At 42.8% G+C, this 66,631-nt stretch overlaps 2 protein-coding genes across 2 annotated transcripts; one reads left to right on the top strand and one right to left on the bottom strand.

The window, feature by feature from the left end:
- Window positions 1–8,609: 8,609 nt before the first annotated feature.
- On the bottom strand, window positions 8,610–29,014 carry LOC123769273 (uncharacterized). Its single transcript, XM_045760359.2, is given in 9 exon segments — window positions 8,610–16,917; window positions 16,919–17,608; window positions 19,033–19,264; window positions 21,560–21,710; window positions 23,104–23,234; window positions 23,557–23,766; window positions 25,477–25,673; window positions 25,907–26,093; window positions 28,832–29,014. Coding segments are annotated over 9 exon segments (4,329 nt in total). The 5' UTR covers window positions 28,995–29,014; the 3' UTR covers window positions 8,610–14,549.
- Window positions 29,015–30,870: 1,856 nt separating this feature from the next.
- Window positions 30,871–33,509, top strand: LOC123769394 (proline-rich protein 2-like). The gene is made up of 2 exons (XM_069310146.1): window positions 30,871–30,876; window positions 32,670–33,509. The coding sequence occupies exons 1-2, from the start codon at window positions 30,871–30,873 to the stop codon at window positions 33,507–33,509; spliced, it is 846 nt and encodes a 281-aa protein (XP_069166247.1).
- The last annotated feature ends 33,122 nt before the right edge of the window (window positions 33,510–66,631 follow it).

Below are 66,631 nucleotides of genomic sequence, written 5' to 3'. Positions count from 1 at the left end.
TTGAAGGAGGGAAGGAGAATGACTTTAGGGACATACCCATGACATGCGAAATAATTAGAAAGAACATTGACAAACTAAAACACTCAAAAGCCCCAGGTGTGGATGGAATCCTGTCCAGTCTGGAACTGGCAGAAGAACTATGCCTATCTGTGAAACAACTTTTCACGAAATCTCTAGATCAATGGGTAGTATCTCTAGCTTGGAATATGCAAATGTTACCCCTATTTTCAAAAAAAGGTAGAAAGAGCTCAGCAGAAAACGGCCAATCAGCTTGACATCACACATCTGCAAGCTCAAAGAGAAAATACTCAGGGAGGTAATCATTCACCAACTTTCAATGAACAATATTGTATAATCAACAAAACATGGATGTGTTAAAAACAGATCCTGCCTTACAAATTTGCTCACATTTTTGGAAAAAGTAACGAGCTACTCAGACAAAGTCCTTCCGGTGGAGAGTGTACATGGATTTTGCCAAGGCTTTTGATAAGGTTCCACGTGAAAGACTAGCAAGGAAATTACAGGCCCATGGAATAAATGGTAAAATATTTGAATGGATAAAACAATGGTTGAAGGAAATAAAACAAAGTGCCGTGCTAAATGGAAACGAATCGGAATGGAAAAATGTGATAAGTGGGGTGCCACAAGGGTCCGTTTTGGGACCCACATTTTTTGTCATATACATCAGTCACATATAGACGAGAATGTTACAAATCACATCATCAAATTTGCAGATGACACAAAGATTTATGGTAAAGTGGGAAATGATAACGATATTGAAACCTTACAAAGAGATCTACATGAACTCCACAAATGGTCAGAAGACTGGCAAATGCTTTTTAATATCGACAAATGCAAGACCATGAATGTGGGCCATAACAACCCACGTCACGATTACCAAATTAATAGCATTTATATTACAACAGATTGATGAAGAAAGGGACCTTGGAGTCAAGACCCACCACTCATTAAAAGTTGCACAACAGGTGGGTGCAGCAGTCAGAAAAGCTAATCAAACTTTTTGGATAATCAAGTTTTCTTTTGACAATAAGGAAAAGGTTCAACTGTATAAATCTTTGGTTCGCCCCACTTAGATTACTGTATCTAAGCATGGAGACTTCTCATTTGTAGAAGGACGTAGCTGCTCTGGAGAAGGTGCAACACCGGGCAACAAAATATATTCCAGAGCTAAGTCATCTCTCGTATGAGGAACGGTTGAGGGCCACAGGGCTAACAACACTGCAAACCAGGCATGGCAGGGCGAATCTCATTGAAACTTTTAAAATATTGAATAAGTTAAAGGATGTTGATCTGGATATTTTCTTTAGAAGGTCAGATATAACACAAGCAAGAACAACGGTTTCAAGCTCAACAAGCCACAATGTTTCAAGATCAAACAAGCCAACTGAGAATAGGAGATGATTTTTCACCCACAGGGTTATTAATCCACGGAACTGCCTATCCGCCGATGCAGTAACTGCCAAAAGTGTGCTGCATTTCATAATATACCTGGAAAAGATCATAAATAAAATAAAAGATAAAATAAAATGTTTATTCAGGTAAGTATGTAAGTACATACATACAGGATGAGTTACAAACAGAATGTTGGATTTCTAGATAGAGCTAGTACATACTGTGCCTAAAGCCACTAATACGTACAGCGTTTAGGGCAATCATCAAGGCAAATGGGAGGGATCTTCGACAAGCGCTGGCTTCCTGTCCTCGTCGAGTAAGTAAGTAATTATCAAAAGAAGGCACCAAACCGGGACGGCTATGTAGCACCATCAAATGTGCGGAATAATCAGAGGGCGCTAAATATCACCAAGGATGCTAATACGAGAACAAAAACGCATAAGGCGAACGATATCAAAAGTATCCGAGTCACCAAGAATTCTATTGAGGGACAGGTGACCGCGAGGGGCGGTCGGAGTCCTCGTCGAGGCCACTAGGGTTAATGGCCCTCAGGTAAATCACGTAAATTTACGGCTTCGGAGGACAGGCAATTCCACATGTTTATTATCCAATGGGTGAAAAAAAATCTTTTTTGCCCTTTTGATTTGTTTTTGTTTAAAAAAAAATTTGTTTTTTTCATTTTGGCTTGTTGAGTGTGAAGCTGTTGCCTCTTGTGTTATATGGGACATTTGACAGAAGTAGTCTGGGTTAATACTCCGATATCTAATAGGTATTTTATAGGTTTCTATGCGATCATCCCTGTCCAACCGTAATAAGTCAATATTGACTTTACGAATTTGCGAGAACGGGTTGCCCTGTCATGCCTGGTTAGCAGTGTTGTTAGTGCTGTGGCCCTTAACCTTTCCTGGTTTAAAAGTCAACTTAGTTCTGGGATGATTTGCCACTCTACGTTGTACTTTTAGATTAAATTAGATTAGAATTTTTATTCAGGTAAAGGTACATACATTGAGTTACATACATAATGATGGATTTAAAGATAGAGATAAAGGCAACATGAAAAGCACTTGGAAAACTATCTCTAGTATCCTAGGAACTAAACAACACTCACATAACCAAATAAAACTCTACAAGGATGGGGATATACCGTCAACTGATTTAGAAATGGCAAATGAATTTAATAGTTTCTTTTCATCGGTTGGTGCTAATCTTGCCAGTAAAATCCCACAGACTCAGACACATATTAACACATATCTCTCAGGCAGCTATCCAAACTCTCTTCTCCTTTCACCAATCAGCCCGGCAGATGTTGTGTCCATCATACACTCTCTAAAAACCAAGGCAGGGAACACCAGTGAAATTCCGTCCATTGTGTACAAGAGAGCCTCCCATGCCCTTGCCCCACCCATAGCACTATTGTTCAACAAATCTATAGAGTGTCACACCTTCCCTGATATCCTCAAAAAAGCAAGAGTAACGCCAGTCCATAAAGGAGGCAATCCGGCGGACATAAACAATTATAGACCAATATAAAATCTACCCATTCTATAAAAAATATTTGAAAAAATTATTTACAAACAGCTCTATTCCTACCTCGTAAAATTCGACATACTCAGCCCCTGCCAGTTTGGCTTCCGGTCCCAAAAGAGCACCAACAATGCAATCATTAGTCTCCTTGACGTTATCTACTCAGTCCTTGACAAAAATGAGTTTCCGATTGGACTCTTCAGTGACCTAAGAAAAGCCTTTGATACTGTTAATCACAACTACCTCTTACTTAAACTCCAGCATTATGGAATCCGAGGCCTTGCCCTTGACTACATCCGATCCTATCTTAGTGACAGACACCAATATGTAACCATCAATGATACAACTTCTTCCACTCTACCAATTACCGTTGGAGTGCCACAGGGCAGCATCTTAGGACCTCTTCTATTTCTTATATATATAAACGATCTGCCTAATGTCTCTAATATTCTCAAACCTATATTGTTTGCTGACGATACTACCCTTATCTATTCAAACCTCAACCCACATACACTAAATAATGTTGTGAATAATGAATTAAAAAAAGTCCACTTATGGATGTCAACGAACAAACTAACATTAAACATCGAAAAGACTTGCTACATCTTATTTGGAAGCAAATCATCAAATGCAATTCAGCTACAGATAGACAACATTAACATCAGTAATAAAAATGATGGCAAGTTTCTTGGCCTATTCCTAGACAAGAGACTCAACTTCAGCAGCCACATTCATCACATAACTAAGAAAGTCTCTAAGACAGTTGGTATACTCTCCAAAATCAGATATTATGTTCCTAACTCTGCTCTCCTCTCACTATATTATGCACTAATCTACCCCTATCTTAATTATGGTATCTGTGCATGGGGGTCTACCACTGCAAACCACCTTAAGCCCATCATCACACAGCAAAAATCTGCTATCAGAATAATAACTAACTCTGCTTTCAGACAACACTCAGCTCCCTTGTTTAAATCCCTAAACTTGCTAAATATTAACTCCCTCCACACATTCTCTTGTGTCAACTACATTTACAAAACCCTGTTCTTAAATGCAAACCATGCTCTGAAACTCTCCCTGGACAGATGTAATAGGACCCATTATCACCACACCAGAAATAAATCTCTCTTTGATATCCCCAGGGTCAAACTTAATCTGTGTAAACACTATGCAAATTAAGGGACCTAGTCTATGGAACTCACTCCCTAGTGAATTGAAAAACTGTAAAACTTTTGCCTTATTTAAAAGCAAAACCAAAAAGTACCTAACTTCATCTTCTTAGTTTCCTACACTGAGCTTTAAATTTGCTCTGTACCTAGTGTTACCCAATCTCCTAATTTTTATGTAATATCAAACAACCTTATCATTGTGTTCATTGCTGTCTTCTTTTATGTGCTAGCCATATGCTGTATTGTGACTACCAATTTTTGTCAACTACCATTCAAGCTGTCATTGCAATCAATCTTATATTGTTTCTGCTGTATTGTGCCTACAAATTTTTGTCAACTACCATTTAAGCTGTCATTGCAATCAATCTTAGCTACCTATGTGCTTTAATATACTGTACCTACAATTTTCTCTCATCTTTTTTTTCATTTCATGTAACTGTTATCATTTTTTTGTCTATAAATTTTGCAAGTATTTACCTCCTTAAAATTTTCTTAGATTAATAAGGACCTGCCCGAAACGCTGCGCGTGCTAGTGGCTTTACAAGACTGTAATTACCATATTTGTATCCTCACATTCCTTATGTACATTCTTGTATATGCATAAATAAATAAATAAATAAATAAATAAATAAGATAGTACATACAATACCTAGTCACTATTACGCATAGCGTTTCGGGCATTACTTTCTCCTAGGGCAGGTGTGTCCTGAAGATGAGATCTCCATGTTTTAGGTACAGTAATCCAAATGTGAGAGTACCAGAGATTTGTGCAGTTGAATATCCACTTTCTTTTTCTTGAAATCAAAGGTTCGTTTGACTATTTCCAGGGTTTGGTTGACTTTTTTTTTTTTTTTAACTGCAGCTCCCACTTGTGCAACTTTCAAACATCTCACAAGCTTACTTCTCGTTTAGTGTTAACACCATTACACCAAAACACTCTACATGTATATTGTGATGGGTCAGTAGCTAGGGATGGGAAGGCAGGGTGTGGAGTCTTGATCAGGGAGTAAGCTGACAAGTGGGCCAGATTCATCAAGCAGTTACGCAACTACTTACGAACGTGTACATCTTTCCCCAATCTTTGACGGCTTTGGTTACATTTATTAAACAGTCTACAAGCATGAAAACGTCCCAATCAACTGTTGTTATTGTTATAAACAGCCTCCTGGTGCTTCGGAGCTCATTAACTGTTTAATAATTATAAACAAAGCCGCCAAAGATTGAGAAAAGATGTACAGGCTCGTAAGTGCTTGCGTAACTGCTTCGTGAATCTGGCCCAGTTGGACGCCGCTTAACTGACAATGTCTCTTCAACGCAGGCTGAACTCCAAGGTGTATTAGCAGGATTACAGGAAGTAGTCAAATGTGGTAAAAATGCCTACTTCATTATTAACAGTAGAGGAGCATTAGAGTCTTTAAAAAGCAGATGCCCAGTTTACCAGAATATTGTGATAGAGTGTAGAGAGAATGTTAAGAAATTAGAAAAAACTGGGTATAAAGTAAGATTCATGTGGATCCCTTCACATGTGGGAATACTGTTGAATGAGGTAGTCGATGAGATAGAGAAGAGAGCCACGGAAAAAACTCTTGATGATGTTGTATATCAGTTAACCTTGAAGCAAATAAAAACAAGAATGAAGATGATCCAAGAGGGTGAAGAAATGGTAAAGAGAATGGCAATGGTGGACAGTAGTAACACACTTAAGAATTATTCAATAATAAATACAAACTCGTCCTTCACTTATGGTAAAGGAAAGTCTACTTGGAAGGATTCAATTTACATGAGATTAAGATTAGGATACAAATATATCTGGCAATACGGTGTTGATGTCAGGGAAAAAGATAAGGAGTGTAAATTATGTAGTATGCCGCACGCCCACACCTTAGAACATTATGTATTAGAGTGTCAACATATTGATAACTATAGAAACAAGGAAATAAGTAGTGTACCACATCAAATTGTTTGGATGTGTGATAATGGTATGATAGACAGTATACTTAGGAGCTACAAGAATTTTGCCCCAAGAGTGTAACACTTATATGTGGTGCTTACTATATTAACCTGCAATATTTAATGGGATTCTTGTACATACTGTGATTTGTGTATTTGTACTCACTGAATTTGTGCGCCCCTTGAGGGACTGAAGTAAGAGGGGGGTTGAAATAGCCTAAGCTACTCTATCCTTTTGAGATGTATCCCTTTCTTGTCTCAATAAACATACTTGAACTTGATGATGTACTACTCTACTCTCCAGCCCATCACTCAGATTACCGCATAATCTACTTACAGATTATAGTCAGCGAGTAGTGTGACAACTTGCATGCTACGAGCTCTCAGAGGACCATTGCACCCTGATGCTGACAGCTTAATTTCTAATTAATCCTGAATTTACAAAGTTATTAAGTCTAGTACTTTTAATAACATTGTCATTTTTGAGTTCATTCAATAGTAATTTATTAAAGAGTACAGGTAGTTTATTGATTCTTTCTATTAAACTGTACTTCTGGCTCCTAGTTTTAGCCATTCATCAAAAGTTCCATTTTGGGTCAAAGACTAAACAGCGTAGTGTTATTCCAGCATCCCACAACTATGCTCTTTGATTTTAATAATTTTATTTGATCTTCATTTAAAAAAAAATATATATTCTGGAGATATTGTGAAAATAAAGAGACATGTTTAACAGTTTTAATACAAACAATGTGAGAATTTATTTTAGAGGTTTGTAACAGGTATAGCATAGAAAGTATATAGAGGTTTGTGGCAAGCTGCCCCCACCTGGATTATTGCATTCAGGCATGGAGACCTCATCGTCAGAAAGATATAGCTGCTCTGGAGGAGGTGCACCAAAATCATCCCAGAGTTTAGTCATCTCTCGTATCAAGAAAGGTTGAGAGCCACAGGGCTAACAACACCGCAGGTCAGGCATGACAGGGCAGATCTCATATAAACCTTCAAAATACTAAACAATTTTGAGGATGTCAATCCAGACAGTTTCTTTAAAAGGTCAAATGTACCATGAACGAGGAGCAACAGGTTCAAACTCAAAAAGCCACAATATAGGACAGAAAACAGGAGATACTTTTTTACCCATAGGGTTGTAAACCTGTGGAACTGCCTTCCTGCCAAAGCCATAAATGCCGAAACTGCTGGGTTTGAAAATACAGCTAGAAAAGATCATCAGGACAAATGGGGAAATCTTTGATAAGCCGCCAGCTTCCTGTCCTCGTCGAGGCTACTAGTATTAGTGGCCCTCAGGTAAATTCAGGTAAATATTATGTCGGTAATATACTTGCTCCATATTCTCATTAGCTTATGTGCAGATAATGCGATGGGTCTGTTAAATCTTAGTCCACTAATTACAATTAATATCTCTTCCCAAACCTGCTAGAGGGGTGTCAGGTGAGATGTGGACTGGTAATATAACCAGTCGATAGCAAATCATCATTAAATCGACAGCCCCGCTCCTGTGCCAGGTAAGACCACTACCGGCTCACCATAGCCCGTGCTACTTGGAGCTTTTTGTTCCGAGTAGCTGAATCTAAAAACGACAAATCATCATCAGGCTAACTCCAAGAGTGGTTCAGTACAGGCATTTGAGAGATACCACACATCTTCAATATTCACCAACAATAATGTAATACTCGGCATGTTCAGTTCCTACCCTCACAAGATCCTTCAGGCTCGACACAGACCAGGTAGGCAGACTCCAACCACCTTCAGCTTTCTTGCTACATACTATATTATTACACAACAATGGAGGTTAATTTGGGATGAAGCAGCTTTTGAAGAACTTCATCCAGTATTTTATTTTTAAGAACTGTTGAAACCTTCAGTTGTAATTTGGTGTAGGAAGATTTATCTCTGTTAACACAACAGTATTTTTAGTATCCATCTTGCAATAATCTTTAATCTGCAACCAATTCACATAGACAAAAATTTAGCCCAAGATTAAATTTACACACATTAACAATGGATACTTTTCCACAACATATATACCTGCAACCTCAGTAACAATAGGTCACAGATTCAAGGAAACAAAGGTGAAAAAAAAAAAAAAAAAACCTTCTGCAAGTAGAGTGTAGATGGATGGAACAAGTTAACCAAGGTAGTGGAGGAGGCCAAAACTGTCAGTAGTCCCAAAGCATTATATGACAGTGCTGGGAAGACAGGACAACGGAGTGTAGTTCTCATCCTGTAACTATACCCAGGTAATTATGTTTGTAACCAGTAAGCCGAATGTAAAGTGAAAATGTTTGCAATTTTTTTAAAGTTGTTGTGCAGTAATTTGAAAAATATTAACCCCCATAATACATTTAAGCCCCTACAACCCCGTCCAACTTATTTTATTTTATTACTTTCCTCTATTTCACATAGCCTTACATGGCTGCATTTATTTTATAGGGCCCAGATAGGCAAAAGTCGTAAAGAAGACTGGTTCTGTCATTTGTAATGCAATCATAATAGCAAAGTAATTTAAAAATAGAAAGTTAATAAATCACATAATATATATACAAAAGTATATTTTTTAAATATATTTCAATTTAATATCAATAAAAATCACATTCATGAATGATTATAAGGGCATAAGTAGATCGGCAATAACCACTCATTTTGTAATGTAAACATTTTCTTACAATGATCATCATAAGTACATTACCGCACAGTACACACACACACTCGTGTGAACATTACCACATGGTACACACACACGCGTGTACATTACCGTATGGTACACACGCGTGTACATTACCGTATGGTACACAAGCATGTGTACATTACCGCACAATACACACGCACATGTACATTACCGCACAGTACACACGCACGTGTACATTACCGCACAGTACACACGCACGTGTACATTACTGTACGGTACACACGCACATGTACATTACCGCACAATACACATGCACGTGTACATTACCGTACAGTACACACTATAATACTATGTACATGGTTTACTTTCTTCCGTTGAGAGAAGTTAGTAAGCTTTGGATGTTTGTAACTTTCAAAATCCCTGCAACATAGGTAGGTAGCCTTTTGTATCATCTTATAACTTTACCTTTGGTTTCATGTCAAGACATTCAGATAAGTACGAGAGAAACACTTCTTAAGTTTAATGTAGCACATCTACACGTTACAAGAGGAAGAAACTTGTATTTAAATAGATATAATTTGATTTGATAACCACTTTTAACATATTATAGTAGTTCATATATATAATTTAGACATTCAGATTCAAGTTATATACAAAGTACCTAGTCTCAGTATGTATAATTATAGATATGAACATGAATCATTTGCACTTTCATACAGAATATTCCTGACGTAAAGTATTTGGAATGCTTGAAATGGGATTTGTGTGTATTGTATCACAAACATTTAATGTTAGTAAATATGAATTATTATTTCTCAATAAAATAATTAACAGGGCATTAAACAAAACTCACAGGTATAAAAGACAACACACACGATCAATACACGTACCCTCGTCACTGTGGAACGCAATAAATGAAAAATCTCCGTTAACCTTCAACTGTGTGAACACGAAACTTTAATATTGAGGAAGATGTATAAGCTTGAGAAAACACCGAGGCTAAGTGACGAGATAAAACTTGCATCCAAACACAAGAGTTCAATCCCATTGCGTGGCCTCAATATTTTAGCATAGGTACATTACATTCTAATTATTTTGTTGGACTGTATGAGCTTGTGATAGAAAGCATAGTGTCTAAAAGGTTGACAATGGGCGATATAATAATTATAAAAGTACAGTACTATGCACATATATATAAACTGATGGCCCTATTCAAGTTAGGGGGGAGGGGGCAGGGGGAAAGGGTTCAAATTAAAGGCTGGTAAAAATAAGGTAGTCAGTATTTAATACTGTTATTACCTTTAGTAATGAAACCATAAAGAAGTCTGTTCAAATATTTTTTGTTTCAAGATTCTGTATTATTCTCGCAATAAAATTACATAATACTAACTTTTTCATAGGATAAATAATTTAGAATCTATATGCAAGCATATGGACAAGTACACACAAAAAAACTTGTTTTGCCTGCACTTGGATTAAAAGAAAGGTACTGTACAAGAAATCTAGTCGGCAAGGCAACATAAGAATGTCAAAAGTAAAAAAAAAAATTATTTCAGGTTGTCTGAAATTCAAAGTCAAACTTAAGTTCTCATATTTGAAGTGACAGATTGGAGAAGATACAATAAACATCAACCAGAGTAACTAATCACATATTATAGAAATACTGTACTGTAAAGAGGAATTTATGAGAAAACAAAAGCAAGTCTATTTTGACAGATAGGTCTATGGGCTATACTAATATAAGCAAATACACTACAATATGAGGATTTGAAGAGCAGAATAGTAAGGAGTTAATATATATGGATTCTGCAGGATGAATATGAGATGTATACAATAATGAAACGAGTGCTAAGATGACCAGTGTGTGTAATTACCAAAATTTAGTAACAGGATGTGTATGTAAGAGAACTAATCATAACAGTTGACACTTATGTCTCCTTTATCATTACAGTGTTTACATGTAATTATAGAATTAAATTACATGTTATAAATATGAGGTACAGAAAATTAAATATAAAGAGTAAACAGATTTTTCAAGAATATATGTTTAAGTATATATATATATATATATACAGTATACAGTGGATATATACATGTTTTGTACATAATATTATACTACCTAAAATGTTTATACAGAAATTGAGTATGTCTTAAGCAGTGAAATCAGAGCTTAATTTACGGGCTATTCATGCCCGTGCCACCTCTTGGGTGGCTTAATCTTTAAAAAGAGCCAAGATGTGTGGTACAAGGTCAAGCCACAGGATCTTCAACAGGAAACAAGGCAAGAAGCAAGAGAGAGACCACAGAAGACGGGACTACAGGAGGGTTAAGGATTATCTGTAGGAAGTTCAGTAGGAAAGTGAAATGGAAGGAAAGTCAGCAAATAAGATGATGAAATTCGTAACACAAAGAAGCAATGAACAGTTCTTACCTCTAAGAAAGGAAGTGGACGAAAGGAACACAATAAACCCATGGTTCAGCAGACAATTCAAAGAGGAAAACAAAAAAAAAAAAGGCATGGAAAAAAGTACAAGGATACGGTGGCAAATAGAGACACTAAAGAAGGCAAGGAATGAGTATACAAGAATAAGGAGGGCAGCAGAGTAGCAGCAGTTTGAGGAAGACATTTGTGGCAAAAGTATATAGGAAAACGATACGAGACTACATGATTAGACTGCAGGGACAGGAACACATGAACAAAATCAACACTAGACAGAATTGAAGTTAATGTAGAAGAGATTAAGAGCAATACCTGGAGGAACTGGATGTAACAAAAGCAATAGGACCAGACCAGATATCATCACAGTTCCTGAAGGAAACTTCAGGTATCTTGCATTACCCATTAACTATAGTGTTCAACATCACACTTGAGATGGGAGAGCTCTGGAAAAAGGGAAATGTTCCAATATTCAAGAAGGGAGACAGTCACACAGCACTAAACCATAGACCGGTGTCATTAACATGCATTCTATGTAAAGATTCTAGTAGCCATCAGAAAAAACAACATGGGTACAAAATGGCTTTAGAGGGAAACCATACTTAACAAATGATTGAATTCTATGACAGGGTCACCAAAATAAAACAAGAGAAGGAAGGATGGGATAGACTACATCTTCATAGACTGCCAAAATAACTTTTGATATAGTTTCTTGCCAGAAACTAATACACAAGATGGAGAGACAACCAGGAATAATAGGAAAGGCACTGGACTGGGTACTCAACAGATAAAAAACAATTGGTCAGAGAGGATATATCAGGCTGAAGAGGAGTGGAATGTGGTGTTCCTCAGGACTCTGTTCTAGGACCATTCCTCTTTTTATTTTATGTAAATGGCCTAGCAGATGGACTGAGCTCATATATTAATGTTCACAGGTGATGCAAAATTAATGAAGAGAGTAAGGACTGAAGAGTAATAACCGAGAGTAAGAAGTCCATACCGTGCAAAACCATTACTCGAGTATGCAGCACCAGCATCGAACCCACACCTTGTGAAGCATAAACAGAATCCTGAGAAAGTTTAGAAGTTTGCAACTAGATTAGTATCAGAATTGTGAGGCCTCTGCTATGAGGACAGGATGAGAACTTACCCCTCACAACCTTAAAGGAGAAAAGAAAGAGGTGATATGTTAACTACATATATCAAACTTTTGAGGGGAATAGACAAAGTGGACAAAAGAAGCCTGTATAAATTAAAGAAGTAGAATAAGGGACATCAGTGAAAGATGAACATGCAGTCGAGTCAGAGAGATTCAAGGAAGTCCTTGTTCCCAGTATGAGTAAGTGAGCAAGTAGAATCGACTGAAGGAAGATATTGTTGAAGCTAATTCCCTTCACAACTTCAAGAAAATAGATGATCAATATGTTAATGTTGAGAGTTGATTAGTGTGTCAAGTATAAACGGCACAGAGGTAAGGCTCCTCTGTAGTCACTGGTAGGTTAACCAAGCACTACACTGTAGTTCTCTGGGGAAACTATTAGACCACTTATTATACCCTGTTGTGCACATATACAAGGTACTCTACAGCTAAAGCAAGCACCAATTATTTACCACTTTTTATCCAAAGATATCTGCTTGCTGCACAAATGTGATCATTGTGCCCTTGAATTTAATATGGCTCTTAGGGCAATATTTTCTGGTTTTAATATCAGAGAAGAGTAGTTAGAGTACATATGTTAGTAAATAAATTTTCACATCATATAAGAAGTTTGGAGCAAGTATAAAACATTTATATGAATTACTACTACTATCACCTCACACACATTATTTAACACGGGTGGTGCTTGCTCAAGGGGGCACATGTAGCTACTGAGTACTCAAATGAGCTACAGACAAATTATTTCCTAATAATTTCAGAAAATTATTAGAAAATTTTATAGTAGTTAAATGGAATGCATTAGGAAGTGATGTGTTGGAGGCTGACTCCATACACAGTTTCAAATGTAGATATGATAGTGCCCAATAGGCTCAGGACCCTGTACACCAGTTTTGTGACAGTCGAGAGACAAGACCAAAGAGCCGAAGCGTGACCCCCACAAGTACAATTACACGCACACATTTGTGCTTGTGTGTAATCATCCTGAAACTTCACTTCACTCACTCTTGCTGAAAGCTGATTAAAGAACAGGTACAGCCACTAGTGTGCTGCCAACTGGATGTGCTACATTGACTGCATAATGTAAATACATCATTTTGCTGAAAATTCAACAGATGGTTAGGAATGAAGACATAAAATACATTTTATCTTTGGTTGTTTGAAATTTAGAGATAAAAAGAAGCTATATTTGACTTCTTCTCATCTAAGGACAACTTTGACATGAACACCACAATTTAGCAACAAAATTGAGCAAGTTTCACCGGATATCTTATTTTTCTTAATTAAGTATTAGTAGTAAAACAAATAAGAAAAATTACATCCAACTCTTTGTCAGGACTTGTGACCTTGAACACTTTCAGTAGTGTTTTCAAACTGGAAAAACATTGCAAAAAAATGTTTTAATATATAACACTTAGCAGAAATGTCTCTGTTGGCCAAGTTGTAGTTCTTGGATAAGACCTTAAGCAGCAAAACCCAACAGCTTCACTGACTGACTAATTGGCATGTCGTTGATCTCCTTTTATTTTACTGTACAGTACGTTATTAGAATTAAGCTTTAGAATAAATATAATCAATTTATCTCTTGTGATGATCCAGTATACACAGCTCCACTGTTGTATAAATGTAAATGTTGCAGACTGAACATTAGTGTTAGAACTCTAACTTTTTAGCGTGCAGCCTGACACACTTGTTGATGTAACCTGTACACCTGTTGATTGATGGTCGAGAGGCGGGACCAAAGAGCCAGAGCTCAACCCCCCACAAGCACAATTAGGTGAGTACTTGTCAATACTGGTGGTTGCAGCCATCAGCCACAGCTCCTCACTCTTTTCATGGGTCGAGTTGCGAGCAACTAGAGCCAAAGTGATTGCTTTAGGGCATTTTTAGATTGCAATAGTGCTTCAATAAGCTGAGCACCCTGAATATGCCTATATGTTGAGATTGCTGAAATTGTGTTTTACGTGTATATTAGCTGATGCATACCTGGAGTGGATTCAGCGAGTTCTTCTATTCCCAAAGTGCGGCCTGGAACCAGGCTTGACTTGTGATAACTTGGTTCAACAGGCTGTTACTTGTAATAGACCGAAGACCCACGTATCCACTATAACCCGGTTGGTCCGATACTTCTGGTAGGAACGTGTCTAATGTTCTCTAACATTTTCACTTTTGTACCTGTAATATTTCTTATGTTGGCTGAGAGGATACTGAACGATGTTAATTAAAGAAAATGAAATAACTTTTGTGCTAGTATTATATCCTCCTTGAAAATATTTTTGAATTTGGAGACAAAGTAGACTTTTGCATATTGAACTTGGGCGACTGCGGAGATGTCAGAATAATACGGCTAATGGAAATATTTTGCTGATTCTGAGGACTTTCTGTGGCTTCAGAAATGCTAATTATTGTTGGTCTGATATCAGGATGATACTGAGGAAGCCCAAGAGCACCAGAAAACATCACTTGTCCCATTGATAATCTATGGTCATCCATTGGAGATGTCCTGACAGTTTTCAAATTTAGAAGACTTTGTGAATTCTGAAGACCTGATGCAGATGGAAGCATATGACGAATTTCCATGCTATTTTCATCACATACAGGTATTCTAGAACTTTTTAAATTATGAGCACTCTTTCCTGGTAGAACCGAGCTATACGAAGATGCTTGATGCACAACATTTTGTGCGTATTCCATTTCTTGGATAACTTGCATTGCCAAAGAGTTAGAGCTTATCCTATTTTGATGCAGATTTTCTGATAATGGAATCCTTGGATGAAGGTTTTCTGGTGAACAAACAACACTTGACACAGCACTAAGAATACTTATCTGTGGCAACTGCTTATTGCCCTCTGGAGTGCTAGTTTTTGGTCCTCCAGTTAATGCTGTCACCTTGCTTGGGTTCACAGCCACAGGTGCTTTTCTTACAATAGCTGTCTTAGTGTTATCAGGCGTGCTTGTCTTTGGTGTTCCCTTTGTTAGTTTGTGATCAGCTGGCGTTGTAATACATGGTGTTCTTTGAACTGTTGATTTTGTTGCATCACACTCTACTTTAGAATTTGGTTTAAATTCTGTAGGAGTTTCGGTGTTAATTTTAATTGCTGGAGTTGTTGGGGTGACATTCTTTGATTTAAAAGGACTTTTGAGACGGGGAGTATCTTTGTTTTCATCTTTCTTTGGTGTAATTACATGAACTCGAGGTCTTCTAAATACTTTCATGCCTGCTTGCAAGGCCTTTGCAGTACGATCTTGCAGAGAATTTCTTCTCTGAGCCGACTGTCTTTGTTTTAGTGGAGATTTTAATGGTGTCCAGTTAGGATGTTCAAATCTCTCACGTAGCATAGAAAATTTGCGTCGAGGATGGAAACATGCTCCAGAGGTCACGGGAGTCATTCCTGGATCTCTCCGATTTACAGAGACTGCACCAGGTTTTATTGTGTTACTTGATTGTTTCTCTTCTTCCATTTTTCTTTCTTCTTCTATTAATTCACTTACTTCCAATAATGTTTTACTATCTGGAACAGAAACTGTGCGAATCATTTCTCGAGAGGTATCTCGTGTGCTTCGTCTAGAAGCAAGAGAACCTACAGAGTTATTCCTTCTCATTCTCTCACTATAATATCGGAAAGAAAGATCAGACATAGTAGAGTAGTAAAGATTGCATAGACTCTCCTGTGCACGAACATCTCCAATAGTAACAACAAGAGACGACTTGCTATTCGTAGAAGTCATAACAGAGGAAACGTTGTCATTCTCAGGTTTTTCTACATCTCCTACCCATATTGTTTCATAGTTTGGGATATTATCAACAGAATTTGATTTGTTTATAGGTCTGTTGGCTCTTAGTTGATTAAGGGCATCCATAAGCCTCTGATCATCTTTAACTTCAGGTGGAATATTTTCATCTTCCATCTCCTCTTCTGGTTCTTCAAGACAAGTTTCTAATCTGAGTGCACTAAGATCAGGCAATGATCTGGATAACATTGACTCGCAATCATCAGTAATACTAATTGATCTACGATTTTGAATGCCCTTCTGCATGCTGTATTCTGAAAGAAAACTTGACGTCAAAGTACTGTCTAGTATTTTCAGTCTATCTTTGTATGTACTGCCATCATGAATTCTATCTTTATCTTCAATGTCTGAATAGGTTTTCCAATGTCTAACTCCCCACATTTCCCTATTAATATTAATAGCACATATGTTTTCATAATCATGTGGCACAGATGACTGGGTTGTGCGAGTTTCATTCAAGTTCTCCATGACCAAATTTAAAGGTTTTGGAGGAAGATTTTGCCTGTGACCATTTTTTCTTTCATAAATATTTTCATAATCAGATTGATCTTCTGAACTCATCCCAGATGATTCTACCTCTATGATGTGCATCCGATCAATGACAGCTAATTCTACATTTGGTATGTGGGGTTTTGCGATTGAGGGATCTCGAGAACATTCATGATCAATGTTCTGAGACTTGGAGGTAACATTTATGGTACTTGTAGTGAAGTGAGGTAACGAGGTTAGTCTTAGATCTGTTTCCGAGACTGTGTAGCCTTTCTTTCTCACACTCGTTCGTAAAATACTTGTACTGTCGAGATGACTGCTGCTTCTTTGCAAGCTGCTCAAACCTGGTTTGACTTGAACTTTTTAATTTATGGGGAAGACCAATACAATTAGGACTAGAAAGTCTAATTAAACTATGATATATTGAACCACAAGCTTTTTTTTGACTATCAACAGAAAGTGGAGCATCGTCTGACTTACTGACCACTTCTTGTTGGTTGAGGACATCCATTCTTGCCGTGTGATATTGACATTCGTCGGGTATTCCTACCTGACAATAATACTTCTGACTACTTTCTGTTTGAAATGGGTAAGTTTCACTTTGTCTGATCTGATTGCAGCACTGTTCAGTTGCTTTCATGTTAGTTATATTTTCATTTGTCCTTACCTCTAACGGGATCTCTTGAGTATTATCTACATCTTTAAATTCTGACGAGGAAAATCTGACGTTTAATTCTCTATTAACGGTTCTTTCAAGAGAACTGGGACTCGACTCTTGCTTTTCCTCTGTTGCCTCATCTTCACCATACCTGTTCACATTGTCACTCAGAACCTTATCTTCACTATCTTTACCATTTAGTGGTGCAACTATCTGGATATCACTACTGCACGACACATTAGCCAGAAGATCTTGCACCGAGCACATAACTCCTGATGGCCTCTGATGTTCTTGAAGATGTGAGCTGGAAACTGGAGTTGTCCCATTTGAAGCAGGTGAACTTTCCAAGCTGACTCCGGGTGCAGACAAAACACTGAAAGAAATGGGGAATATCAGAGCAATATTGGAGAATATCAAGTGCAGCCAAGAGACTGGTGGAAGGGTAAGCATGGAAGAATGTTATATGGTATATTAAAAATACTGTAGGTGGAGAGAAAATTTGAAAGTCTAATGGGTGGAAATGATGAGAGGGTGTTAATGTGAACACTTTAGGTATAACAATTTGAGAAAAGTGCAAAATATTATGCCTGGTGATATATTTATAGAAGAAGTGAATACATCAGAGGGGAAGCTGAAAGGTGATCTAATTGGAAGTATTGAAGAATATGAAAAAATATTATATTGTAGAGAAGGGACACTGGGGGAACCAACACCACAAGCCCAACAAGATCTTACAGTACTGGGTGAATCCTGCTTCCTTTGAACAGAAGCCACCAACAAAAGACAAGCTGCACCTTCAAGTTAAACCAGCCACATTATCTTTTGTGAACATGATGAACTTTAAAAATACAATCCATATGGACTTTATGTCTGTTTTCCACCGAGATCCAGACATGCAGTTTCTGGTACTCGAATCTGACCTTTGTCTCCTATCATTTCTTGAACCACCTTCATCTAATCACAAGAATGATGCACCAAGTCAGCAATTGTCTGCCAAATGTTTTCAATTCACTTTGTTTTACCCTGGGTCCTCTACATATTGCAGCTTTATCGGGTAAATCCACGTTGGTTTTGTTTTCACACAACTGTAAGTTTGCACTGTGGGAATATGGCTCAGGGAAGCAACTCAGGGGTCTAGCTCAGAAACGGAACATAGTCCAATGAAACCATTTTTTTAAGAGGCAACTTGACCGCTTCCATTCCTGCCCTTAATTTCTTGCCTTAATTAAATTTACTTACATAGACTACCTTCTACTGTCATATGGTGGTGGATTGTGTAAGGGATAGTTGCTAGTGATGTAGTTTCATAATGTTTCATAATATAATGTTTCATTTCATTTAGATAGGTAGTTTCTACCTATCTAAAAGGTTTCAATAATTGTTCAGAAGGGATGAAGAGTAAATTGATATGTTCTCTGGGGTCACATTCTTCCTGTGAAGGATTGAGTTATGCTCTTCACTATGGGCCTTGCCCCTGAACTATGACAAGACCATTCTAAAAAGTTACTTTTCTTGGAGGGGCTAAGTCACTTGGGCTTGATGTACTAGCAATGACTAAGAAGTGACCAAGGAGGGTGCTTTGCTCATAAAAATAAACATGCCAAAACCATAAGAAATCCCTATTTGACACTATTAAAATATACAAATAAAGCCTGAATATTATCAAAATGAAGAAGTTAAGAAACAACATGAATATGTTTAATATGTATTATACAGAAACCCATTAGTAAACATCCCCTTGCAAACATGGACCTAAGTCATGTATATATGCACAAGGTTCATATGCAACTGTCATACCTGTTCGAAGATTTTGACACAACTGGATACATGTATTTAAATTCTCTTCGCACTGATACTCTGCATGCTTCATGTCTAGTGTTGGCATTACAGTCTGGGGAGGGGCTCAACCGTTTTCCAGAAGAAAGTGTTCCCTTTTCAGCATCAATGGCTTCTTTAGATTCATTTTTAAATGGATTTAATGGGCCCATTGGATGGAAAAATCGATAGTACAGAACCATGCATGATAGACCTGAAAAAACAAAAGGGGGCAGGTGCATTACATGCATTGGCAACTGTATTTTGCTTTATAATAGCAAGAAAGTAACGGTATTTCAAAATTTATCAAGAATTAAAAATGATACTTAATAAAATTATAGTGTTGACCAACATCAGTGATAAACACTTATTTTCATGCTATTCAAAATTTGAATAGCATGAAAATAAATGATAATGTTAAGAATTAAAGAAACAAAAATTCCAGACATTTAAGATTAGATAACCAAGTATTATTTTGTGATGTGTAGAGAATGGACAGTCATAATCCACTTCCAAGAAAATATCATGCTTCAAGCAAATGTTTAAAGCTACCTAATAAGCATGACACTAAAATGCTACCCAAAACTTAGCTATCTCAATGTCCCATTGGCCAGGCTCATGATACAGTAGTCAGGGCAGGGAAGATCACCAGAGGGTCATATAAAGAACTCTGTGCGAGGATACGTTACACTTTCTAACTTCAAAATCGCATTTTAATACAGGAATGGTGAAATATTAATGAAATTGATCATGACTTTTGTGAGACCTGTGTAAACTGATGAAAACTAACCCAACTATAAATGTACTAAACATTTATGAATTACATTACTGAACTGAATTGAATAGAGCTTGTTGCTACAGACCTGGTGCTGGCTTGGGCTCTGGCCCAAGAATGTAATGTACAAGAATGTAAGAACTCTTGTATATACAGTGACACCTCGGCTTACGAATGCCCCTCTTTATGAACTTCTGGTTACGAGCCCAATTTCTTCAGAAAATTCAAATTGGGTTACGAACTTTGCCTCGGGAAACCAATTTGTCGATACGCGTATGGGCTGGCCTAGCAGTGTGGTGGAACGGTGATCCTGCCTCAGTTTACCAGTGCCTCCCGCCAAGTGACAATTGCGCCTGAATTCTTTGTAAAGAATTTCAGTGTTTTTCGGATTTTTAGGTATTTGAACATAAAAGTAATTATTATATATCTTGCCATGGGTCCCAAGAAAGTCAGTGGTAAGGTTCAACCTAAGAAAATAGTTGTGAGTAGAGGCAGTAGACGATGTCCCTTCCTCATTAAGAAAATGTGTGAAGTATGGGAAGAACTGCAAAGTTTTGTTGAAAAAACTCTCCCAGATAAAGCTGTAGCAGGCTGTCTGTCGCATTGACCTTTTAAATGACAATGTGATGTCTTACTGCAGCCAAGTGTTAAAATGTAGGAAAAAACAAGTGTCTTTAGAGAGATTCTTAGTAAGACAAGCAAGCAAGCAATGAGCCACAAGCAGGTTCTAGTGGTATGCAGGCAAAATGTGCCAGAGGGTGTACCCCGGAGAAGTCATCACTGCCTGATGTTATAATGGAAGGGAACTCTCCTTCCAAACAGTAACACCTCTCCTCCCCCCTCCTCACCATCTTCCATATGCCAACAAATCATCAGTAAAGGACAAGTAATAACTTGTACATACTTTTGTACTGAAGATTTGGGTGAATTAGGTATAAAATTTACTTTGAAGTTAATTTTTTGGGGAGTCTGGAACAGATTAATTAATTTTCCATTATTTCTTATGGGGAAATTCACTTCAGTTTACGAATTTTCGAGTTACGAGTCATCTCTGGGAACGGATTAAATTCAGTAAGCTGAGGTACTCCTGTATAAATAAATATAATAATAAATAAATAAATAAATGGCTTGGCTGCTGCCATATGTAGAGTAGTCAAAGGTAGTTGCTAATTGGGAAACTAGAAGTTGGGTCAGAGTGGTGCTCATATTCCTTGTCATGTTAAGTAGGGACTGGAAAGGCAAGTTAATTACGAGCAGAAAGCATCAAGTCCATATGACTATACAGTACAAAGAAGGGTTAGAAAGACAAATTGCTGGGATATGACAGAGTGAAGGACAGGACTTTTGAAAATCTTTGAATGTATGAGGGTGCCTTTATTGTTATCATTGGGCTGGATTGTCCTTTTTTTTTTTATTCCCCCTCCCCCCCCATCACTTCCCTAACACTTGCGTGACCCAGATAAGATTCCTGCTATGGCCCCATTGGCTAGTGTAGAACGTCACCCTGGCCTTTCATCAACTTGTCAATGAGACATTCGGTGAGCTTGCTTTAGAAACTATTTGAGTAACAAGTTAGAAACATTAATACTGATGCCTTACTTTCTCCTGGGAGCTCTCCATTAGGTGACCAAACATTCATGTTACACTATGCACCTTTTAATTAATAGCCAATAATCTTTAGTCAATACATTTTGTTCATTAGAACAAAATCAACATAAAGGCTTTGCAACTCACCCACTGTCATACCACCGACGACTACAGCTAATGCTGTATACTTCAGCCACAGCTTGTGGGGAGCCATTAAGAAGTAGGTCAAGACAAAGGCAAGATTCTCAGCTGCAGTGATCGTGTAAAATGTCACCATCCTCCATCGTGAAGGGCCCTCCTGTGTGGTATTAAAATTGGTATAATAAAAACAAATGCTACTTATAATTTGAGTTGTGGCTTGATCAGTGGTCACTGAGGAATGAATCCAGAAACCTTAAGCCTGCTAAGCTAGATCTAACAATTCAAGCTGCAAAAAACTCTTAATACTAAATCTCTCTCTTTCTGTACACATTTTGAATAGTATGTACAATAAAACAAGCTTTTGAGATCAGATGAAATACTTCTTTCTCAGTAAGTCACCAGCTTGCTCCCCTTAACCTCCAACTGCTAACTGATTTCCTCCTGTGCTTAAAGTGCAATATGAGTGATCTTTATGGATTTTCAATATATTTTTTCCATGCACACCATGTATGTAGGACTTTTAAAAAGCATAGCAGTTTAAGGGTTATATAACACTGTATTCCATAATGGAGGTCTTTTCAGTAAGGAAAACAATAGAAAAGCTAACACAATCTAGCCTGAAATGGCCTCCAAGAAAGTTCATGTACTCTGAACTGAACCAGGCAATACTTAGCATTAAAGAGACTGCAAAGTGTTGTATCACTTTGGTAATTAGCAAGTTCTCTCTCTGTCCACTACCTCAATTTACCACTAGGCATCAGCCCCAGTTCTATCAACAGACCCTACTTTCATCCTAGGCCCAGTCCTCGACCAGGCCTCCACCCCCAGGCAAGCAGCCCGTGACAGCTGACTAACTCCCAGGTACCTATTTTACTGCTAGGTAACAGGGGCATAGGGTGAAAGAAACTCTGCTCATTGTTTCTCGCCGGCGCCTGGGATCGAACCCAGGACCACAAGATCACAAGTCCAGCGTGCTGTCCGCTCGGCCGACCGGCTCCCTTGGGGGCAGATTTTGGAAAATGTAGGCTGAAACCTAACACAGGAAGCACCCACCAATATATTATAACCAGCATATGGGAAACTTGAAACATGAAGAGCGTCTAAAATATTTAGACGCAAGGATTTATTAAAAACCATATACTGTACACAGCCTGTGTCAAATCGGGTATACCCACCATACAGGCATGGGAGCCTCATCTTGCAAAGTACAAAAAAGAAAACTATAAAGGTTCAGAAAATTGCTATAAAGCTAGTGCCTGAAAAAAAAAAAAAGAGAACCAAGCTATGAAGGCAGGCTAAGGAAGTTCAACTATCAACTCTACTCGAGAAAGGAACCAGACGAGACACGAGACATGATCACTATTTACAAAATAATGAGGGGAACAGATAAGGTAGAAAGGGATAGACTTTTCTAAATAAGAGGTAACAGCACAAGAACACATGGATGGTAGTTAGTTACAAAGATAAGCATAAGCACACAAAACTGCTGTACTAAAACATTGAGAAATGATTCCCACATGCACACGTGCGCTTATTTTTTAACTGCTTACCCTGAGATTAAAGAAGCAAAAGCAATAAGTAACTGCCATGATAAAGTTAAATATACTCTCTTCCCATTTCGTAGAGCTGAAGCCCGTCTTCTGGTTCACCACCCACACAAACATCGCTATGAGGTGCAAACCTGTACAAAACCAATGAAAATTTTAGTTATTTTCAGAGATGCATTACAGTATGAAACAAAACAAAATGAGTAAATTACTTTTAAGCCATGTACTGCACAAAAGATAATTAAAACCTAATTAACATTTAACTTTCAACAGTTTCTGAAGAAAATGATACAGTACTTCATAATTGTTTTCTTTTGGTAGGATCAATGGCTTTGGTGAGGAGGCAAACACATTGAAATAGTTTAAAAGAATCTGGTTCTACATGACAAACATCACGTGTAATACACATTCTGTAGTTTTGACCTAATAAAGTGTAATAATTTTATAGTCACTTACCCATGATTAATAGAATCCAAGCTTCCAGTATGGTTGCTACCAAGGCCAGAGCGCTCACACGTGCAGAAAGCATCCCAACACGCCATAGTGTCTGTAGTACTAGTCCAGATAATGTCATCTTATGTTTGTCTAAACGGGTATTACGCATGGCTTTAGTATATGCCGCAATACCCCAGCCAACGGACAGCATGGATGTAAAGGCTGTGATACCTGAAGGATTGATGTATGGAAAAAATTATTTCTCTAAAATTAAATCTATTGTATATGTAAATTTTAAAGGCCAACTCCTTCAATCGAACCAGTTTTTTTATTTATTAGTTAATCGATGATATGCTGTAATTAATGTTGAAAATCCATTATAGGGTAGAGAGAATTTATAGTTTCATCATTTCCCATTTTAATTTATTTCCAAAAGAAAGTAAGTTTATATTTTTTATTGTGCTTGATGGAGTCAAGTGGCACTAAATTAAAATTATGATGGTTGCTACATCAAACTATGACCTTGAGGTTACCTTGAGGTTACCTTAAGGTTACCTTGAGGTGCTTCCGGGGCTTAGCGCCCCCACGGCCCGGTCGTCGACCAGGCCTCCTGGTTGCTGGACTGATCAACCAGGCTGTTGGACGCGGCTGCTCGCAGCCTGACGTATGAGTCACAGCCTGGTTGATCAGGTATCCTTTGGAGGTGCTTATCCGGTTCTCTCTTGAACACTGTGAAGGGTCGGCCAGTTATGCCCCTTATGTGTAGCGGAAGCGTGTTGAACAGTCTCGGGCCTCTGATGTTGATAGAGTTCTCTCTCAGAGTACCTGTTGCACCTCCGCTTTTCAACGGGGGTATTCTGCACATCCTGCCATGTCTTCTGGTCTCATGTGATGTTATTTCTGTGTGCAGGTTCTGACGCTTCGATACTTGGAAATTCATCACCACCTTCCAGCACAGTTGTTAAGATTTTATCTTTCTTGTGATCCTGGCACTTTAAGTCTACATTACATTACACTACATTACGTCAGGAGGCCTGGTTGACGACCGGGCCGCGGGGACGTTAAGTCCCGGAAGCGCCTCAAGGTAACCAAGGTACAAGGACAATGAATTATTATTATTATTCAAGTGGCATTTTTAGGTTAAGGGGGAGGGGGGGGGGGGGGTTACCATGTCAAGGGATTGGTCAGCCCCAATACTTATCACAGTTTAATGCAAGCTTCAGTAGTATCTAAACTCTGCTGCCAAACGGCCTGAAAAGCTGACAGATTCCAGAGTCGCAATCTTCAAAAGGCAAAATATATACTGTAGATGGATTCTTCTAGGAACAGTAGTGGGTATCATGTTTAAGATTTAGCTTTTTCATCAGACAATTTTCTATTTTCAGACACATTAGCATGTTATATGATCTAAGAAAAGCAAATTTGTCATCCTTTGGTTACACAATTCCAGAACAGAAACATTTATTAATTTATATTTCTTTATACAGTATATATATATACAGTATGTACTGTACAAAGTTCTTTCATTCTTGTAAAGTCACCAGTACGCATAGCATTTTGGGCAGGACCTTAATCCTAATTTTCCCCCAGAATACAACCCACCAAATCGTCTAACAACCAGGTACCCAATCACTGCTGGGTGAACAGAGGCTACAGATAAGGATTGGCACCCGTCAATCCTCCCCGGCCATGAGATGAATCCAGGCCAAAGCGCTTGCGAAGCGCCATACAAATGTTTTACCACTGAGATATGGGGACTGCATTGTGAAATCAGAAGCTGCTGCAAGTCAAATACAGCATCAATAGAGAGAAGGATGATATAAAAAGAAATGAATATATCTCCCATTCAAAAATGCACATATGTATAATACCAGTACAAAAATATAAACAACCTCTAATAGCAATACATTTAGAGAATAATTTTACAATGTAATACCTCACCTGTCCATATACTGTAATCGTTGTAAGACATCATAATATAGAGCTGCAAGATTAACTGAGGGGCGGACTCCATGAATGATTCAAACATGCGCAACATACACACATCACTTTGCTGGCGGTAGAGTTCATCAAAGTCGGTTCTAGCTAGAGTCTTGCGTGCCTTTAATCTTAATCCAGTCTTAAACATTATAATGTACCTATAAAAAAAGGACTCAATTATGATAAGAGTAAAGCTTAATAAAACATTCTTGACTTAAAGATATAGGCCTATACAATGTGCTTAACAAGTTTTCAGATACTGAACTGTACATATGTTGCTAAAGTTTCATGCTGATGGGTCTATTTAATTTACAGCCTATGTAATATAGTAAAACAAAGATGGTAAATTATAATAATATGAATGATATCAAGATACTCGTGAGAAACTTACCGATGCATTATGCCCCAGAGGCAGATGTGTGTCGCCCAATAACATTTGGTAACAGGATGCTCATCAACAATGTGCCACCGCATGGACAACACCATGACAATAATTGCTGGCACTAAAACTAAAGCCAGTGTCAGACTTGCCCATATTAATGACCCAGACAAGTAGTATCGTATAACCAAGTTCAGATCTGAAATCACAGAATTTAGTTTAGTCAAGAATGTATAAAATAAATTTGTAATGAAGTTTGAAATTATAAAAACCACATACCTGCATTAAAATACAATACTGCATTATTTATAATTTTATTTTGAAATTTTAAAATTTATAATTTAATGCATAATTTATGCATTACTTGTTGACCAAACCACACACTAGAAAGTGAAGGGACGACGACGTTTCGACTTGAGAATGGTCCAGGATAGACCGAAACGTCGTTGTCTCTCTCACTTTCTAGTGTGTGGTTTGGTCAACATATTTCAGCCACGTTATTGTGACTCCTCGTCTGTATATGCATCATTTTTATTGCATACAAATAATGCATGATCTGGAGTAAGTGTTTGAGTAAATCTATGCATACAGAGAAGAGGAAGCAGTGAAGTTAATGTGTGGCAGCACGGGGTAATCCTCTGATAGATAAGAACAGGGAAGTGTGCAAATAAAAGGCTTTTGTGCATACATGTGAGGAGCAATAAATGATGGCACAGTGCCTTAACACTAGATACTTGCAAGTAGAACACCTCCATATATTAATGGGATGTTAAAAAGGAATGAAAGCAAGTTTATTAGACACAAATATAGATTCATCAATAGCCAAAACAAATAAAATAAAAAATGAGAAATGGTCAAGAATGAAAGGTCAACGGGTGCTCTTGCAGAGAAGACATGGGCGGGGGATGTAACACCCGTTTAATACATAAATTTAGAAAACCTATGAAAAACTGAGAACCGATGGCAAAAAAATGGATAGATTATCTTTAAAGAAATTACAATAACAGACAGGTAGTATATATGCTTTTCAAACTAGAAAGTCTTGTGTAATATTATTTTACTCAGTTTATTCATGCTAGTTATTCAAATTAATACAAATTATAAAAGTACTGTAATCATAGTTTGTGCCTAAAAAACACCATTTCCTTTGACACCAAGTGCTACATCTCAACTGTCTAGGCCTATGATCAAAATATTGTTTATTTTACCTCCTACCTAGGTCTTAGAATGTATTTATACAGTACAGTACTGTACAGTATACTGTAGTACTGCACAGTGTTCTTAACTACCCAGTGGTACATGTTGATACCAATAAACTTGGCAATTGAAAACTGGGAATGTTTGTCAGCTTATCTCACTCACTCGCCTCCACAAAGCTCTATTTTTCTTTCTTTTTACACTTGCAAAATTTAGTGTTTCTGATCGTTAGAATAATACAAAAAAAAAATCCATTCACAAACACCACACAAGCTTCAAATACAGTATAGCACATTAAGTTTTAGATTATAAGTTACTGTGTACAGTATTAGAGCATATACATCAAATGGTTTCCCATAGACCACACACTGAACAATAATATTTCTGGTAAAACTAACACTTTGTGGTTATTTCTTGAAACACTCTGGCTCTACAGGTCATCTGGTGGTTAGGAAGACCCAAGTTGTCCCGTTACTGGAGTGTCACCAGTGTCACAGATGTTACTGGGGGAGTGTCACAACAAGTGTTACTGGGGGGGGTATCACAAGTGTTAGTGGGGGGGGGGGTTATCACAAGTGTTACTGGGGGGGGGGTTATCACAAGTGTTACTGGGGGGGGGTTATCACAAGTGTTACTGGGGGGGGTTATCACAAGTGTTACTGGGGGGGGTTATCACAAGTGTTACGGGGGGGGGGTTATCACAAGTGTTACTGGGGGGGGGGGTTATCACAAGTGTTACTGGGGGGGGGGTTATCACAAGTGTTACTGGGGGGGGGGTTATCACAAGTGTTACTGGGGGGGGTTATCACAAGTGTTACTGGGGGGGGTTATCACAAGTGTTACTGGGGGGGGGGGGGTTATCACAAGTGTTACTGGGGGGGGTTATCACAAGTGTTACTGGGGGGGTTATCACAAGTGTTACTGGGGGGTTATCACAAGTGTTACTGGAGGGGTTATCACAAGTGTTACTGGGGGGGTTATCACAAGTGTTACTGGGGGGGGGGGTTATCACAAGTGTTACTGGGGGGGGGGGTTATCACAAGTGTTACTGGGGGGGGGTTATCACAAGTGTTACTGGGGGGGGGTTATCACAAGTGTTACTGGGGGGGTTATCACAAGTGTTACTGGGGGGGGTTATCACAAGTGTTACTGGGGGGGGGTTATTACAAGTGTTACTGGGGGAGGGGGGTTATCACAAGTGTTACTGGGGGGGGGTTATCACAAGTGTTACAGGGGGGGGGTTATCACAAGTGTTACTGGGGGGGGGGTTATCACAAGTGTTACTGGGGGGGGGGGGTTATCACAAGTGTTACTGGGGGGGGGGGGGGTTATCACAAGTGTTACTGGGGGGGGGGGTTATCACAAGTGTTACTGGGGGGGGTTATCACAAGTGTTACTGGGGGGAGGGTATCAAGTGTTACTGGAGGGTTATCACAAGTGTTACTGGAGGGGGTTATCACAAGTGTTACTGGGGGGTTATCACAAGTGTTACTGGGGTGTATTATCCTATATATATATATAATTATGTCGTCCAGCCCCTTCCTTCCACACACCACTAGTGTGGTGTCACTCAAGTGTTGCTGTCACAGTCTCTGGCACTTAGTGTCACCTAAGTAACACTAGCAAGTGGTGTTACTGTAGTCACTGGAGTATCACAAGTGTTACTGGAGTGTCACAGGAGCCCACGAGTGCTGGCATAGCTGGAGGAACCAGTGGTGCGGGTGGCCCACACACACTCACCTGTACACACATCCACCGCGAAGGTTCCCATTGATATCACCATGAAGGTGGCGTCGAAGTCGGTAAATGAGGGCATCCTATCAGCTATTACTCTGCCATCAGTGCGAGGAGGAGGCTGTGTGGGCCTGTGGGGGCTGCGGTCCCCATCTAAACTGGGCGCCATAGCGACCGTTGCCGACCCATTCACACATGGATGGTAGGGGGGGGGGAGCAAGGTAAACAACGACTTCCCACGGCTGCCAACCCTAGGCTCCTTTTCATTTTCCTTGTATTTCGTATGCTCCCTCCTTTTGGCATTTTTTCATGAGTTATTTTATAGTTAGAATTTTAGTAATTAATTAGGGGGTTGCTATTTTTGCAGGGGATATTGAGTTATCGCATGTTTCTTGGTGTTTCCATGGCAAACATGTAGTTGGTACGCTTTGCTCCAGGTGTTCTCCTGGAGATCCTTTAAGAGGGAAAAAAATGCCTTCTTACGACACTTATTTCTTTTGTGCAATTATGTATGTAAAAAGTGACACCCACTTTTAACCCTGCTTCTCTGTACACTCTAAAGTGATGAAATATATATCATTCAGAAGAGTGTAGCCAAGACTATGGGTATCCCGCGAATTATACCAAGAAATTGTGTCAGTTGGTACCCACATGAAGTGCCCCGTTAAAGGGACCAGGGAGCTGGAGGACACTCCAGGGGGCCTCTACGGCAAGGAAACACCCGCCACTCACACACACATTAAACACGCTCCCTCGAACCTATTGTGGGTGTAACGCCCAAGGGAAATACTTAATATCTAGGAAACTGGTATGGCTTTTATCGCGTTTAAATGCCCCCGCGTTGCTTCCCAACGGAAGAGCAAGACGTTTTCCCGTGACAAATAATTACTAGTGAGAGCACGTGCCGCAGCTGCCCTCAGTGTCCTCGGGCAGGAGAAACATCTGCTGGAGGCGACACAAGAACTTCCAGCCCCCGGTTGCCACCCATAGCTCACATTTTCCTCATTACAGTACGGATAACGGTTTAAATGATTATAGCCTCCATTCATTAATATTACTGAAACGGCGTAATTTTCCTCTATGATCAGTATATAGTGATCATATGGTCATGATCTAGGGATAAAATGTTTTTGTAGATGATTGCAGAGGTGTGTAGAAGGAGGGGTTGGGGGGGCTGGACGACGTAATTATATATATAGGGTAATACGCAGCTTGCGTTACGATGGGTTTGGGATCCGGTTTGTACCTCAATACCCACGCCTCGGCGCCCCGCCTTCCCTACCCAACCTCCATTATCAACATACCCGCGTTGAAACACTCCGCTCTCCCATGAGTGGAGTGTTTCAACGCCATGACCATGCACTACGCTAGTTATATGGTGGCTTGCCTTCCTGACTCCACCACATTTACCTATTACACAGGCAACCTTAATACGGATAAAGGGGCTAAATTAACTATAAATCAAATGCCCCGTTAGATAAACTAACGGGGCATTAGATAAACTAACGGGGCATCCTACCTTAAACTATACTGTACTTGGGTTTAGGTTAGTTCATTTATTATGCACCCTATATTATACCCATCCTGTGGGTGGTAGTGGACCCCATATCATACATCCTGTGGGTGGTAGTGGACCCCATATCATACATCCTGTGAGTGGTAGTGGACCCCATATCATACATCCTGTGAGTGGTAGTGGACCCCATATTATACATCCTGTGAGTGGTAGTGGACCCCATACCTATGACTAAATTATAATAAGAAAATGGGAAATATGTAGCAGCCTTAAGGGGGGACAAGAGAGAACATGTGATCCCTTTTAAGCGTTCAAGTGTTGTGATGTTGAGAGGGCGACGACCTGTAGGCCTCCGTGGCCTCAACATTCCCCCTCACCCTCCTCACAAGGCACCGCCTCACCCCCCCCCCTTGCCCTCACAAGGCACCGCCCCCCCCCCCCCGCCCACCTCACAAGTCATAACGCCCCCAACCCCCCACTGTGAGGCGTTAAACGTGAGCGAACCTGAGGAATGTGAAGAGTGAGGAAGATGAAGGTGAGTGATCCTGAGGAATGTGAGGACTGAGGAGGTAAAAGTGAGGGAACCTGAGGAATGTGAGGAGTGAGGGAGTAGATAATAGAGCTATACAAATCAAGAGCTTTCCTTTAACGACGTGGTTACCAGCCAGGGTAAACAAAGTCACGTGGAGCCACACAGGGTCTCTGTACACGGAAGATGGGACCAGCCAGGGTAAACAAAGCCACGTGGAGCCACACGGGGTCTCTGTACACGGGAGACGGGACCAGCCAGGGTAAACAAAGTCACGTGGAGCCACACGGGGTCTCTGTACACGGGAGACGGGACCAGTCAGGGTAAACAAAGCCACGTGGAGCCACACGGGGTCTCTGTACACGGGAGACGGGACCAGCCAGGGTAAACAAAGCCACGTGGAGCCACACGGGGTCTCTGTACACGGAAGATGAGACCAGCAAGACTGAGGCATCAGTCAACCTATGAGTTAACACAGTTTGAAACATCAGTAGAGCAGAAATCACCCCGCGGACCAATTAATGAGGACACGGAGGTTACAAGTATGCCTAGGAATGAGGGGTATGCGAGCTTGAGGAATGTGAAGAGCGAGGGAGCAGTGAAGAACGGGTTAAGAAATGTATATCGTAGCGAAGGGGGCTACATGTAGCGAAGGGGGCTACATGTAGCGAGGGGGTCTACGTAGCGAGGGGGGCTACGTAGCGAGGGGCTAAACGGCCGTCTTTGTGATGGTTGCGGCCGTTGACTGGGCAGCTGGAGCTGGTCAGGGGGTCGAGGGACTGACATAAGGGATAAGGGGGGAAGGGAGGAAGGAGAACAAGAGAGGGGGGGATAAGAAGGTAGAGACAGAGCAGAGTGGAGAATACGGGGACCAGGAGAGGGATAATGGTGGCATGGGATAGGAAGAATGATAAGGGAGGGGGAGGGAGAAGAGAGAAGACTGGAAATGGGAATTTTATAACAGGTAGAGAAGACTATGGGAAGAGGTAGGGAAGAGAGCAGAAGGAAAAGAGGGCATTTAGGGAAGAGAGGGGCGGGGGACAAGAAGAGAAAGAGAGGGAAAAGGCAAGAAAGGAAATGAGCGATACGAAGGAGGAAGGGAGCCAGGAAGGGAAAGTAAATATCAAGAGAAAGAGAGAGAGAGAGAGAGAGAGAGAGAGAGAGAGAGAGAGAGAGAGAGAGAGAGAGAGAGAGAGAGAGAGAGAGAGAGAGAGAGAGAGAGAGAGAACGAGAGAGAGAGAGAGAGAGAGAGAGAGAGAGAGAGAGAGAGAGAGAGAGAGAGAGAGAGAGAGAGAGAGAGAGAGAGAGAGAGAGAACGAAAGAGAGAGAGAGAGAGAGAGAGAGAGAGAGAGAGAGAGAGAGAGAGAGAGAGAGAGAGAGAGATGAAGAATGAGAGTGAGAACAGATGATTACAAGTAATTACTGCGCCCCACAGGAGCGGTCGTTCAGGCAGAGCTCTACAAACATGAGAGATGACGGTTGGGCCCCACAGATAGGAGAGGGGGGGGGTATTGTGGTGTGGGAAAGGAGGGGGGAATATATAAAATGAAGAGGAAGAGAATGGATTAGAGAGAGCCCGCGAGGAGAGAGGAATCAACCTAAAACTAGTGAGTTGATGTGAGTCATAAGGGAAGGAGGAAGTATAAGGAGGAAGTATAAGGAGAAAGTATAAGGAGGATTGAAGATGGTGTTATATAAGGTAGGCGGGTGGGAAGAGGAGATAAAGAAGGTTCCCATCTTTACACAGCTAAGATGTGACCCCTCTCCACACAGCTAAGATGTGACCCCTCTCCACACAGCCACTCAACGACCCCCAGAGTCCGGCCACTCACCAACGACCCCCAGAGTCCGACCACTCACCAACGACCCCCAGAGTCCGGCCACTCACCAACGACCCCCAGAGTCCGGCCACTCACCAACGACCCCCAGAGTCCGGCCACTCACCAACGACCCCCAGAGTCCGGCCACTCACCAACGACCCCCAGAGTCCGGCCACTCACCAACGACCCCCAGAGTCCGGCCACTCACCAACGACCCCCAGAGTCCGGCCACTCACCAACGACCCCCAGAGTCCGGCCACTCACCAACGACCCCCAGAGTCCGGCCACTCACCAACGACCCCCAGAGTCCGGCCACTCACCAACGACCCCCAGAGTCCGGCCACTCACCAACGACCCCCAGAGTCCGGCCACTCACCAACGACCCCCAGAGTCCGGCCACTCACCAACGACCCCCAGAGTCCGGCCACTCACCAACGACCCCCAGAGTCCGGCCACTCACCAACGACCCCCAGAGTCCGGCCACTCACCAACGACCCCCAGAGTCCGGCCACTCTCACCAACGACCCCCAGAGTCCGCCCACTCTCACCAACGACCCTCCAGAGTCCGGCCACTCTCACCAACGACCCCCAGAGTCCGGCCACTCACCAACGACCCCCCAGAGTCCGGCCACTCTCACCAACGACCCCCAGAGTCCGGCCACTCACCAACGACCCCCAGAGTCCGGCCACTCTCACCAACGACCCCCAGAGTCCGGCCACTCTCACCAACGACCCCCAGAGTCCGCCCACTCTCACCAACGACCCCCAGAGTCCGGCCACTCTCACCAACGACCCCCAGTCACCAACCACTCCCCATAATTACTGCCCGAAACAATTTAACAAATTAAAAAAGGGAGCGCCTAGAAGGCCGAGTTACGCCGCCCCACGAGGGCCTCAGAACAATGTAAGTGGGAATAGGTGAGCAATAATAACGAATTTGTTAATTAGGAAGAAGCCAAATTAACGATAAAGTGTAAAGAAAATACAAAGAATGGGGAAGATGCAGAGTTTAAACTACAGTTAACAGCAAACCACAACAAGAACACTGGAACAGTGAGTGAAGGGTAGATCTAGAGAGGTATAGAATTCGTGACCAAATATCACATTCACTCCAAAAATATTTACCACTTACGGGGCTATTCATGCCCGTGCCACCTCTTGGGTGGCACGGGCATGAATAGCACGGATATCTTCATCAATCAACAATCGAGGGTGGAAGGAGACGGAGAATGACGAGGAGAAGGAAGCATGGAGGTAAAGGGGTGAGGTATATAAAGGAGACGTCTATGACTGCTAATTCTTACGGGCTATTCATGCCCGTGCCACCTTTTGGGTGGCTTAATCTTCATCAATCAATCAACGTCTATGACTGCTAATTCACTTCACGCAGCCGTAATAATGATAATATATTAAAATAACATACCCAGAAATATTTATTTACGTTTGTAGTGAGCTACTAACATAGATTTTGATTTGACCAGCCTACCGCCCGCCAGTGGGCGGCGGGGGAGGCCACTCCCGCCCGCACCCAGCCAGTGGGCGGTGGCCAGCATCCCATATGCTGCTGATGTGGCCCAGTGCATTTGTGCCTCTGGAGATTGTGTTAACCACTTGGACGGTAGAGCGATGGTCTTGTTGCTTGCAGGTCGGCGTTCAATCCTCGACCGTCCAAGTGGTTGGGCACCATTCCTCCCCCACCCACCCGTCCCGTCCCAAATCCTTACCCTTCCAAGTGTTATATAGTCGTAATGGCTTGGCGGTTTGTCCTGACAGTTTCCTTCCCTTGTGAAGCTTGTGTTGGTATTATAGTTACTCCCAGAACAATACATTAGCCGTCTCTGGCGGCAACCTTCAAAATAAGTTACATTAACATTTTAAAACAACTACAATCACCTCCTGTGGTTGATTTCTCAATAAATCACTGAACTATATGTCTAACAGATCTCTCACCCCATCAATGGAGGACAGAAGAAAATGTATATATATATATATATATATATATATATATATATATATATATATATATATATATATATATATATATATATATATATATATATATATATATATATATATATATATGCGGAAAATCCACAGAGAAATATGAAATGAGGTGAACGTTTCGGCTTTGTTAAAGCCTTTGTCAACACCAGACTGACACCAGGGGAGGGAGGCGTATGGGGAAAAGATATATAGAGGGGGAGAGACGAGAGACCTTAACTACACCTTCACAAGAACAAAACAATACCCCTGACCACAAGCACTCAATGGTCCTGGGTCAACCAGAGGTCACCACAGGTCACCACAGGTCTGCCCACAGTCAACGAGGCGTGACACCTCCCCCTGCCCCAGTAACATGACCCCACCGGCGCCTTGTGAAAGACTCAGGACTTGAAATTGAAATTGAAATTGAAATTGAAATAAGTTTATTGAGGTAAAATACACACAAAGGGATGAGGTTGGGGTCGTGAAGTCATCTTCAAACCACAACAAATCGAAGCAGATACCGTTCTTGCCGCAAGGAATAAATAGCTAACATATATATACCTATATACACCCATGACGAGTGAAGGGATTGTGTTGTTTATCTGTGATAACCTATAGGCGCTTAGGGATTAAGATGGACAATAATGATTTCATCTTCAAACACAGAAGGGAAAAACTGGATTAGAATTAATCCATCAATTATCTGGTAATCCGCACCAGCCGCCTGTTTGAAGACTTCAAGTGAGCTGACATTTACTATTTTGGGGGATTTTCGTCTATATGGTGTGGTTAGGGGGGGGAGGGTATAGTGCTGGGGATAGAGTATAGTTTAGGGGAGTGTTTGGTTGACAGGGGAGGGTGTGGTCAGCAGGGGAAGGGTATGGTCAGCAGGGGAGGGGTATAGTTTTTGTGGAGGAGAATTAGAGCTACAGAACAGTGCATTGTAAGGCTCGGGGTCGGGGGGGAGGGGTTATGACCAATTTAGTGGGCCGGTAGTTATGAAGTGTAAGTTGTAGTGATACTGTTGTGTTTGTTGATGGGGGAATGGGGTCCAAGAGTTGTGGGGGTGAGCAGTGCCCCCTAAACAACCCATTTTCTTTCCTCTGGTTTACACTTGAAAACTGGACCAGTTTGGAAGACAATAACAATAAATACCTTCCCTTACCTTGCGGTTACCTTTGGGGTTACCTTGCGGTGATTCCGGGGCTCAAGGTCCCGCGGCCCATTCTCTGACCAGGCCTCCTGGTTGATGAACTGGTGAACCAGCCAGCAGAAGCCTGACATATGAATCACAGCCTGGTTGACCAGGTATCCTTAGATTTTGCCCCGAGGGGTGAGTTTATTGGGCAGCGGCACTTATCCTGTGAGTGGACATACCGCCATAGTGACATGTACAACACTCCCCAATAGGAAGAAAACCCGCTGGGTTGAGATTAATGGTATTGACAATAACGTTGTTATTAGTGATAATGATAATAACAGCAGGAGTGGTTGTTAGTGAACGTAACAACGGAACTGGGGGGGGGGGGGTTAGGGGCAGCAATGGTAACGTAGCTAATGTTAATAATACCAATATTGTAGGTAACGGTTTTCACGTGATAAAGTTGCAACGATTGCAAACTATCGAATGTTGCAGAGACTGGTCGTGCTTGTTGAGAAGAGTTGATGAACACACACAAAAACAGCAACAAAATTTGATAGGAATGATGCCATGGCAAACCACTGTTGGGATTTCGATCCTATGATGAATTTTAGAAGGATTATACAATCCTAGGAATTAGACACTAGGATTGTAGAATGGTGTATAACAGCTCCAATACAAAAGGGAGACGCCTACCAGAAGCTGTAATTATAGAATCTATCGTGAATCCTGAACCGAGAAGTGTGTGAGTTATAAAAGATCTTTTGGAACTAAACCTCCTATTACAATAGACACCACAACATCTGACCATAACCAAACCCTACATCCAGGCCACCACAACCACCATTACACCCCCACCCATGCACCCCCACAACCAACCCCCCCCCCCCCCACCCACCACCACCACCACCATCCCCCCCCTCTCCCATCCTTCACTACACAGAAACTCACTCAGGAGAGAGGCAACAAATCCTGACTGCTCGGCTGACCAGCTCAAATTGGCTCTACTATCAGGAGTCTGCAGTCACGGATTATGTGTTTTGAGGCATAAGGTCGGTGGGAGGGGGTGTAATAGGTTGGAAGACAGGGGGAGGAGGGGGATACGGGTGTAGAATGGGGGGTTTGTGGTGAAGGAGAGAGAGAGAGAGAGAGAGAGAGAGAGAGAGAGAGAGACACACACACACACACACACACCGAGACAGACAGACAGACAGACAGACAGACAGACAGACAGACAGACAGACAGACAGACAGACAGACAGACAGACAGAAAAGAACAAACAGACACTCGTCCGCTACACCACAGCAAAATCATATAGTCCTCCCACAAAACCTTCCCTTAAACATTTCGTTTTCTGTAACACCAAAGTCTTCCCAACCCAAAGGAGTAGGGGGTAACTCCACAAATCCCCCGAGTGCATGGAAGCTCCGGACCAATAAGGCGCAGAGGACGCCAAGCACGACAAGAAAATGCACGCACCAACCCTGCACGAAAAAGATATATTAGTGCCTCATAAAAAGTGAGTGGAAAGGCGCTAATCTGGAGAGTTCAGCTGGTCACAAAGGTTCCATTTTCCTCGGCTCAATTCTCCCGCCACTTGATGGCTGCCGCCATCAAGCTGCTCTGCTGGGAGATTTAAACCAAATTTAATAACAATAATAATAATAATAATAATAATAGGAATAATAATAATAATAATAATAATAATAATAATAATAATAATAATAATAATAATAATAATAATAATAATCCACAGGAGCCGTGATGAGGGTGAGGATATGACATTAGGAAGTTTGAAGACTTTCACAACCTAAATGGATTAAGAGATCACGTTCAGACACGCTAAGAAATGGCGGAGGCAGTACTCCATTCTCAGCTTTATATGAAGACATGGCAGAGCTTAATAGCCTCTTGAACCCCCCATACCCCGTGGTTGATTAAGGATTGGGAGGCGGGACCCAAGAGCCGTAGATCATTCAACGGAATCACAGCCAGGTGAGTGCAACTAAGTTAGCAGATACACATCATCTAGGAGGCCTCGCGGGTGAGTGGACAGCTCTCCGGGGTCGTAGTCTAAGGGCCCTGGGTTCGAGCCCCAGCAGAGGCACAAACAAATGTTCAGAGTTTCTTTCACCCTGGTGCCCATGTTCACCTAGCAGTAAACAGGTACCTGGGAATTACGGGCTGCTTCCTGGGGATGTGTGTGTGTGTGTGCGCGTGTGTGTATTCACCTAGTTGTATTCATCTAGTTGTACTTGCGGGGGTTGAGCTCTGCTCTTTCGGCCCGCCTCTCAACTGTCAATCAACTGTTTCTAACTACTACTATTTTTTTTCACATCACACACACACACACACCCCAGGAAGCAGCCCGTGACAGCTGACTAACTCCCAGGTACCTATTTGTTGCTACGTAACAGGGGCATAGGGTGAAAGAAACTCTGCCCAATGTTTCTCGCTGGCGCCCGGGATCAAACCCAGGACCAAAGGATCACAAGTCCAGCGTGCTGTCCGCTCGGCCGGCCCCCACATGTATCCGTGTGTGTGTGTGTGCGTGTGTGTGTGTGCTAGAGAAAAAAATATGTGTAGTAGATATAATAGATGAAAAATAAATTGGTTAGAAAGGCGGAGTCCAAGAGCTAATAGCTCGATTTTGCAGATACAAACAAATAATAAATACACATGCAGATACAAATACATACACACATATACATTTCCCATACACATACACATACACAAGTGCACACACACTGAAGAGTTCAATGGACAAAGAACAAAATAAAATCCCCACATGCGTATTAGAACAAAAACAAATACATTCGAATGAAGAAAACGACACAGAATCAGTACACGAATGACATAGCAACCAAAGCCAAGGATCAACCTAAACTCCATAGCTACACCAGAAGAAAGATATCTGTGACTAACTAGATCACGCTAAATTCAACACACGGACAAGTGGAGAGTGACAATCGTAAAGTGAGCTTTCAGTAAGCTTTCAAACAAAAACTTACAGTAAGTTAGAGACTAAAATTCGTAAGAAATTGTGCTAAATTTGTGTCTTCAAAGCGTTGGATTGTGTTGTTGTGTTACACTCAGATCCTTCGAGAAACCCCACATGAACTACAAGGATAAGAACATTATAACTATGTCAACAAGAGCATTAGCAGACAATGCTGCTCCTGCCGCTGCTGCTGCCGCTGCCGCCGCTGCTGCTATCGCCGCTGCTGCTATCGCCGCTGCTGCTAACGCCGCTACTGCTATCGCCGCTGCTGCTATCGCTGCTGCTGCTATCGCCGCTGCTGCTGCTGCTGCCGCCGCTGCTGCTGCCGTATTTGCAGTTCCAACTGCTGCTGCTGCTTTTACTGAAGAGAGCGAGAGGGAGGGTGCCAGTGCCGCCTCTGTGGTGGCACTCAGGGACCCGTGACCCTCAATGAGGCCCGGGGATGAAGGGCCATTGGAACCCATCAAGAGCCTTCCTGTCAGCCCAGGTAATCACCAGGCCAGGCAATGCGCTTGACCTGGCAGGGGGGGGGGGAGTATGGTGACCTGGCAGGGGGGGGGGGAGTATGGTGACCTGGCAGGGGGGGGGAGCATGGTGACCTGGCAGGGGGGGGGGGAGTATGGTGACCTGGCAGGGGGGGGGTGGTAGCGACATTATGGGAGGGGGTGGGGGGAATATTAAGGGATGGGGGGAGGGGGGTGGTGCGGGGCATATACATATTCAGAAAGGTTTTGCGGAAACGTTTTGGCAACGGTGTAGTAGACAAGTGGTGAGGTTTGCTAGCAGACATATTTACTCGCAGGTAAACAGAGGCATCAGGTGTAGACACAGAGGTGTGTAGACGTAAACACACCCTGCCCTGGCACCCAATCTGGGGTGTAATCACTTGTGAGCCGCCGGCGCTAACTACTGGCTCACGTAATACACTAAAGTGGCAATTACAGACCTGGGCCAGAATTCATCAAGAACTTACGCACCCGCTTACGAAGCCTGTACATCATTTTGTAATCATCGCGGCTTGAGTTTATTTATTAAACAGTTCTGTATATGATCTCCGAAGCGCCACGAGGCTATTTATAACAATAACAACCTGTGTTGTGAAGCTTCGGAGGTCATAAGCTCTCTAATAAATGTAAACAAAGCCGCCATGGTCGAAGAAAGATGCACAGGCTTCGTCAGTGGTTGTATTAAAGCCTGGTGAAGCCTGGCGCAAGAGGACGCACCAAAACAACTGTAGAACTTGTTCTACTTCCCCACACTAACCAACCTAACTACCGAAATTGATTTCATTTGCCTCCAGCGTCGCGGAGAACATGCACCCGCCTAGCCAGAGGAGAAGGCTAGCGGTCAGGTCACCTATCCAGCCACTAGCCTCACTCAACACTGCTTAACATGACTTAACATAAAACAAAGTAACACGACCAATACCCAGGAGCCAACAAAAAAAGCGAAATAAAACACCAACTCACCATTAAAACACACACAAGCGCCGTTATTTAACACGAAAACACCATTATGAAACAGTGACAACAATAGTCCCGTTGCTCAAGCCTGCCTGGAAGGTTGTTATTGTAGCGGTTCCCTTCACAGAGAACGTTACTGAAGGAGTTTACGAAGCCAGAACGAGTCTAGCAGAAGTGAGAATAACGTTCTGACGTCACCTGTAGGCTCGCAATACGCTCGTCTACTGCCACTGACGTCACCTCCAGGCTCGCAATACGCCCGTCTACCTACTGACGTCACCTCCAGGCTCGCAATACGCCCGTCTACCTACTGACGTCACCTCCAGGCTCGCAATACGCCCGTCTACCTACTGACGTCACCTCCAGGTTCGCAATACGCCCGTCAACTATCACTGACGTCACCTCCAGGCTCGCAATACGCCCGTCAACTATCACTGACGTCACCTCCAGGCTCGCAATACGCCCGTCAACTACCACTGACGTCACCTCCAGGCTCGCAATACGCCCGTCTACCTACTGACGTCACCTCCAGGCTCGCAATACGCCCGTCTACTGCCACTGACCTCACCTCCAGGCTCGCAATACGCCCGTCAACTACCACTGACGTCACCTCCAGGCTCGCAATACGCCCGTCTACCTACTGACGTCACCTCCAGGCTCGCAATACGCCCGTCAACTATCACTGACGTCACCTCCAGGCTCGCAATACGCCCGTCAACTATCACTGACGTCACCTCCAGGCTCGCAATACGCCCGTCAACTACCACTGACGTCACCTCCAGGCTCGCAATACGCCCGTCAACTACCACTGACGTCACCTCCAGGCTCGCAATACGCCCGTCTACCTACTGACGTCACCTCCAGGCTCGCAATACGCCCGTCAACTATCACTGACGTCACCTCCAGGCTCGCAATACGCCCGTCAACTATCACTGACGTCACCTCCAGGCTCGCAATACGCCCGTCAACTACCACTGACGTCACCTCCAGGCTCGCAATACGCCCGTCTACCTACTGACGTCACCTCCAGGCTCGCAATACGCCCGTCTTTAATCTGCTCGACGAGCATTCATAACAGATGACCGTTGCTATGGCAACACCTGACGCCACCACCCGTTTTTGCAACATTTTTGACTATTGATTTTAATATTATAAAGCCTCATTGTGCGGTGACGACGATGAAACCATTGGGCAGCGCAGGGGCCAGATTCACGAAGCAGTTACGCAAGTACTTACAGAGGTGTACACCTTTCCTCAATCTTTGACGGATTTGGTTACATTTTTTTAAACAGTTTACAAGCATGAAAACTTCCCAATCAACTGTTGTTATTGTTGTAAACAGCCTCCTGGTGCTTCGGTGCTCATTAACTGTTTAATAATTGTAAACAAAGCCGCCAGAGATTGAGATGAACAGGATTGTAAGTGCTTGCGTAACTGCTTCGTGAATCTGGCCACTTCGTAGCCTGAGGTTGATTGGCTTTTAGTTCAAATCACCGAATCCCAAAACAAAAGCAAAAAACTGTGTCCACGTGATGGGCAAACAACGTTTGATTCAACGTTGAATCAAACGTCGATAAAGTTGATTCAACGTTGAATCAAACGTCGATAAAGTTGATTCAACGTTGAATCAAACGTCGATAAAGTTGATTCAACGTTGAATCAAACGTCGATAAAGTTGATTCAACGTTGAATCAAACGTCGATAAAGTTGATTCAACGTTGAATCAAACGTCGATAAAGTTGATTCAACGTTGAATCAAACGTCGATAAAGTTGATTCAACGTTGAATCAAACGTCGATAAAGTTGATTCAACGTTGAATCAAACGTCGATAAAGTTGATTCAACGTTGAATCAAACGTCGATAAAGTTGATTCAACGTTGAATCAAACGTCGATAAAGTTGATTCAACGTTGAATCAAACGTCGATAAAGTTGATTCAACGTTGAATCAAACGTCGATAAAGTTGATTCAACGTTGAATCAAACGTCGATAAAGTTGATTCAACGTTGAATCAAACGTCGATAAAGTTGATTCAACGTTAAATCAAACGTCGATAAAGTTGATTCAACGTTGAATCAAACGTCGATAAAGTTGATTCAACGTCACTGATGCATGTGATACCTTTCTTAAGAGACCCGAGGCGTCGAGTCCTGCCGGGCAGCGAGAAGAAATTCATTCCATATAATTATCAATCTATCTATCTATCCATATAACTCTATCCATCTATCAGTCTATTTATACCTCTACTATCCATGCATCCATCTATTTATACCTCTACTATCCATGCATCCATCTATCTAACCACCTACTCATCTTTCTATCCATCTGTTTATCCATCTATCCATGCACCTAGTCATCTGTCTATCCACATAATTATCTATCTACCCATCAATCTAACTATCCATCCAGTCCCAACCGCGTGGCATCCAAATTCGAACAGGTAAACAAACAGAAAACAGAGAGACATTCCCTCATATACGATAGATATATTATAAATATATTCATATTTATAAATTTATATATATTGTGTGTGTATGTTAGAATTAAGTCCATTTATAAGAGGCCCAGCATCGTAATAGCGTTGTGGTTCGAACAAAATTCGTCAGTGAAGGACGTGTTCCGGAAGTGTTCGAACGAAATCAGTTGTGAGTCGTGTTTAAACCGTTTTTCATTCATAAATAGGGGGTTTGGCGGGAACATGGAATCACTTTTGGGTGTTTGGAGGATGGGCTGCACTTTTGGGTCTGTTTGGAGGAGGGGCTGCAATTTTGGGCCTTTGTTTGGAGGACGGGCTGCACTTTTGGGTCTTTTTTGGAGGAGAGGGTGCACATTTGGGTCTTTGTTTGGAGGAGGGGCTGCACATTTGGGTCTTTGTTTGGAGGAGGGGGTGCACATTTGTGTCTTTGTTTGGAGGAGGGGCTGCACTTTTGGGTCTTTGTTTGGAGGAGGGGCTGCACATTTGGGTCTTTGTTTGGAGGAGGGGGTGCACATTTGTGTCTTTGTTTGGAGGAGGGGCTGCACATTTGGGTCTTTGTTTGGAGGACGGGCTGCACATTTGGGTCTTTGTTTGGAGGACGGGCTGCACATTTGGGTCTTTGTTTGGAGGACGGGCTGCATCGTAGCATCTATGACTCGATGTTGTATCAAAGCCTCACCCATTGATGACGTCACTGGTCAGGTAGCCAAGCCATTCTTTTATCACTGTTAATCCTACATTATTTAATTTCCACTAAATTGACAAATTTAAATGGTTGAAAAGTTCACATTTTGGGTAGTTTAAAGATGCAACAGAATGTCATAAACGTGGGAGATGATATTATTACCTGGTTGAGCATCTCGCTGGTTCCTTGCTGTGATTGGCTGTCGTGGTAAATGTCAACAAAGAGTTTCTACCAATGGGATGCAAGCGCGGGAATGCTCCCTTCAGCACAACAACCCGCCTTTACAGGCTTCTGTTGGCCTGTTGATAGTGCATTGTCATACCAACAGATGGCGCCAGTTGTATTTTACGAGCTGCCTGTTGATAGTGCAATTTTATGTCAACAGATGGCATGAGATGTATCTTATGGGCGGCTGCTAAGCTAACCTATTGATAGGGCATTTTTCTGCAGATAGATGGCATCAGCTGTATTATTTATCTCTGAATTCCCGTTAAACATTGATGTACAAACCCAGTAGCTTATAAGGTTCAATACCCTGCTGGTATTAGGTATTTTTTATTAACACTCTTCAGCTTTGCATTTACTTTATTCATTCTTGTGGATATCATTATATTGAAACTTTTTACAATTTGTGCTTGAAAAAGACGTCTCCAAATCAATTTGGTGAGAATTTTCTGACAAATGTGCTTTAATACAAATTACAAAGCCATTTATCATGACTATTACCAATGCTTTATGCAATTTGGACGAGCTTAACGATGCTCTCCCCCTGGGACCCATTCCTCAACTGATAGTTGTAAACTCTCTGAAAACCCAAAACTTGTTATAAATCGTGTTGGAATATATATCTTCACCCCATTTTTTTGCCCTCACCACCCCCCTTCCCTCCCGCCCCCCGCACCTGAGACCCCCCCCCCCCTCTCCAAAATCTCCCCCCCCCTCTCATCGTCTTACCCCACGAATTTAGAAGAAAGATTTAACTAATTCAGAAAACAATTATGATCAGTTCATAAGGCTGTTTTAACGAGGTGAATTTTTTTTTTTAACGTTATAAACATTGGTTTTAATCAAATTAGACTAGGCTATTTCCAGAAACATATTTTGATACAGTCTTCCCAAAGTCAAGTTGCTGTGGCAACTATTTTTGTTTATCTAATTTGACAATTTATGAGAATATTCTATACATTTAAGAAGCGATTTTCACTTAATCTAGGTACGTGGCTTCAGACGTTAAGCTTAGCCTAGCATTTTAAAAGCACTACAATCACCTTCTGTGGTTAATTGCTCAATAAACCCCTGAACTATATGTTTAACACATCTCTAACCCTGTTCATGGAGGACAGAAGAAAATGTATATATGCTGGTTAGCATTGTTAATGTCTGGCCACGTCTGTGGTAGAATAATAATAATAAAAAATGCTTTGACGACATTGGCAATGCTGTTCTAGAGAGTTTGTGAAGATAGCTTTTGAAGCAACACAAAGGTGTCGATTTTGTCCTTTATTTCCTCTCCATTGATCGTCTACTTATCCCCATTAATCACCTTGAATCACCATTAATCCCCCTTAATCATCTTAATCACCTGAGGGTCTTCAATTCTCCTTGCTTGCTTATTGGCCTTTTGTCCGTCTTGCTCTCTTTGCTTCTCATCTCCTTTCTTATTTCTTCCTTCCTTAGATCTCCTCCTCTTCCTAGATTCATCCCATTTCCTTTATTCCTTCCTACGTTCCTCCTCTTCATCTCTTCTTTCCACCTGTCTCTATTACTTCCAATATATTTATTTACACCTCGTCCTTCGTTTTTCCTCTTACCTAATTCTATTCCTCTCTTTTCCTCTGTTTTTATCAGCATCTCTCGCTCTTCTCTTACTCGTAGTCTTTCCTATCTTTCCCTCCTCAGTCCTGTCCCTCATTCCTTCCCAGCCTCCCTCATTCCTTCCCAGCCTCCCTCACCCCTTCCCAGCCTCCCTCACCCCTTCCCAGCCTCCCTCACCCCTTCCCAGCCTCCCTCATTCCTTCCCAGCCTCCCTCACCCCTTCCCAGCCTCCCTCACCCCTTCCCAGCCTCCCTCACCCCTTTCCAGCCTCCCTCATCCCCTTCCCAGCCTCCCTCACCCCTTCCCAGCCTTCCTCACCCCTTCCCAGCCTCCCTCACTCCTTCCCAGCCTCCCTCACCCCTTCCCAGCCTCCCTCACTCCTTCCCAGCCTCCCTCACCCCTTCCCAGCCTCCCTCACTCCTTCCCAGCCTCTCTCACCCCTTCCCAGCCTCCCTCACTCCTTCCCAGCCTCCCTCACCCCTTCCCAGCCTCCCTCACCCCTTCCCAGCCTCCCTCACCCCTCACTTTCTTCAGGCAAGCAATCATACCATTCAGGAGAAACTTTCGAAACGCCTTTTTAGAATTCCCTCTGAAGCGATTCCCCCTCGAGCACGCTATGAGGGTAAATTGAGCCCGGAGGAAGTCCGAAGTTAGGTGTGTGGAGGTTCTGGAGGTCCGAAGTCAGGTGTGTGGGGGTTCTGGAGGTCCGAAGTTAGGTGTGTGGGGTTTCTGGAGGTCCGAAGTTAGGTGTGTGGAGGTTCTGGAGGTCCGAAGTTAGGTGTGGGGGGTTTCTGGAGGTCCGAAGTTAGGTGTGGGGGGTTTCTGGAGGTCCGAAGTTAGGTGTGTGGGGGTTCTGGAGGTCCGAAGTTAGGTGTGGGGGGTTTCTGGAGGTCCGAAGTTAGGTGTGTGGAGGTTCTGGAGGTCCGAAGTTAGGTGTGTGGGGGTTCTGGAGGTCCGAAGTCAGGTGTGTGGAGGTTCTGGAGGTCCGAAGTTAGGTGTGGGGGGTTTCTGGAGGTCCGAAGTTAGGTGTGGGGGGTTTCTGGAGGTCCGAAGCTAGGTGTGTGGGGGTTCTGGAGGTCCGAAGTTAGGTGTGTGGGGGTTCTGGAGGTCCGAAGTTAGGTGTGGGGGGTTTCTGGAGGTCCGAAGTTAGGTGTGTGGGGGTTCTGGAGGTCCGAAGTCAGGTGTGTGGAGGTTCTGGAGGTCCGAAGTTAGGTGTGGGGGGTTTCTGGAGGTCCGAAGTTAGGTGTGTGGGGGTTCTGGAGGTCCGAAGTCAGGTGTGGGGGTTTCTGGAGGTCCGAAGTTAGGTGTGTGGGGGTTCTGGAGGTCCGTAGTCAGGTGTGTGGGGGTTCTGGAGGTACGAAGTCATGTGTGTGGAGGTTCTGGATCTCCGAAGTTAGGTGTGGTAAAATTCTGGAAGTCCTTCTGAAGTTTTGGAAGGTTCTAGAGAGCTGGAAATGTTGTGGGAAAGTTTGAAAATTTTCGGAGATTGGAAAGGTTCTGTACGAGGTTTCTGAGGGTTTGGAAGGTTCTGGAAGGTTCTGGAAGGTTTCGAAAGACGTGTGGGGGGGGGGGGTGTCTAGGCTGAACTACTCATGGCCCAGTCGATAGACCTTCGGCCTCAGAAGCGTGAGATCCACGGTTCGAGACCCCACACAACCCAGGTTAATGGAACGGAATAAGAGTACTTACCTATCACTATAACCTATTAGTGACCACAGAGGAGTGAGGAGGAGCTCCTCATGCCCCCCCCTCACCTCCCCCAGTAGCCTCTCTGTTCCCCTCATAATATAAACCTCTTGACGTTCGAATTATGACGACACTGTTCCAAGTAGTCTTGGAACACCCGCCCCCCCTCTTCCCCAGGAGGGAGGGGGGGGGGGTGGAACACTCACTATCTGAGTGCATCATCATCATTCTTGACTCCCTTCCCCTCTCTGGGCCTCACACTATCAGCCTTCACCATCACACCACTATTTGCACCAGCCAATATGGTGGTCTGCTTCATGACCTGAGTCACCATCACCTAGGGATAAGTGGGAGAGAGAGAGAGAGAGAGAGAGAGAGAGAGAGAGAGAGAGAGAGAGAGAGAGAGAGAGAGAGAGAGAGAGAGAGAGAGAGAGAGAGTGAGAGAGAGAAGACAGACAGACAGACAGACAGACAGACAGACAGACAGACAGACAGACAGACAGACAGACAGACAGACAGACAGACAGACAGACAGACAAAAAGAGATAAACAGAGACACAGAAAGAATAAATTAATATAGAAATACCAACAAATGATACCAAAATATTATAACATATACCAATAAAAACACCAAATGAAACAAACAGAAGAGAAACAACCCAACAATGAAACACACGCAGATATAACAACCACAACAGCCTGAACAAACGAATCTATCTAACATTTTAACGACCATTAAACAAAAATTTAAAAATTCGTTTTGTAGTGACATCAAACGTTGACCTTTAAAGAATATTTCCAGAGGAAAAAACACGAACATAACATATTTAATAAATATTGTGATAAGTGAAATACCTGGCCACAAGGGCCGTGACGGGGGTTCGAACCCACGTCCGAGAGGTTCAGACGCTGCAACCAGAAGTTCTTTACTGCCCTTACTTGGAACCTTGGATTCTTTTTCTTACTATAAGTTACTATATCCTGCCATCCTCATGGACAGGATATAGCAGGATTGAGTAATGTGGGTCTCTGCCTTAAGTTCACGTCTCCAGAAAATCAAACTTTTAGCGATAAAGTTTGATTGGGGAGGACGGGGGAGTTGGGCCATCGTGGCGGAGGGGGTGGGGAGGGTAATTCTGGGAGGGGGGTGTGGGTGGCGAGGGGGGGTGACGTAGGGGGTGTTGGGGGATGTTAGTACAGGGGTTGGGGGGGGGAGGCAGGGGAGCACAAAGAAGGGCAGGGTCAGCAAGGCGGACAGCCCGCCTGCTTTCATACCTCTCACTGTATTTCCCACTTCTAAACTTCCCTTCACCTTTGCCTCTCCTTCCTCTTTACTCCCCCCCCCAAAAAAAAAAAAATAAACACAGGGGATGGAGTGGGGGGAGGGGGGGGGGTCCTGGAGGGTGGGGGAACACAGAGGGGGCGATAAGGAGGGGGGGGGGGGGGAGAGGGGGATGGGAAATAGTTTGAATCCCTTTCATCAGTGTTTTGAAGGGGTCTCGAACCTGTGGCTTGGCACGGAGGTCACTCAATACCAACAGATCGAGAGATAATACTGAAATAATTTAAATTAATTCCGTACTTGTCGCCGTTATCAGATAAGTTTATACCCAAAAAATATTTCATATTCTGCATCGTCCATGAATTATTTCAAGTTAAAAAAATATTATTATATCATAATTATTTGATACTAATTGTTTAGTAAATTAAATATTGTTGTTATAAATCAGAAGCTGTATTTATTTTATCATTTCATCTTTTAAACAAAAGAAGACGAACACCTTTAACTCCTAAACGAAATAAACAAACAGGTTCAGGAAATTTCCCTGCTGGCTTCCCTAACAATACGACACAATATTCCCTGCACACCCTTCACTCCAGGGAAATTCCCTGCCTGACATTCTAGCAGCTGACTACATGTCAACATTCCCCCACCACGAACAGTTTCCCTGTCCAAAAGCGTTTTTACAAGGTGTTATAAATATCACCCCTCCCTTCCAACACCCCCCCCCCCCCGCACTCTTCTCACTCTTGTAAAAATTTCCTTTCCGAACGTCTCCTTAGCGCCCCATAAAAATTCTTCTCACACACAGGCAGCGACGGAAAATTCCCCACCCGTCCAGTGACCCGTTTGGTTTTCAATAAAAATGTTCCCTGTTTCTCCGGAAAAGTTCGTCCTTGTCAATTATACCCCCTAACAGTGTTGCAAATTAATGATATCCTGCTGCCCAGCTCACGTCTGTCCATCCCCCGCCCCCCCCCAACACACCCGAACTGCCTCCCCCCACACCCCCACCAGCACACAATATCCCCAGAAAAAGCCCTTCAGCTCAGTTCCCCTCTTACAATCCCATACCCCCCTTCCCCACCAGCAAACACATACCTCTCCCACATACACCATAACTACCATCACACCATACCCAGGGTCTTACCCCACAACCCTCCCACCCCAAATAAACCACCCACCCCCACCCCTTCCCACCCACACCACTCCCACACACTCATATTACCGGTGGGGAGGGGGAGTGCTATCAGGTTTTTCCTGTCCACGGAACAAGGGAAAAACAAAATAAATATGGCAAAATATCAAAATATCGGAACATATAAATTATTTCGGTGTGTTGAGAGAGAGTGTAACACTCTCTCTCTCTCTCTCTCTCTCTCTCTCTCTCTCTCTCTCTCTCTCTCTCTCTCTCTCTCTCTCTCTCTCTCTCTCTCTCTCTCTCTCTCTCTCTCTCTCTCTCTCTCTCTCTCTCTCTCTCTCTCTCTCTCTCTCTCTCACACTCTCTCTCTCTCTCTCTCTCTCTCTCTCTCTCTCTCTCTCTCTCTCTCTCTCTCTCTCTCTCTCTCTCTCTCTTTCTCTCTTCCCCCCCCCCTCCCCAACTGGGGCGATCCCGACTCCCATGTCCACTAAACTAGAGAAGTTAGACGGAAAGTTTTCAATAAATGAGTTCTGGAATTGGATTTTATCTGACGATGATACCAGGAGAGGGGGAGGGGGAGCCTTCACGTGGGGGGGGGGGGTGGTTATAGAGAGGAAGATGAGAGAGAAACAGAAAAAGAGGAGACAGGGGGGACAGGGGCAGGAGGAAGAGTGACAGACAAAAATTATTTACATTCATCTGTCACTTTTATTCAGTATACGTCTGTGTGTCTGTCTCTGAATACAGAAAACGGGTGACTTAACTTCTACCGTCATTAAGAAAACTGGATGAAGAGGAGACTTCCACGAACTCTATATTCTCTATGAAAGTTCTCATCACACTATCTAATTATAACTTTACAAATAATGAAGGATTTTGATGATCTCAAACACGAGGTACAAAGTTATCCGACGTCGGCAGACAATGACGGGAAACTTTAAGTTATAAATTCAGCACAGACTTAGTCAAATTACTTCCTTGTCAACACCAATGTTTTAATCGAGAAAACAGTTATCACCCCCTGCCATTGCAAGTTTGCAATTGTGGTGACTTCAACATGAATATCTGTGGTTTACAGTAAGAGTGAACTCAGCACTTGAGTTTACCACCAGGTGGAAAGCTTTTGGGCCTTAATTTCGCAAACCCCAAATTTGTCTGGTGATGAGAAAGAGGTGACGTGCTTGTCCTGACGCAATGTTTTGATCTGCTTTTCCTGACGTAGTTTTGGGCTCTGCATTTCCTGACGTAGCTTTGGGCTCTGCTGTACCCCAGCTCTGTACCCAATGGCTCTGCTGTAACCAGCAGAGCCATTGGTGCAGAGCCACAAGGTCTTTAATTTGAAGTTTTTATCATGTCCTCTATCTTGCTTGTCTTCTCTTTGTTTGCCTCTTTATCCGCGTTTTTTTGTATCTTTATTCTTTCTTCCTCCATCTCTCTCTCTCTCTCTCTCTCTCTCTCTCTCTCTCTCTCTCTCTCTCTCTCTCTCTCTCTCTCTCTCTCTCTCTCTCTCTCTCTCTCTCTCTCTCTCTCTCCCTCTCTCTCTCTCTCTCTCTCTCTCTCTCTCTCTCTCTCTCTCTCTCTCTCTCTCTCTCTCTCTCTCTCTCTCTCTCTCTCTCTCTCTCTCTCTCTCTTCCTCACCTATATACAAAATGTACCTGAATAATACGGTCGTCATTTTCAAGGCTTCTGAGGATCTGAAGCAACATTTGATTTGGGGTATTGTACAGCCACTAGTACGCGTAGCGTTTCGGGCAAGTCCTTAATCCTATGGTCCCTGGAATACGATCCCCGCCGCGAAGAATCGTTTTTTCATCCAAGTACACATTTTACTGTTGAGTTAAACAGAGGCTACAGTTTAGGAATTGCGCCCAGTAAATCCTCCCCGGCCAGGATACGAACCCATGACATAGCGCTCGCGGAACGCCAGGCGAGTGTCTTACCACTACACCACGGAGACTATCTTGATGAAGATGATGAAGAAGGTGATGAAGAAGGTGACGAAGATGGTGGACGCGGGGAAGGATGGAGCCACGCTGCCTCAGTCACCATCATCCTCTTCAACAGCACTATAGCGTGTTATCCCTGGGGGGAATAGCATGTACACGTGGCGCAGTGGTAAAGCACTCGCCCGGCGCTTTGTGGCCTAGGTTCGTATCCTGGCCGGGTAAGGATTGACTGGACGCCAATCCTTAACTGTGCGCCTCTGTTTGCCCAGCAGTGAACGGGTACCTGGTTGTTAAACCACTTGGCTGCTCGTATTCCGAGGGAAAATTAGAATTAAGGACCTGCTCAAAACGCTATGCGTGCTAGTGGTCTACAAGAATGTAAGAACTCTTGTAAGAATGTAAAAAAGAAGGTTTCTTCCTTCCTTCCTACTGGTGGCGGGCTGTATGCACCTCCTCGCTCCCTCCTTAAAGACTCATTATGGCTGACACTAAACACGATTTTCCTCATAAACTTTACGCGGCAAAGTTTCCCCCCAAGTCCAGGAGAGTGATGAGCCCAGCTCGGGTTCTTCAAGAGGTTCTTAACTCTGTTTTTTATACCTCTCTTGCTTCGATTTGCGGCTTTTTCTTTTATCCTTCACTTCCACTTCTGTGGGAAAGTCAGTAGAAGAGAAAATTTGAGAGAAAGTTAAAGTTTACTTCAAGAGCTTCTTCTTATCTGTAATGTGTAAAGGAAATCTCTTTCAGGGAATTAATTCGTTTATAAAACAAATTGAAGCGCTTTTGGAAAAGCTGACTTTACCAAGGGAATCTATATACATTTATGTACATTCTAAGGCCTAAGGATATACATAGAATTCTAATCTATATTCAGCGGCCATCCCTAGTGGCTGATTTATTAACATTTGTTTTCATATAGTGTAAAGAAAAAATGGAATGAATTAAAATACAAATTACCATTAATGTGCTATGTTATACTGCACTCGTACTTCACCTTTTGATCTTGTTCCCAGTCAAAACATCGAGCTGAGGCATACTCAGGCGATCTTAGTGAGCATCTGGGGCCAAATTCACGAAGCAGTTACGCAAGCACTTACGAACGTGTACATCTTTCCTCAATCTTTGGCGACTTTGTTTACAATTATTAAGTAGTTAATGAGCTCCGAAGCACCAGGAGGCTGTTTATAACAATAACAACAGTTGATTGGCAAGTTTTCATGCTTGTAAATTGTTTAATAAATGTAACCAAAGCCGTCAAAGATTGAGGAAAGATGTTCACGTTCGTAAGTGTTTGCGTAACTGTTTCGTGAATCTGGCTCCTGGACTTCCTAGGTAGATGCTTCTGAGGCCATACAATAGGTAAGGGCGTCCAGGTAATAGTTATATCACCTTGGTTAATTAACGCGTTATCTTGAGATTATCTTGAGATGATTTCGGGGCTTTAGTGTCCCCGCGGCCCGGTCCTTGACCAGGCCTCCACCCCCAGGAAGCAGCTCGTGACAGCTGACTAACACCCAGGTACCTATTTTACTGCTAGGTAACAGGGGCATAGGGTGAAAGAAACTCTGCCCATTGTTTCTCGCCGGCACCCGGGATCGAACCCGAGACCACAGGATCACAAGTCCAGCGTGCTGTCCGCTCGGCCGACCGGCTCCCGACCGGTGTTGGGGGGAAGAGATTGTATATTGCTGGCTTGATCTCTGCCTCAAGTGGACTTATTTGTTCAACTTTTTGTTCACTTTCACGTTTTGTTCACTTTTTGTTCACTTTCACGCTTTGTTCACTTTTTGTTCACTTTCACGTTTTGTTCACTTTTTTGTGTGGTTGTGATTATTACAACTATTTCATGGCTGTTATTATCATTAATGTTATTGTTTTGTGTTATCTCGTATTCAAGTTGTTAGCAGTTTGCTGTGTACAATTTGGATTTCATTAAAATGTTTTATTTATTCATGTTTGATGTTAGGCTGCGGAGACTCATGCCAGACTCAACACACACGTGCACACACTCACTCATCAACATACACACCAACACACACGTGCACACACTCACTCATCAACATACACACCAACACACACGTGCACACACTCACTCATCAACATACACACCAACACACACGTGTACACACTCACTCATCAACATACACACCAACACACACGTGTACACACTCACTCATCAACACACACGTGCACACACTCACTCATCAACACACACGTGCACACACTCACTCATCAACATACACACCAACACACACGTGCACACACTCACTCATCAACATACACACCAACACACACGTGCACACACTCACTCATCAACATACACACCAACACACACGTGTACACACTCACTCATCAACATACACACCAACACACACGTGTACACACTCACTCATCAACACACACGTGCACACACTCACTCATCAACACACACGTGCACACACTCACTCATCAACATACACACCAACACACACGTGCACACACTCACTCATCAACATACACACCAACACACACGTGCACACACTCACTCATCAACATACACACCAACACACACGTGCACACACTCACTCATCAACATACACACCAACACACACGTGTACACACTCACTCATCAACATACACATCAACACACACGTGCACACACTCACTCATCAACACACACGTGCACACACTCACTCATCAACATACACACCAACACACACGTGCACACACTCACTCATCAACATACACACCAACACACACGTGTACACACTCACTCATCAACATACACATCAACACACACGTGCACACACTCACTCATCAACACACACGTGCACACACTCACTCATCAACATACACACCAACACACACGTGCACACACTCACTCATCAACATACACACCAACACACACGTGCACACACTCACTCATCAACACACATACACACCATATGCGAGGCTGGCTAACATCAGAACGGCGTTCAGGAACCTGTGTAAGGAATCATTCAGAATCTTGTACACCACATATGTAAGACCAATCCTGGAGTATGCGGCCCCAGCATGGAGCCCGTACCTTGTCAAGCACAAGACGAAGCTGGAAAAAGTCCAAAGGTATGCTACTAGACTAGTCCCAGAACTAAGAGGCATGAGTTATGAGGAAAGGCTGCGGGAAATGCACCTCACGACACTGGAAGACAGAAGAGTAAGGGGGGACATGATCACAACCTACAAAATCCTCAGGGGAATCGACCGGGTAAACAAGGATGAACTTTTCAACACTGGTGGGACGCGAACAAGGGGACACAGGTGGAAGCTGAGTACCCAAATGAGCCACAGAGACGTTAGAAAGAACTTTTTCAGTGTCAGAGTAGTTAGCAAATGGAATGCATTAGGAAGTGATGTGGTGGAGGCTGACTCCATTCACAGTTTCAAATGTAGATATGATAGAGCCCAATAGGCTCAGGAATCTGTACACCAGTTGATTGACGGTTGAGAGGCGGGACCAAAGAGCCAGAGCTCAACCCCCGCAAGCACAATTAGGTGAGTACAATTAGGTGAGTACACCAATACTCACTCTGGAAAATTAGCACAAGTTCAGACACGGAAATTTTTCACTCGCCAGAGAAAAAAAGAAGATTTACATTCGGGTATTAAAGCCAGCACATACACTCCGTGGCATGTTGAACGTTTGTGCACTAAAGCAGGTTGTTGCACATACAATAGGTATGTTTAAACATGCAATACCTTAGGTGGCATATTTAATGTCTGTTGGTACATGAAATAAGCGAACCTGCACTTTTACAACTTATTTAAGCTTGCAATAAATCAAGTTTCACATGCAATAAGTATTTTCTTGCCAATGCAACACGTCAACTTGCACATTCAGTAAAAAATGTGAAAATATGAAAATTGAAAGTTTTTCAATTTCATATTTTATTCACATGAAAATATGAAATTGAAAGTTTGCAAAATCAATGTCATTCTGAAAATGGATCTCTCAGCACTTCTCTCACTAGATTTATTTATCAATCTGTCTATATTGCATTTATCTTCAACACGCTGCAAGATAGCAAGAATGTATATAAATGTTGGAGGATAACACAATACCAGAGAGTTTCCGTTTTCCTTCATCTCCTTCTTTGAGGGAAATATTAAAGGGGAAACCAAACAATTCAACACAAAACGTAGCGCGGATTAGTGACTTCAAGTTGAGTAAGTTTAGATTCAGAAAAGACTTGGTTATAAACACTGGACTGGTGAGGATGGTAAATTTGGGGCTGAGGCAGCAAGCCAGGTGGGTGGCTGAGACAGCAAGCCAGGTGGGTGGCTGAGGCAGCAAGCCAGGTGGGTGGCTGAGGCAGCAAGCCAGGTGGGTGGCTGAGGCAGCAAGCCAGGTGAGTGGTTGAGGCAGCAAGCCAGGTGGGTGGCTGAGGCAGCAAGCCAGGTGGGTGGCTGAGGCAGCAAGTCAAGGTGGGTGGGTGAGGCAGCAAGCCAGGTGGGTGGCTGAGGCAGCAAGCCAGGTGGGTGGCTGAGGCAGCAAGCCAGGTGGGTGGGTGGGTGAGGCAACAAGCCAGGTGGGTGGCTGAGGCAGCAAGCCAGGTGGGTGGCTGAGGCAGCAAGCCAGGTGGGTGGGTGAGGCAACAAGCCAGGTGGGTGGCTGAGGCAACAAGCCAGGTGGGTGGCTGAGGCAACAAGCCAGGTGGGTGGCTGAGGCAGCAAGCCAGGTGGCTGAGGTAGCAAGCCAGGTGGGTGGCTGAGGCAGCAAGCCAGGTGGGTGGCTGAGGCAACAAGCCAGGTGACTGAGGCAACAAGCCAGGTGGCTGAGGCAGCAAGCCAGGTGGGTGGCTGAGGCAGCAAGCCAGGTGGATGGCTGAGGCAGCAAGCAAGCCAGGTGGGTGGCTGAGGCAACAAGCCAGCCAGGTGGCTGAGGCAGCAAGCCAGGTGGCTGAGGCAAGAGCATCAACAAGGAGCCTGAGGGGCGGGGGGTAGAAGATCTTAGTCATTATAAAGGCGTTACAACTTCCTCCAGACTTGAGAGGAATACATTTGTAATGAGGAAAGATCCGGCCCCATCCGGCCGCCTCCACTCCTATTTTTTTATCCAATTTTCCGGCTTACTTAGCCGGAAAATATATTATATATTTATATAATATATATAAATATATAATATACTCTTATATAGTATATATATACTATAGTATATATATATAGTATATATATATATATATATATATATATATATATATATATATATATATATATATATATATATATATATATATATATATATATATGTGATAACCATCTTTGTAACCCATATGTAACTTCTTTTTTGTAACAAAGTTCAAATAAAGTAAATATATATGTGTACATACAAAAAACATACATATATATATATATATATATATATATATATATATATATATATATATATATATATATATACAAGCACACAGAATATATATATATATATATACAAAGCACACAGAAACTGTATTGGAGGGGACCCACATTCCCTCCAATGCGTTATGTGTGGTTTCCTCCGAGGCTATGGGTCCCCCTTCTTCCAGCCAGAGGTGGTACTCCCTTCCCTAGTATATATATTTAAAAAAAATTATATATATATATATATATATATATATATATATATATATATATATATATATATATATATATATATATATATATATATATATATATATATATATATATTTTTTTTTTTTTTATTCTCGACCTCGTTACATCCACCGCCCCAAAAAAATCACAAACAAACAAAAGTACAAAAAAAATTGCAAGTTATCCAACATAAACACTCCCGACAAACAAGAAACAAAAGCACACGTGCACGGCTATACACATCTCGGAGCGCAAATAAACAGCAGCAAGCAAATTAACAATTTAAAAGGCAAACAACACAATTTCATTCACCCATTTGTTGACTCAGGGACAGCAATTAAGGGCCAACACCGTGGCAGATGGGAGAGGATATTGACCCTTGTGACCACTCGTGTTAGGGGAGGTCACATATTTCCTCTTGTCCCTCGTTTATCCTATATATATCCATCCCCCCTCCCCCCCCCCCACTAGTTTGTAATTGTTTTCCCCCTTGTCGTTGTTATCTATCAGGACTGTATTGTCTACTTGTCTATCGGGGCTTCCTTATCTATTTTCACGGGTACGTGAGGTCCAGCGCTGCATACTGTCTTGCTGTGTCTCGTACGTTTGTAAGGGAAGGGAACTATTAAGGGGAAAGAGACAAGTCATTATGGGTGTATAGCACTGGGAAGGGATCAGGATAAGGATTTGGGATGGGACGGGGGAGGGAAAGGAATGGTGCCCCAACCACTTGTGGACTGTCAGGGATTGAACGCCGACCTGCATGAAGCGAGACCGTCACAACGCTCGATTTTTTCTTGTGTCGTGTTTGCTGGTTTTGCTTCTGTCGCTGCATCTGTTGCTGCTTCCATATATGTCTGTCTGTCGTCCAATTCCTGGTTCTCCTGCGCCTCTCCCTTTCCCAGCCTTTGTCTCCTTAGCGAATATTCTACATTGCAATTATTAATTAAAGACAAAGACAGATCATCTGCCGAGTGGAGATAATGACGTGTCAATATTGGTCAGTCATTGGCACCATTGTAAGGGAGGAGTCAGTACAATAAGGGAATTGCACGAGCTTCAGGCATGACTTGGTCACGGAGGCTTCCCTGCTACACACACACACACACACACACACACACACACACACACACACACACACACACACACACACACACACACACACACACACACACACACACACGAGTCTATTTAACCATCTCGTTAGCAGCCGTCAAAGGAAACCACTCACCTAAACGCAACGAGGCTTCAGTATCAGCCGGAATTCTGAGGATACACAGAGTAGAGAAGAAGCTGCAGTATCCGCAAGTGTCATTACACCAGGATCAACACTGGCACAAAAATAGAGGAAAATGGAAGGGCGTGGTGGTGTTAATTATCGTACATCATAACACTAATGCTGCAATTGTTATGTTTTTGTTTACGCTTTCGTGCGTTTCCGCTCATATTATTGTTCTGTTATCTTTGTTTGTTTTTAATATATTTGTAACAACAACACACAGTGTATGCCTCGCTGCTTGTATTTGTTTCCTCCTTTGAAACAAACGGAATTGAGGAATATTCCCTTGAGAGTTGAATGGTCGTAGCAGATTATTCTAACAAAGTTATTTAATTTCCGATAGTAATTGTTGTGGCTTTTTGTTCAACGAGTCACTATTGTTTATTGGCCAAGTGTAACACACTAACTCGGGTGTGTAATAAATACCTCTCTCTCTCTCTCTCTCTCTCTCTCTCTCTCTCTCTCTCTCTCTCTCTCTCTCTCTCTCTCTCTCTCTCTCTCTCTCTCTCTCTCTCTCCCAGTGAATTATCGCTGCAATTTATAAACTTCACGTGTTTGCAATATTTCCCAATACAATCTATACTATGATAACATATTGACACAAGTCTCAATAAATTGAACGTCTAGATACGAACGCTACAATATTTTCCAGGATTTCCAGTGCTCACGCAACAATAACAAGGGCTAATGCATTCCATGCCGTGAGGAGATGAATGGTGAGATGAATGAGGCAGGTCCTGGTGAGGGGTGAGGGGGGGGGGTCTATACCAGTGGTTGGGGTCGGGGGTTGTGGGTGGTGGGGGTTGTTTGGTTACGTGGGTGAGCTAGTTGGGGTGGGAGGAGAGTGGTTGTTATGTACACGAACTGGTTGACGGGTGAGAGAGGGTGTTGGGGGGTTTCTATGGATGAGTTGAAAGCTGGGGTATTGTGACGTGGATGGGTAGATTGGTTGTATTGTCCTAGTTGTGCTTGTGGGGGTTGAGCTCTGGCTCTTTAGGCCCGCCTCTCAACTGTCAATCAATCAATCGTTTTTTTTTCCACACTCATACACCCTACTACTGTGTGTTTGTGTGTGTGTGTGTGTGTGTGTGTGTGTGTGTGTGTGTGTGTGTGTGTGTGTGTGTGTGTGTGTGTGTGTGTGTGTGTGTGTGTGTGTGTGTGTGAGCATATTTACTATTTGTGTCTGAAGAATCAAGCTATTTAGCTCTTGGACCCCGCCTTTATAACCAATCTGTTTTTCCTCTATTATGTCTACTACATATATTTATCTCTAATACACACACACATTCCCAGGAAGCAGCCCGTAGCAGCTGTCTAACTCCCGGGTACCTATTTACTGCTAGGTGTACAGAGGCATAAGGATGAAAGGAACCCTGCCCATTTGTTTCCGCTTCCACCGGGGATCGAACCCGGGTCCTTAGGACTACGACTCCCCAGCGCTTAGCCGCTAATTACCTAAGTGTAGTTACAGGATGAGAGCTACGCTCGTGGTGTCCCGTCTTCCCAGCACTCTTTGTCATATAACGCTTTGAAATTACTGACGGTTTTGGCCTCCACCACCTTCTCACCTAACTTGTTCGCCTCACGCGCCTGGGGTTCGTAGTTCAAGTCTCCCAGAGCCCAGGGGCCAGATTCACGAAAGCACTTACGCAAGCACTTACGAACGTGTACATCTTTCCTCAATCTTTGACGGCTTTGGTTACATTTATTAAACAGTTTACAAGCATGAAAACTTGCCAATCAACTGTTGTTATTGTTATAAACAGCCTCCTGGTGCTTCGGAGCTCATTAACTGTTTAATAATTGTAAACAAAGCCGTCAAAGATTGAGAAAAGATGTGCAGGTTCGTAAGTGTTTGCGTAAGTGCTTTCGTGAATCTGGCCCCAGGTGAATGAAATGTTTATTTCCACGTAAGTGTGGATGACAATTAATAATAATTAAAAAATAACAATGCTCATAATAACAATATTATTATTATATTATACACAAATATTGTTTAGGAATAATGTATTCGGGGGGGGGGGAGAAGGGGGGGGGGAAATATGGTAAATAAAGTCAATAAAGAGTTTGGTGGGAAAGAGAATAGAGTAAAGAATAGAGTATTAAGGGGCGATGACCCAAGTAGGGCGGACGCCATCTTTGTCTTGAGGAGGGGAGGAACGTTGCCGACCAGACCTTACTTACTGAGGGTTTTCTCCTGCCGGGCTATGGTGATTACGGGCTCACCATAGCCCGTGCTACATGGACATTTCGTTCTGAGTAGCTAAATCTAACACAACAACAACAACAACTCCTGCCGTACAGTCAGATAAGCCATAGTTTTACCTTATCAGGGTTGCAAGATAGGGTAGAGTACCCAGGCAATCTATTGAGCTGTTGTGTGAGAGTTCAGGTATCCTAGTGGATTATATATGTGTGTGTCGCTAGTTGGTGCGTGTGCAACTGTGTGCAACTGTGTGCACAGTTGCAATTTTGGGACTGAGGGGTCATAGGGTGTCCTGAGCTCGTTTGGGAGTTTTATTAACCAAGTTGTTACCTACAGACTGACCTTGAGTTGTAAGGAGTATAATTATTGTCATATATTATATAGTGTATTTTATACATATATATATCTTTGTCTCACGATCTTGGCAGTTTCCCTACTCCTTGACGTCCTCTTGGCTCAAGTTAAATCATCTATTCTCCTAAACAACATTTAAAATTCATGGCCACACGCTCCCAGGAATGATAGACACACACACACACGTGTGTGTGTGTGTACTCACCTAATTGTACTCACCTAATTGTGCTTGCGGGGGTTGAGCTCTGGCTCTTTGGTCCCGCCTCTCAACCGTCAATCAACTGGTGTACAGATTCCTGAGCCTATTGGGCTCTATCATATCTACATTTGAAACTGTGAATGGAGTCAGCCTCCACCACATCACTTCCTAATGCATTCCATTTGCTAACTACTCTGACACTGAAAAAGTTCTTTCTAACGTCTCTGTGGCTCATTTGGGTACTCAGCTTCCACCTGTGTCCCCTTGTTCGCGTCCCACCAGTGTTGAAAAGTTCATCCTTGTTTACCCGGTCGATTCCCCTGAGGATTTTGTAGGTTGTGATCATGTCCCCCCTTACTCTTCTGTCTTCCAGTGTCGTGAGGTGCATTTCCCGCAGCCTTTCCTCATAACTCATGCCTCTTAGTTCTGGGACTAGTCTAGTAGCATACCTTTGGACTTTTTCCAGCTTCGTCTTGTGCTTGACAAGGTACGGGCTCCATGCTGGGGCCGCATACTCCAGGATTGGTCTTACATATGTGGTGTACAAGATTCTGAATGATTCCTTACACAGGTTCCTGAACGCCGTTCTGATGTTAGCCAGCCTCGCATATGCCGCAGACGTTATTCTCTTTATGTGGGCTTCAGGAGACAGGTTTGGTGTGATATCAACTCCTAGATCTTTCTCTCTGTCTGTTTCATTAAGTACTTCATCTCCTATTCTGTATCCTGTGCCTGGCCTCCTGTTTCCACTGCCTAGTTTCATTACTTTGCATTTACTCGGGTTGAACTTCAACAGCCATTTGTTGGACCATTCACTCAGTCTATCCAGGTCATCTTGTAGCCTCCTACTATCATCCTCTGTTTCAATCCTCCTCATAATTTTTGCATCGTCGGCAAACATTGAGAGGAACGAATCTATACCCTCTGGGAGATCATTTACATATACCAGAAACAGTATAGGTCCAAGGACTGACCCCTGCGGGACTCCACTTGTGACGTCTCGCCAATCTGAGACCTCACCCCTCACACAGACTCGTTGTCTCCTGTTGCTTAGGTATTCCTCTATCCACCGGAGTACCTTCCCTCTCACTCCAGCCTGCATCTCCAACTTTCGCACTAGCCTCTTGTGTGGCACTGTATCAAAGGCTTTCTGACAATCCAAAAATATGCAGTCTGCCCACCCTTCTCTTTCTTGCCTTATTTTTGTTGCCTAGTCGTAGAATTCAAGTAACCCTGTGAGGCAGGACCTGCCATCCCTGAACCCATGTTGATGCTGTGTTACAAAGTTCCTTCGCTCCAGATGCTCCACTAGTTTTTTTCGCACAATCTTCTCCATCAGCTTGCATGGTATGCAGGTTAGGGACACTGGCCTGTAGTTCAGTGCCTCCTGTCTATCCCCTTTTTTGTATATCGGGACTACGTTAGCTGCTTTCCAAGTATCTGGCAGTTCCCCTGTTGCCAGTGATTTGTTATACACTATGGAGAGTGGTAGGCTCAGTTCTCTTGCTCCTTCCTTTAGAACCCAAGGGGAGATTCCATCTGGGCCTATAGCCTTCGTCACGTCCAACTCTAGTAAACACTTCCTTACTTCCCCACTGGTAATCTCAAACTCTTCCAGTGGTTCCTGGTTAGCTATTCCCTCACTTACCTCTGGAATTTCTCCTTGTTCTAAGGTGAAGACCTCCTGGAATTTCTTATTCAATTCCTCACACACTTCCTTGTCATTTGTAGTGAATCCTTCCGCCCCTATCCTTAATCTCATAACCTGTTCCTTTACTGTTGTTTTTCTCCTAATGTGGCTATGCAACAATTTAGGCTGAGTCTTTGCCTTGCTTGCGATGTCATTTTCGTATTGTCTTTCTGCCTCTCTTCTCATCCTGACATATTCATTCCTGGCATTCTGGTATCTTTCTCTGCTCTCCAGTGTCCTGTTATTCCTATAGTTTCTCCATGCCCTTTTACTTTGCTGCTTAGCTAGCCTACATCTTTGATTAAACCATGGGTTTCTCATCTTCATTTCTCTGTGTGTGTGTGTGTGTGTGTGTGTGTGTGTGTGTGTGTGTGTGTGTGTGTGTGTGTGTGTGTGTTTGTGTATATGTGTACTCACCTAGTTGTGCTTGCGGGAGTTGAGATTTGACTCTTTGGTCCCGCCTCTCATTTTTCAATCGACTGATGTACAGATAACATACCAGCTTGGGTGTGGTATAAATACCAGTTGGTCATATTGAATTGATCTATCTCTCTGTCATTGTCTGTCTGTCTGTCTGTCTGTCTGTCTGTCTGTCTGTCTGTCTGTCTGTCTGTCTGTCTGTCTGTCTGTCTGTCTGTCTGTCTGTCTCTGTCTCTCTGTCTGTCTGTCTGTCTGTCTGTCTCTGTCTCTCTGTCTGTCTGTCTGTCTGTCTGTCTCTGTCTCTCTGTCTGTCTGTCTGTCTGTCTGTCTCTGTCTGTCTGTCTGTCTGTCTGTCTGTCTGTCTGTCTCTCTCTCTCTCTCTCTCTCTCTCTCTCTCTCTCTCTCTCTCTCTCTCTCTCTCTCTCTCTCTCTCTCTCTCTCTCTCTCTCTCTCTCTCTCTCTCTCTCTCTCGCTGCCAAGTAATTATCGCTCCACTTTATCTCCTGTGTGTGTGTGGTTGATTTATTTGATGTGTGTTTAATATTTATTATTTAATAATTCATCTGAAGGTGAGAGTGAGCAAGAGACATTCCCAGACACCCTCGGCCGCACTAACTTCCTCTCGCGCTCAGGAAACTAATCTCAAGTATAAATGAGAATAAGGAGAGTTGCCTCACACTGGTAATTCCGTCATTAATCTTGTCCCTGCAAGTTTCACGGTGACTCCAGGAGTCTAATTGCTCGTCAGCTTTAACAACTAAACCAGTCCCTCGCTGGTAAGATGGGGTTTACACGCAAGGAAACCACCTCACACCATCCATTGTCCATGACTAGAAGATTGTCGTTAAAAAAAAAGAAAGTATTTGAATGATTGATTCACTTTGAGGTTCATCAGAGCTCCAGGTGGTTAGTTTGGTCAACCAGGCTGTTAGACATCGTTGCTTGTATGAATTCAACCACACAAAGGTACGTAACATGTGAATACATCAATGACGTATCATATGTTCCCTGTATATAAACAGGACCCAACCCAGCTTCGCAATAATAGGCAGTTTGAACGAGGCTCGACCCGCGCATCGCAAAAAAAAATAATCTGGCTTCGAATCCTCGCCAGGGAGGAGGGCTTAACTGAGCGCCCAACCCTTAACCGTTCACCTCTGTTCACCCAGCAATAATTGGGTACCTGGTTGTGAACCGACTGGCCATTCATGTTCCTGGAGGGAAACAGACTAGCATAGTAATGCTTACCATGAGCTATGGGAAGGGAAACTCTGCTAACAAGATTCAGGAATCGTTTTCTCCTGAATAGAAGAAAGGGCTCAGTGTGCTCACTCCCCCCTTTCTTCTCTCTCTCTCTCTCTCTCCTTCTCTCTCTCCCTCTCCCTCCTTCCCTCACTGAGCTGTTTACTGCCAAGGTTTCCGGCCACTCAACACCGCAAAAATCAAGCAAAAAACATCCGCTGTTGACTGTCAATATTTCCAGAAACCCCGCTAGGAACCTTTTATGTCCCCGCCTGACGCCCCGCTGTGTGTGTGTGTGTGTGTGTGTGTGTGTGTGTGTGTGTGTGTGTGTGTGTGTGTGTCTTCCTGGGGTTCACGGAGGCTATTTTAGCGAGGCTGCTATGGCTGGTTACTGTGAGAGAGAGAGAGAGAGAGAGAGAGAGAGAGAGAGAGAGAGAGAGAGAGAGAGAGAGAGAGAGAGAGAGAGAGAGAGAGAGAGAGAGAGAGAGAGAGAGAGAGAGAGAGAGAGAGAGAGAGAGAGAGAGAGAGAGAGAGAGAACACACTCAAGTGAAGCCTCTTGTTCACCAGAACACTTCAGTATAGTGAAGCCTACAGTTCAAACAGACACGCGATGAATCCCTCCCTGATAAAACGCCTGTTGAGTGAGTGAGTGTTCTATTCATCTGGGAACGAGTGAGAGAGTGAACGAGAGGGTGAGGTCCGCCCCACTACCTCTCAAGTGTCTGATAACGAGGTGCATTCATGCCTCTAGTGTGGCCGCCAGCGCTCCTACTGCCTGACCCTACAGAGGCCAGATTCCTTGTCACCACCACCACTATCACCACCATTATCACCACCACTATCACCAGTAGTGGGGACGGCAGCTTGGTGTGGTGGAGGTACAGGTAGTGGGGGAGGGGCTGGCAATGAGAGGCTTACATGTGGGGGTTCTAAAGTTCTGACAACATCTTCTCCAGTACCACACAAGAAGTGCAAGATGAGTAATTAATCAATATACCTTAACAGGTGGACTATACACTTAGATGCTGTAGGAAGAAAGCAAATACTATTTCAGCTAAATGGGTTCCTAAATACATCATTACGGAACTTCAATCTTTACTCCCTAATCCAGCGGTGAAATCCTTAGGATGGAGTATTTCCTAATAACTTCAGCGAAGGGAGTTTTGGTAAAGAACCTGATTGCACTGCCACTGTCTGAATGCTGCAACATTGCAAAAAATGGGTCTCATTGGTGATAAAAAGATGCTTAAGCACAATATGTGGTTAACAAACAATGTAATTGCGTTTTGTATGTGAATAAACGCGAAATAAAAATTTCCCAGTGAATTTCCACCCAGAATCATTAAAAGTCTACGGGACTGAATATCCACATTTCAGTATATACAATTCTTGGGAGACCAAAGCACTTCTCAGCTCGTCTACTCGCACTGAGGCCGTGTTAAGATATCCGCTGGTAGTGTAAACGATATAGGTTATATCAACCTGTGTATTGATAAATATTTACAATCTTTGAACACGATTTACAGGTCTGAAAATCCGAACCAAAACTAACTCGTGCCGGAAACGCTTTGCGTATTAGTGGCTTTATAAGGCTTAGTATTAAACTTTGCCTCTATCTAGAAAACCATCATTATTCTTGTATCTCATAGGGAAGTTTGTCTCCTAGAGGCTGTAGATTTCCTGTAGAGGCTTCGCTCTGCTCCGACGACGGGCAGGAATCGAGGATGCAGCGAACATTTCCCCTCTGGATCGCCACACTGAGACGCTGGAAAAGAAAACTTGCTGCTTTAGAGTATCTTGTAGTCTCAATGAGACTGGAACCTATCATCAATTATATCACATTATTCACACGACTGGGATTATAATTATATTCTAGTTAATATAAGTATATTTAAAGTAACTGAAAAGAAAGATATTAAGCTTTAACTGAATAGTCAGGAGGAAGTTACATGTATGTATGTATGTATATATGTATGTATGCATGTATGTATGTATGTATGTATGTATGTATGTATGTATGTATGTATGTATGTATGTATGTATGTATGTATGTATGTATGTATGTATCCCTGCATTCCACGCCACATTAGGCGATGGATGACTCGCATATTAATTAGATTTCAAATGGTAAATTAATCATGGCTGGAAATAGAGAATTACGTTTCGTAATTACTTGTAATTACCTTCACTAATTAAGCGCTTGTGATGCGGGCCAAGTAAATTGGCATGTGGCCGCTGTCACTGGAATATTGGCATGTAGTTGTGTATGCCACGATTTGCATGTATATATATATATATATATATATATATATATATATATATATATATATATATATAT

Source organism: Procambarus clarkii, chromosome 66 (genome assembly GCF_040958095.1).
Source record: "Procambarus clarkii isolate CNS0578487 chromosome 66, FALCON_Pclarkii_2.0, whole genome shotgun sequence".
In the NCBI taxonomy this organism is placed as follows: domain Eukaryota; kingdom Metazoa; phylum Arthropoda; class Malacostraca; order Decapoda; family Cambaridae; genus Procambarus; species Procambarus clarkii.
The sequence above is the reverse complement of the archived record's forward strand: the minus strand, read 5'-3'. Positions and strand labels throughout refer to the sequence as shown.